The sequence below is a fragment of the Vanacampus margaritifer genome, chromosome 8, assembly GCF_051991255.1.
Source record: "Vanacampus margaritifer isolate UIUO_Vmar chromosome 8, RoL_Vmar_1.0, whole genome shotgun sequence".
Lineage (NCBI taxonomy): Eukaryota > Metazoa > Chordata > Actinopteri > Syngnathiformes > Syngnathidae > Vanacampus > Vanacampus margaritifer.
Genome location: NC_135439.1, coordinates 7,087,174 through 7,159,262, shown reverse-complemented (window position 1 = coordinate 7,159,262; position 72,089 = coordinate 7,087,174). Strand labels below are relative to the sequence as shown.

At 39.8% G+C, this 72,089-nt stretch overlaps 3 protein-coding genes across 3 annotated transcripts in view; 2 read left to right on the top strand and 1 right to left on the bottom strand.

The window, feature by feature from the left end:
- Positions 1-2,534, bottom strand: part of r3hdm2 (R3H domain containing 2) — a 48,262-nt gene extending 45,728 nt beyond the window's left edge. The window contains exons 1-2 of the mRNA XM_077572399.1: positions 2,391-2,534; positions 2,202-2,314 (exon numbers count right to left, since the gene is read on the bottom strand). The gene's annotated coding sequence lies outside the window, so the exon portion shown is untranslated. The remainder of the gene's footprint in view (positions 1-2,201; positions 2,315-2,390) is intronic.
- Positions 423-3,559, top strand: LOC144056048 (inhibin beta B chain). Its single transcript, XM_077572410.1, has 2 exons — positions 423-865; positions 2,162-3,559. Exons 1-2 carry the CDS (start codon positions 520-522, stop codon positions 2,926-2,928), a joined length of 1,113 nt encoding a protein of 370 aa, XP_077428536.1. The 5' UTR covers positions 423-519; the 3' UTR covers positions 2,929-3,559.
- A 12,507-nt stretch (positions 3,560-16,066) lies between these two features.
- gli1 (GLI family zinc finger 1) lies at positions 16,067-67,996 on the top strand. Its single transcript, XM_077574376.1, has 13 exons — positions 16,067-16,330; positions 51,611-51,723; positions 56,609-56,847; positions 57,153-57,242; positions 57,321-57,519; positions 59,116-59,269; positions 59,417-59,524; positions 60,603-60,743; positions 60,821-60,970; positions 61,826-61,990; positions 62,071-62,313; positions 62,428-62,740; positions 63,338-67,996. The coding sequence occupies exons 2-13, from the start codon at positions 51,653-51,655 to the stop codon at positions 65,851-65,853; spliced, it is 4,389 nt and encodes a 1,462-aa protein (XP_077430502.1). The 5' UTR covers positions 16,067-16,330; positions 51,611-51,652; the 3' UTR covers positions 65,854-67,996.
- The last annotated feature ends 4,093 nt before the right edge of the window (positions 67,997-72,089 follow it).

Genomic DNA, 72,089 nt, shown 5'->3' with positions numbered 1-72,089 from the left:
GACACGACGCAGTGAGTTCAAAGTAGGCGAAAGGGCACCCCTCAATTCACCTTTGGCCGACTGAGGTGACGGCACCTTTTCTGCGCATTGAAGTTCAGGCGCGCTGTTCGCCCCACGTGCGAGGCGCCACTCTTGCACTGTGTACTTTCCCCAAACGGGACCCCCAACGCCCGCACGCACTTGTCCCCGTATGTTCTCGGTCATTGCCAATCAGTCATCCACCTTGCCTTTGCCTACATGCCTGCTTGTGAGTACGTACGTGTTCGGAGTGCGTGCCGCGTCTGCAGATGCGCTGCCAGCAAAGTTCCTCACACGGTGCCCCGGGTGCGCTCATTGGTGCGTCCCTTCAACGTGTCACCACTTTTGGTGGATTACCCCACAGCAGATATCTTCACCAGCAGCACACCGCGACATCACTCAACTCCACCAGCTGCAGACCAGGACCTCACATTTGAAACATAACACCTTTTTTTTTCGTTTTGTTATTCGATTTAACGCACAGGTTGATTTGACATTCAAATGGCGCAGTCCTCCATATTGCGCGCGTTTCTCTTTTTGGTCCCGTTGCTGCGGGAGGGTCTCCGGGTAAGCGGGAGCCCCCCGGGTTGCGCCTCCTGCGGCCCCCGGTCCCTGGGGAGGGACGCGGAGGAGCGGCTGATGGTGGAGATCGCCAAGCAGCAACTTTTGGACAAACTGCACCTGAAAGAGAGACCCAGGATCTCTCCGACGGTGCCCCGCGCGGCGCTGCTCACCGCGCTGCGCAAATTGCACTCGGGGCGCGTCAAGCAGGACGGCACCCTCGAACTAGACAACAATGTGCTCTCCAAAGACCAAGGCTATGAAATAGTCAGCTTTGCCGATATAAGTAAGTGGTCTTTAAATGATTTAGGAAATAAATTTGACGTGACGGTCGGGCGGGCACATGCCATTGCGCAAAAAAAGGATGAATCATATGGATTCTTTGTCTCTGCTTGCCAGGTCAGGTTGCGAGGAAAGTAGGTGAAAGTTCAGGATAAATTGTTTCACCAGTTTTCAGTGAGTTTAATAATAATATATCAGCATTTTATTGGCTAGTTACTGCTTACTTTGCAGCATTTTTAGCAACTGTTAAATGTGATTTATTTAGTTGGTTTCTCAGCCAGGGGACTGTACTCAAGAAATGACAAAGTAGGCCTATCTTTTACCCAGGGATATGTTGGATGGATGGATGGACGGCCAGATATTAAAAAAAAGACTAACAGATGCTTGATGGAAGGCAAATAGCTATCACAGTTAGATGGTCCAGCAGACAGAAAGACAGACGGACAGGTGGGACGATTGAAGGTCAAGTCATCACGGACGGACAACGGCACAAAAAGAAACCACAGACTGACAAATAGCTAGTATAGAATTTATAACGTTACAAAAATTTAGACACATTTTTTAATTTATTTATTATGTGCATTATATTTTTACGTGATACCTCTTTTTCATATTGCTACTTTTTAAGTGTTAATATTCAAAATGTACATAATGTTACTATAGCTACAATAAACTAAAACCCCGCCCTCGTTTTTGATGAACAATTGGTGCGACTTCAGTTTATTGGTTATTTTTGATGCGACTTTGGAGTGCAAAGTACTTTTGAGAGGTGGCACTTGGTGTAGATTGAGCAGGAAGAGATGGACAGAGAGACAGATATGTGGATGGACGGACTGGCATATGGACAGATTGGTGGTCAGGCCAAAGACATCGGCTGCAGATGATCACGCGACATTGCCTGGCCTTTCAGTACAGTAGTTGACTTCATGGTTATCATGTGATTTCTTTATTATTGTGACCCTTTCATACTATGTCGAGCAAAATATGTGCTATATGAATTCACACGTATAATGTAGCATTTGGTGTTCCACAGGGTTCGATTATGGGGCCTCTGCTGTTTTCATTCCATCCATTATAAATATAGAGTGGAGTTGAGTGATATTACAGATAGATGGATAGAATAATGTATGGATCAGAAGGCAACTTTACAGATAGATCGATACAGTATATGGATGGCCAGATGGACAGATTGATAGACATTATCTTGAATTCCGTTTGACATTTTCTTTTTTTTTCTTTTTCTTTGGGGGTTAGGGTTTGACATTTTCTTACTTTCTTGTCTACTGTGTTTGACCCACAGATGAAAGTGTTGCCGGGGACGAGGCAAATCTCAGCCTTACCTTCCAATTCTCACAAGAAAATGGCCGCAGAACCCAGGTACTGCAGTCCTCCCTTTGGATCTACGTCCACTCGTCCAAATCACCCTTCCCAGTGCCGGCTCAAGTCTTCCTCACTACAGATGGCCAAAAGTCAAACCGGACTTTAGTGATGGAAAAGATGCTGGAGGTCCAGGAGAGCAACTGGCACACCTTCCCCATCAGTCGCACCCTGCAGGCCTTCCTGGACGGCGGCCAGAAGCGACTCCATTTGGAGGTGAGCTGCGACGTGGACGGGAGGAATCTTTGCTCCCTGGAAAACTCTCCCAACAACCCGCATCAGCCTTTCCTGGTGGCTCAGGTGCGTCTCCGCGACGACCCCGCCAGACACTTGATCAGGAAGCGCTCGTTGCGCTGCGGCGACGACGTCACCGTGTGCTGCAAGAAAGACTTGTACATCAAATTTAAGGACATCCAATGGCACGATTGGATCATCGCGCCCGAGGGCTACCACATGAACTACTGCGTGGGGCAGTGCCCCCAGCATCTGGCCGGATCTCCCGGCATCGCCTCGTCCTTCCACGCCACCGTCTTGAGTCAGCTCAAGGTCAACGGGATCAACACGGCTGCGTCTTCGTGTTGCGTCCCCACCGAGCGGCAGCCTCTGTCCATGGTGTACTTCAACTCGCAGCACAGTATCATCAAAACTGACGTGCCTGACATGATCGTGGAGTCCTGCGGATGCACATAGTTTGTGTAGATTTTTTTTTTTTATGCAGCAGTCCTAGAGTATTATATTTAAAGTATGTAGTTGGCCACAAATGGCTTGCCAATGGCTACAAAATTAGACACATTTGTCCGCAAAAGAATACTGGCGAATAGATTTATATCATTTTCCGAGTCGAAAGTTGGCAAATTATAGGCACATATGTGACAATGCATCAGGAAATGCAAAGAGAGAGCTTTACTGCCTTTACAACTAGGGTCCGATGATATGAATTTTTTTTTACGGGTGATGCTGATTCAGATATTTGGCTGAATAAAATTCTCATAACCGATTAATCAGCCAATTACTTTCAAAATATATATAATTGGAGCTGTCAAAGTTAGCTTTAAATCTTTAACTCTTGAGTTAAAGATTTAACTCTTGAGTTAATGCTTTAACCCTGCAGTAAAGGCTGGAATTAACGCTTTAAAGCATTAACTCTGGAGTTAAAGCTTTAACTGCAGTTAAATCTGGAGTCAAAGCTTTAACGCAGGAGTGCAGAGTTAAAGCTTTAACTCTGCAGTTAAGGCTGGCGTCAAAGTTAAAGCTTTAACTCTTGAGTTAAAGCTTTAACTCTGCAGTTAACTCCGGAGTTAAAGCTTTAACTCTGCAGTTAACTCTGGAGTTAAAGCTTTAACTCTGCAGTTAACTCTGGAGTTAAAGCTTTAACTCTGCAGTTAACTCTGGAGTTAAAGCTTTAACTCTGCAGTTAACTCTGGAGTTAAAGCTTTAACTCTGCAGTTAACTCTGGAGTTAAAGCTTTAACTCTGGAGTTAAAGCTTTAACTCTGCGGTTACCTCTGGAGTTAAAGCTTTAACTCTGCAGTTAACTCTGGAGTTAAAGCTTTATATAATACAATACATACACTTATTTCTTTTTGGTCCTTAACACTTGCAATGGTTCAATGTCATGTTTGTTTGTAATGCATTAATATGTAAAAAAAAAAAAAAACTAACAAAAAACATCCAACAAACCGCAGCAGCAAAGCAAAATCTGACGATTTTTTTATGTGCTGATTTTAAAAGCGCTATTATCCACCGATTAAATCGGCCGGCTGATTATTCAATCAAACAAATAAAGCTGAATGCAGTGATTAACAGACCTTTGCTATGGAATTATACTCAAATGGCTGACTAGAACCAAAATGGTCGACTTTGTTTTAGGGCATTGTCACCCCCCCCCCCCCCCCACCACCACCACTAAAAAAAGAAGAAGTTTACTTAGCATCTCCACTCTATTTTTGTCACAAGCGGTCTTTTCAGTTGGACGACACGGTCAGCATGTGAACCCAAGATCATGATTTGGCAATCATCGGGACACGATTGCCTCAGTGGTCGTGTAATGTGAAGGTCTGCGTGGCGGGCGGGTCAAATGGGCATGTGCTGTTGTACGTTGGCGCGTATAATTGCCAAAGTCCAAAGTTTACTTGTGTGATGCATAATTAGAAGCTTCCCAGCAAAATACAGCCTGTTAATCATTCCACTGAGAGGGACTTGACATCATCCCAATTGCACAATAGGCGCTCAACTAGCTGTGTTTTGCGTTTGGGGTACATTTAAAATGCCAGTAAACTGTAAACCTTAAACTGCATCATCATCATCTACTAGTACAAATACAATCTTTGACTTTATTCACAAATAATAGGGCATACATCTGTTGCCTCCAAAGCTGCACTAGTTGTTTTACGGTTTAATGCAGTATGTATTTTTATTTTTTTTTGCATTATTATATTAATATTTTTATTAACATCTTGTTGCCATCATAAAAAAATAAGCACTTTAACACCTCGAGTCAACTGTGCTCGAAAACTATGAACAACATAACCAAACTTGGGAATTGTTTACTTTACAACGAAGAGTCAATCAGTGTATTTTCTCAGGTTCTATTTGCGTTAAAATGGGTGGCTTTTGTCTGTAGTGGCATGACTGTAATTATGTTTTTATTTTTTATACATGATATTGCATTTATTGAATGATTTATTGTCATTTTTTTTTTGTGTGTGCTTATTACAACATTGCAGTTTCAATGTACTGTATGAATATATTTTGGAATAAAATAAATGAACAAATACATCTGTGCTGTTTTTCTTTTGTATTGAATCTTGAATTATTACATTATATTTGTGCTTCTCAAATATTTTTTTGAACGACGAAAACTAAGAGCATGTTCAATATAATTAAAGTTACTTTTATTAGTTTTATAAATGTAAGATGTGTAGTCTTAGGTTTTTTTTCTTTTTACTTTTGAGATTTTCTTTTATTTTTAAAAGCATTTTAGGTGTTATTTGGTTTCATTGACGAAAATGTTTTTATTTTTTTATTTTATTTAAACAAAACCAACAAATGTAAGCGAGTATGGGGAGAAATTGCAAATGCCACAGATGAGGGCATAAGCTCTGATTTGACCAAAAACCTTTTGACTGTGCGGCAGACGTGCGGCCATCACTGTGCTGCCCATCATCATAAATTGAGAGATGCAATTACTTCCTTTTTTTTTTTTTCAGGAGAGCTCAGTATTGTTCATTCGATTTGACATCATCATTGCTCTCCTTTTTAAAAAATAAAAAAATAATAAAAAAAAATTTTTTTTAAATGTTTTTTTTTCTCTCTCTTTTTTTTTTAAATATATATACATACCTAGCAAACACAAGTTTGGAGATATAGGTATCCTACAGTCCAAAATAGCGGAAAGTTTTTCTAAGACTTTAGTCCAGAAATACATAACCGGAGTACATAACCATAAAGCATGAACATAAGTGTCTGTAGTGTTTTGTAAACATTGGAGACAAATGTCGGAGTCTGAGAGTCCCATTTTCTTCATCATATATTGAGTAATGTATGTTCTGTGAATAATTTTATATTGGATAAGTTGTAAATTTGTGTGTTTTGTCATTTTAAATGCGTTTTGATGCAATTACTTCCAACTCCAAACGCCTGTGACCAAAAGACCAATTTTAGCTACCTGTCATGTCGACGGTCTGTAAGGCAAAGGGTGTGTTTGCTCATACAAACAGTAGAAGTGGCTTTATCAAGTGTCTGTGTTTGGTGTGTCAACAGTTGTCACATTCCCTTGGCATGCGCTTATTTTCATTTCACTATCAGGGTAAATGATCTCTTCATGTGAGCCAGCTCAGGATAAATTACAACATCCATGTCTGGTGGTTCTGCACCCCAGGTCAAGTGCCAAATTAGAATAAAAACATATATTTTTTCAAGCAGCCCACAGCATATGATATAATTTGCCATAAACACGGCCCGTGTCGTTTGCCTGCATTGTACTGTTTACTTTTGTAAACTGGGTTGCAAGGGAGGAGACGAGAAAAAATAATTGTTTTAATTCCTCATATTTTTGATTGAGAAAGGTGCTTTTGAAACCAATGACTTGAAAAATCTCCATCCATGCATTTTCTATAGCATTTGTCCTCATTAGACACACAAGGTTGAAGCTAACTTTGAAGCGAACTTCTGGGTTGCAAGGGAGGAGACAAGAAGAAGAAATTTATTTCATTTCCTCATCATTTTTTATTTAGAAAGATGATTTTGAAACCAATGACTTGAAAAATCTCCATCCATGCATTTTCTATAGCATTTGTCCTCATCAGACACACCGGAAGGTTGACGCTAACTTTTAAGGTAACTTTTAAGGTAAGTTTTAAGCTAACTTTTAAGCTAACTTTTTCTAAACTGGGTTGCAAAGGAGGAGATGAAAAGAAGACATTTGTTTTATTACTCATATTTTTTTTTATTTAGAAAGGTTCTTTTAAAACCAATGACTTGGAAAATCTCCATCCATGCATTTTCTATAGCATTTGTCCTCATCAGACACACCGGAAGGTTGATGCTAACTTTTAAGATAACTTTTAAGCTAATTTTTGAGCTAACTTTTAAGCTAACTTTTAAGCTAACTTTTAAGCTAACTTTTAAGCTAACTTTTTCTGAACTGGGTTGCAAAGGAGGAGATGAAAAGAAGACATTTGTTCTATTCCTCATATTTTTTTTTATTTAGAAAGGTTCTTTTGAAACCAATGACTTGGAAAATCTCCATCCATGCATTTTCTATAGCATTTGTCCTCATCAGACACACCGGAAGGTTGACGCTAACTTTTAAGGTAACTTTTAAGCTAACTTTTTCTAAACTGGGTTGCAAAGGAGGAGATGAAAAGAAGACATTTGTTCTATTCCTCATATTTTTTTATTTTATTTAGAAAGGTTCTTTTGAAACCAATGACTTGAAAAATCTCCATCCATGCATTTTCTATAGCATTTGTCCTCATCAGACACACCGGAAGGTTGATGCTAACTTTTAAGCTAACTTTTAAGCTAACTTTTAAGCTAATATTTTCTAAACTGGGTTGCAAAGGAGGAGATGAAAAGAAGACATCTGTTTTAATTCATCCTATTTTTTATTTAGAAAGGCGCTTTTGAAACCAATGATTTGGAAAATCTCCATCCATGCAATTTCTATAGCATTTTGTCCTCATTTGACACACCGGAAGGTTGAAGCTAACTTTGAGTCCAAGCTATCCAAGCTAACTTTGAGTGAGAGGCGGGGTACACTGATAGGTTAAAAACTTTCCAAAGATAAAAACCAACGTTGGCAGCTCTTGAGGGTCAGCCAACACAAGTGGAGTTACACCATCGAAATAGACTCTAATCGCTGTCTAAGGGGTAACATCGGCTTTAATGTTGGCAAAATTCTTCTATTTGCCTATTTTCCTTCTTCTACAGTCTCTATGCATGATTTGTTTAATAATAGTGAATCAATCGATCATTTAATCAAATCCTTTATTTAATTAGTGTCATTGAAATTAGAGGAAAAGGTAACAACTATAATATTAGTCATTAACTATAATTTTAGTAGGAGTAGTCATAGTGCAAGTGTTCCTAATGAAGTGTCCCGTGAGTGCAAAGGACTTTCTTATCAACCGCATGTTACTTTCACACCAGGCCCAACGAGGATTTAGTCGTTAACAGGTGAGTACTCCTTTTCACCTGCGTTGGTGCCACCAATGGAAAGCAGATGAGTGACCCACTCTGGAAAAAACTAAAAGCCTACTGACTCACTGATATACTGACACACTAACCCATTGTTGGCCACTAAACCCCTAATCCTTCACTCCACGCAATCCCACAAAATCTCCTTTGAGGAGGCTTAATAAGGTGTGACTTTGGCCTCGTCCCATTGCAGCGTCATGGTAGGCTAACCTGGGAAGACACTGTTCCCATGCATCCGTCTCTCGGCCGGCCAACAGTGAACCGCACCAACATAATGCAAGCTGATTGGATTAGTCCAAGGTTGAACTGTCGGCAAAAGTGAAAAGAAACAGTAAGTGCCTGTAAATTCTAAGACAAGGCAGTGAAGGCCAATGAACGATAGCAAATTGGCATGAAATCTTTGTTAATGTCAGAAATATTAATGTTGTGCATCGTATACAGTGCCTTCTTCTGATTGGGGCTCATTTGGACAAATTTAGTCAGAATTTGTCGAGCACTGGAATTTGCCTAAATTCTGGTGTTGTGGGGATTTTACACTATTGAGGCAGTTTAATTGGGGTTCATGTGGGCTATTTCCTTTGGCGGAGTTCATCAAAGTTCAACTCTGGGAAATTACACAAAATGATTGCTTTAACAAACAAAATGGCCAACTTCCTGCTAAATTTCTAACATTGGTCCTTGAGATTTTTGGGAGCATCCGGTTATGATTCAGGTGTCCACTAAATTTCATGTTAACCGGTTGAAAATCGATTGGAACTTTTTCGAATTTTACGGCGCAACTAACCTGAGTTAGTTTTTATCAAGATATGTCAGGTTCCAATTAATATATTTTTGGGCATATTGAGGTCTCCAAAAAAAGCTATTCTACCCTATTGAAATTGCTTTTTTTTTTTAAATCATCATTGAGGGCCTGAATTTGGTGCAAAATCCATGTGAGATTTCTTTATTTATAATAAATAAATAAAGTGAATTTAATACTCATGCATTACGCACATTTGCCCAATTGTGCCCCAATCAAAATAAATTATTAATTTATTCTATTTTAATTTATATTTGTCAGAATTTGCATCAAAGGATTTATCCAGAGTTGATTACATCAAATACAGTGATACCTTGAGATACGAGGTTACCCTTCAATATATTTCCTTGATAACAATTACTACCTCCTATTAGCCAGGGCTTTGGTGGCATTACAAAAGGAGCACAAAAATAAACTGAGATCATAAAAGAAGGTGAATTTGTGATTAGCAACCGGTTAACTGTACAGTCAAACGAGCATTGTACCGTCCAGTCATGTGTGTAAACAACCAACCTGATATAAGGATGCAAGTGAATGTGGTCAACGTTCATGATGGAAGCAGCTACTTCAAATATCTTTTAAATCCACGGGGTGATCCCATTAGGACAGACCCAGTTACCTGATATATCTCTACGTTACATCACACCTGCCTTAACAACAACAACAACGGTATAGGCCTACTGCATCCTTTCATTGCCTCTCAACTCTAGCTTTCCCTTTGCAATAATAGGTCAAGGGTTCTCAAACTGGAGTAAGAGAAAATATTTTCCCCTAGCGGGGATCAATGGACCCCAAAAAGTTTGAGGATCCCTGTGAGGACATTTGATTTCAAACCAATTTGGCTAGCATTATAAGGACATTTTGTTTTGATTTCGTTTTTTTCAGGCTGCTTGCTGGTGGATGTGGTGCTAATATAATGGACATAAAATGGCAAATGACTAGTGTTGATTAGTATATGTTTTGGTAATGTGGGTCACTTGGTCACATTTACTACAAGACGGAATCCAATTAAAATGACGCCCGCTTGCTTTACTGTGATCATCCAAAATCCCAAGTTGACTAACCTACACAAAGATCAGAAAAAAACAGCTCTGTTGTTCCATTTACTCTAATGAACAGCAAATGGAAGTTCCTACACTTTGCCAAAACAATTTGCAACAAAAAGTGTAGGAAAAGCACAAAATATGTATACAGTTTGGACAGCAGAGGACACTATGCTTATTTGTTTTATGAGTATTCTATGGTTGAAAACTACTGCTGTAAATGTGTCAATTAGAGGTGTACAGATCACTTAATGTGGAGTAAATATGGCGCATTGCGGGCGGGCAAACCATTAAATATGATCTAAATATGGTAAATTAGAGATGCATAAAAATCAGAGCTGGCAAATCCGGGTCCAGAAAGTAAAACCCTGCCACGGTTTGGCTTTAGCCCCTTGTGCTAGCTAGCTAGCTCCATAGCAGGTAAATGAGCACCCAGGAGCTAGCTAGGAAGTTCGCTAGCTAGCTAGCTAGCACATGGGTCCATAGCCAAACATGATCCAAATATGGTACATTAGAGATGTGCAGACAATTGACTACAATGTAAATACATCAAAAGTTTGTAGACCTTTAAATGTGTTAGGTACAAATGGAAAGTGTGAATGTAAATAGTCCAGCGTTCAACAAAGATCACAAGCTGAAGGAATTAAAGTTAATGTGTCCTTGCTGTTGCATCCTCACCCTCAGGTCTTACGGCACAAGTTCCTGTTCCTGCGGGGGACCTAATTCTGTCAAGGAGGACTAAACACCTAACACCTAATCATGTTATTACACACCGGCCGGCCTCACTTTTTAATTAACACTGGCTGCTGCTTTCATTACTCATTGACTGTGTGCATGTTGCAAAGTGTTACATCAATTTGAGGATGGCGCACATAACCTAATTCTCATGAATGCAAGGTTTGTCATTAACCTGGCTGAACTTACTGTAGAAAGGTTGTTTTTAAAATAATGTAATACAATAAGACAATTACAAGGTGAATTCTATTTTACGTTAGTGGTGACTATATACTCACTTTGAGTCCTGTTGATAGACAGAAAAGAAAGAGTTATAGTTTTGTAAATAAAATGTAGGTCATTTTGTTAAGGATTAAAAAAAATATATTATTATTACTATTTTTATTTTATTTATAGCCTGCCATTTATCGATGTTCAATTGGAATGGGAATGTTTGACGTTTAGGTTGATCCTATGCCCATCATTAAGCAATGCTACCCTCTCGTGGCAGTACCTCAAGCACACAGCTACGTATTTCCATTTCTGTGCTTTAATGGCCAGCTTGTCTTGGGTTTGAGGACTTTTTGATGCACTTTCAAGTGATGGCCAGCAGGTGGCACACACTGCCAACCACATGTTGACAATGAGGATCTACTGTACAGTCGTCAATAAACCGCTTTGACACCAAGATACGTCCATACAGAAGAAAACAAACAGCTTTTAAATATCATCGCGGTGGCCACTATGCATCTGAATAGAAAGTGTTTACTTTACACGATATGGATACCAGGGTTGAGGAATCCAGGTCCAGAAAGTAAAAAGCCTGAAAAAGTTTGGCTTTAGCCACAGGTGCTTCTAACTCAGCAGGCGAGCTCGTTGAGTAGAAGCACGTGTGATAAAAGCCCAATTGTGGCACGGTTTATATTTTCTAAACCTGGATTCTCCAACCCTGATGGATATCAAATTTTAGATTGCGCAGGCGTAACCCAATGTAAATAAATAAATAAATAAAAGACAAAAAAAAATCCACATTTACAACGAAAATAATGTTCACTTATATGCATACAAACATTTTGTGAATATAAGAAGTTATAAATAAAATAAAAAGTAAAAACGTTGAGATCAAAGTGACACACTGCATGCTCTACAACATAATATACAACATTTAATTAAAAAAAAGAAGTATTTCATTTGCATAGAATATTTCATAAATATACTATATATTTATGGAAAATCACAGAAATTAATTGATTATATAAAAGTTGTGTATATCATAAATGTGACAAACAATGTTACAGCAACGTTAATAAAATGTGATTAATTTATTTGTATTTATTTTCTTAATATAATAGGAAGAAATTCTGGAAATTAACTAAATTATTATTTCCACATTATCATGTTACATTTATTATTACACATTATTATTAAATGGCATTTCAAACAGAAACTGTATTAAGTATTCAATTGTGTAGGTGTACCTAATGCGGTGGTCAGTTACACTTAAAAATCAGCGCGGTTGCTCCAGTGCGACTGACAAAATACATCATATACATGCACCCCTAAAGCATTTGCATGGATTTAATCAGTGCTCAACTCTTACCTGCAGTTGCAAGTCTTCTCTAGCTGCGTGGCCCATGATTTGCACTATACAAGAAGAGAAAGAGAGAGAGTGCAGTCTTTTATAGGAGCCACTGTCACTACGGGACCCGGACCAATTGGGATGAAGAAAACATGTGCAAGTGACCATCTGCAACGGAAAAACAAATCCCCCTAAAAGATTCTGCTGGATTTTGTTGCATGTGGGAATGGTGTCCAGGTGCAGAGCGACTTAGCAACAGATGCTTTCTGCCACCTCTTACAACCTGCCTGGAACGAGATCAGCAGCATCACTTTGCAGTCGACACGTTCAAACATCTCGCAAAAGATGTGCTTTTTTTATGTAAATTAACCCATAGATAAAATTAGATTTTCTATACGAGACTTATTCTGTTTTTTTTTTTTTTTCAAATAATATGTTCTATGTTGTAAAAGTTCTCAAATGTTGTGCACTAGAATGAGGGAAATAAGTATTTAATCCTCCATAATTCATAATAATCTTGATGCTGAGTTGCAGTGCATCACTCCAACTAGACCTTTCCTGGCTTTGCATGAACGCCTGCTCTAAGAGTTCAGCTTGCTGTTTACAACATGGCATGAACGATACTTACTAAAACTGCAAACTGATGGTCTCACTAAAATGGAAATTTTTCTCGACAATGCTTCAACAATAAACAGCGCCAATGCTGCATTCCTGCTCATCCAGCAGTATTGTAGCGATAGTGGATGGAGTAAATTGCATTTCGGCTTCAAGCAGAATTGAAATACAACTGAAATAGTAAAACAGACAGACACTATACTTGGACGCGTGTGCTGACTGGATTTGCCCCCTCACCTTTAATCCTGTCCATTGACAAATCGGTGTGGGATTGTGCGCGCCGGCATATGGCTCAGGCCACTTCAGGGGCCAAGAACTCTCGGATTTGGTGGCTATATGGGGGATTTAAAGCCCCAAGACTCTCATTGACAAAATGTTACTGCTGGGGGGCAGTTGACAAAGCCTCACTGGACTCTTGCCTTCATCCAGGTCACCAACTGTTCAACTTTCTCTAAAATGACTGCTGCTTTTAAAGACACTTATTTGGCTATTAGGCCAATATACTACTGTGTGGGATTTATGTTGACTTTGCAGTTCTGCATACACAAAATGACTTCCTACTGTATGTGTGGCATTACTAGTTTATTCTTATATATTTTTTAATTATCCACTGAAGTTAACAAAGGTCAGAATATTCTGACAAATAAAAATGAAATATTACAATGATTATTAATTAATTAATGCAATCATGACATTATTTTAAATTTGAAGTTGAAGTATTTTTGAGAATGTATTTAAAGAAGCAAAAATATTAGTCAAAATTTTAAACCAAATCTTTACCACTAAGATTTTTTTTTTTTAACTTTATTAATATATATATATATATATATATATATATATATATATAGAATATGCAAACAAAACCATAAAATATTTTTTGAAATTAAAAATATAATTTATTTAAAATTAAGAAACAATTTCAGTGTAACAATGTTATTTTCTTGTAATTTTATATTTTTTCCCCCCCCTTCTGTTTCGCCACAGTTTTATGGCAATTATGTTCACTTATTACTAAAGTTGACTGCAGTCAAAAGTTTATGAAATAAATTCAAAATAAATACGATTTTTAAATTGAATGAAATTGAAAAAAGTTGAAATTTTGTACAACTAAAGCTGGATTATTTTTAACTATATATAACAAAATATTAAATCAATAAAATTACAATATTTTGAGAAAATATTCAATTGTATTCCTTTGCTCAGCCTCAGTGATGAGGAAATTCTGACGATCACAAAAATATTACCAAAGTTGACTGAAATAAATAATAAATAAACAAATCTAAATATTCGATACATTTTTAGTATTCACAACCTTGAAAGTGCCCTTGTTATAATTTATTCAAATTTAGAGCAAAAAAAAAAGTTTTTACTTGGAGTTTTTCAACTGTTTTGCCACAAGTTCATAAAGTATTTGAATAATTGTCTTTTTGAGGGGAGGGTGGGACATTGGCGAGGATGCTTCAATTTTCGAACAATTTCCTAATAAATTATTGTGCAGTTTTAAACCAAGGATCCACACACTGTAAAAAAAAATAAAAATGTCAGTCACGGTACTATATATAGTATACAGTATGTCAGTAAGCCTCATCAAGCCTATGAAATTATGTTCGCTGTTTAACCAAAAACAGCTCCTGCTTGGACTAAAAAATAATCAATGCTGTGGAGCACCATGAGGCAGTAAAAAAAGACAAAATGGATAAAATTACATTTTGCAACATACAAAGACAAATGAGTGGAAATATGGACAACCACCATATCTGCCTTATCTCACTATAGGGAGCTACAAAACATCTGAGAGGTTGTTTGAACCCACTGACAACGCAGACAAGCCTCGGCCAGTGAATAATATGAAACACTTTTTATGGGTAAGGCATTGATCCAGTTATTGAGGAATTGAAATAATATCCAAGGGCCACGCAGCAGAGAGAGAGTGAGCAAGAGAGAAAATCAAAGCCAGTAGAAACAAATCGTTACATAAGCGGCCGGACGCCACAATGGGCCTCTGTCATTCCCTCTTTTCGTTTGATTGCTGATACGAGGGTAAATGTGAATAATCATTTGAACTTCTCCAACTCTCAACCGGTTCCCACAAATATCATAAACTTTGTTTTGGTTGTCTGGAGCTGAAATAGAGCCACGTATAATCATACATGCGTTCTATGCAGAGGATAAAAAAATATAGAGTATGACTGTGAGTACTGTTATTAATTTGTCTACATCTGATATTACAGAATTTTTGTGTGTTTGGTCATAAACATCTTAAAGTCTCTTAAAAAAAAAGAATGATATATATACTAATTCTAATTGATACAGATACTATATAGCACACTAGTTTGTGCTTGCAAGCCAAAACAAAAAATAAATTGGCAAAACGACTCATATTTCTAAAACTCCAAATATAGTATAGTATAGTATTTGTTTTTTTGGGAGTTGACAGATATTACCTCTCAGTATGGCTCCCAAGAAGTGACTGTGATTGTGCTAAAAGAAAACCCTAGAAAGTCTTCTGAGAGAGAGAGAGAGAGAGAGAGAGAGAGAGAGACTTTCATAAAATACTGTACTCAATTATGTTTTTTTAACATTTCATTTATATTTGTATACACTGCTATTAAAAAAAATTATGTATTTTTTTATAGCTAATAATTAAAATTATTGTCTTTCTTAATTCATTTTAATGGGGACAGTAGACTTAAAGTACGAGCAATTTGAGTTATGAGTGTGATCACGGAATTAATTGTAACCACAACGATGAGAAATAATCCAGTCTGAGACTCGTCTGTCACAAATCAGAAATCCTGATCCAGCTCTTTTTAGTTCTCATTCGACTGTGAGTGCTGTACCTAATGTTTTGGCACACGCGCGCACGCGCGCACGCACACGCAGAAGTCCAGTCCTGGTTTTGTGATTGATTCGGAGCAACGTGTGCAGCATCCACACATGCAGTCACCACACACGCTGAATTTACAACGTTGGAAAACACACTAAAAACACACTCGCATATTCAAATGACTTATGACAGCAACATGATGTGTTTGATTTATAAACATTCAAAAAAAAAAGTTTTTCAAAAAGTAGTAAAAGTTATCCAGAAGTTGTGTGTGATTTTTTTCAAGCTTGGAAGAGAAAAGCCGAGAAGCAGCATCGTCTTGTCTGTCTTTTTCTTTCTTTCATTTTTTTTCTTCTTTCCTCCAAGAAAAACAAAAAGTGAACTTCCTGTTTCGGGGTGGTCCGCAGACTGTGGAGGCATGGAAGGAGGGAGGGAGGGAGGGAAAGGGAGACAGAGAGAGAGAGAGAGAGAGAGAGGGAGAGGGAGGGAGGGGGAGAGCGAGCGAGAGAAGGGGGTGCATTACGCATTACGCGTTTGGAGGGGCCGAGCGAGGCAACTTGCGGGACTCCCTTGTTGCTGGCGAACATGGGCCGCCGACGCTGCTGCTTCCACTTGGGAAGCCGAACGACGACGTTGGCCTAAAAGAAAGAAGAACTAAAGAAGAAGAAGAAGAAGTGGGGGAAGTTTAAACAAAGAGGATACATCGCGCGTGCGTGGGAGAAACAATCCGGATTTCTCGCATCCGAGAGCACAAGGAGAGAAAAGTGGAACCAGGAAACTCTTGCAGGGATTTGGGGAAGTTTGATGCGGGCTGAGGTAAGTGGAGTGACTTTTTTTCTTTCTTCCTGCATCACTTCTTCGTGTGATGGAGTGTCTTCAATCCCTGCACTTTTTTTTGGAGTGGGGGTCCATCAACTGGAGTGTTTGTCTGTCTGTGTGTGTCCAACAGCTGTTCCTTGTAACCTGAAATACTTGAGGTGCCAATATCATTCCCAAATGTGCCCCCACTTCCCTCCCACTTTTTCACCCCCCCCCCCACACCCTTTTCAAAACAACACCTCCCAGCTTGCCTGAAGATGTGCACAACTTTTAGGTTGAGGCCTAAACTGAATGGAAGAGAGTTTTTAATCTAATCTGTGGATAGATTAGGACCCTCTCCCGCTTGTCTAAGAGCGTCAACAGCGGACTCAATAGAACACTAATTTCCTTACCGCAAAAGTGCTAAACACACACATGGTGGGCGACGTGGTGTGTACCCATGCAATAGAGATAACTCAATTGGTTTGCGTTTAAATAGAAAAAAAAAAAGGGAATCTATTCAATTTGTAAAACTTTTGCCATCATAAAAGCTTTTTCGAGTTGCGATTTAAGTGTTCTGTAGTTGTCCTACAAGTGTGTAAAAAAAAGAAGATTGATAGAAATCTTTCACCCCTGGATCAGATCAGAGAAAAATAATCAGCAAATCAACTCACTTTAACATGTCACAGATTTATATCATACAAGTGTTAAAACGCGTTCCAATTTTTTGAAAGTGAAAACAATAAATCACTCGGTCTTAACGTGAACCACAAGCGTGAGATGCCTGATGGAGGTTTTAACGTTGTCTACAACTTCAGAGTCCCCAAAAAGTCAAATAACGAGAATTTTAACATCTTGACTGCCATACAAGTGTGAGAACAAGTTAATCGCTGTTCATGTTAAAACGTCAAAACAATAACGCACTCGGTTAGTCACAGGCGTACTATGCCTTACTGAGATTTGAACTTTTGATGCTACTTTACAGTCCCTGACAAGCCAAAGAAAAAAAGCAAGGCAAGGCAACTTTATTCATGTATCACATTTGAGTTTTAAAATGCTTAAATAAATCTTCAATCATATGTATGGGGAAAAAAACATTTTAAATCAGGATTTAAAAAAAAAAGCATTCTGCTAAAATGCTAAAAACAAAACAGAGACAAGTGCATAATCTGCTTGACCTATGTTGGAACTACAAACTTTTATAGAGTCCTCAAAAAGCCAAATAAATGTATTTTGATATTCTTCACAGTCATACAACTTTTAAAAAACAAGTTCACTGTTGTTTACACTAACACGTAAAAACAACACACTCATCTAAATTTGAGTCAAAGGTGTAACATCACTAAACAAGGTTTGAATACATTTTATGAAACTTCAGATAAAAAAAAATGCAAAGAAAAAACATTTTAAAATAGTACGGAAGAGGATTAGGGCCAGTGAAGAGAGAAAAAAAAAGTTTGGCAGGATTCTCACGTTATTCTCAGAATTCTGACTTTAAAGTGAGAAATCTGAGAATAAAGTCAGGATTCTGACTTTAAAGCCAGAATTCTGACTTTAAAGTAAGAATTCTGACTTTATTAGTGCTACTGTACTATTATTCTCACTTTAAAGTGAGAATTCTGAGAATAAAGTCAGAATTCTGAGATTAAAGTCAGAATTCTGAGGTTAAAGTCAGAATTCTTTAAAGTGAGAATTCTGACTTAATTAGTGCTACTGTACTATTATTCTCACTTTAACTCTTTGACTGCCAAAAACGTTAAATAACGTTTAGTAAAATCCTAAGGAGGAGTGCCAAAGACGTTAAAAGACGTTTTTTTCAAAACAGAGGTGAAACTAACCATTTTCTATTGTTGATTACTCAAAAACGGAATAAGGTAGAAACAAACTTTTTTTCTGATGAAAAATGACAGTCCAATCTTTCATTTGGTAGTATGTGCGTTTCCATAGTCCAAACACATAATTTTCTGTGGACCTTGAAAGATCAGTCAAAATGCTTAAAATCGGCTGGCACCCACGGCATCCCTTTTCTGAAAACGTCTGGCAGTCAAAGAGTTAAAGTGAGAATTCTGAGAATAAAGTCAGAATTCTGAGATTAAAGTCAGAATTCTGAGATTAAAGTCAGAATTCTTTAAAGTGAGAATTCTGACTTAATTAGTGCTACTGTGCTATTAAGTACTTGAAAGTGAGAATTCTGAGAATAAAGTCAGAATTCTGAGATTAAAGTCAGAATTCTCACTTTAAAATCAGAATTCTGAGAATAAAGTGAAATCCTGCCTAACTTTTTTTTTCTCTCTTCACTGGCCTTAATCCTTTTCTGTATTAAAATGTTTGTGCATAAAAATTTAATAAATGAGTTAACCACTGTTAAAAGGTAAAACAATAAAACACTCTGTCTAACTTTGAATGACAAAGTTGTAATAAACTTGACATTTTGGAGCTACAAATTTAGCGTCCCCAAAAAGCCAAATAAAAAAGCATTCAATCATTTCCATTAAAACAAAAACAATGTAACCACAATTTTTCATAAAACGTCAAAGACGTAATATTCCTGATGAAGGCTTGAAGTACGACATTTTTTTTTTGCAACTAAAGAGCCCTAAAAAGCCAAACAAAAACATTTCAAACATTCCTAACAGCCATAAAAGTGTACAAACAAAACAAAACAGTTAACCGCCATCACAACAACAAATTCACCCATAGCTTAGATGAAGCGCTGTTAAAGAATGTGCCCAGAAAGAATCAATTGCATCGTCAGCAGGATTGTCTTGATTGAGGTCGTGCGCAACGCTACAAAAAATGACTTGAAGTTGACTTTTTGTCTTGCCCCTTCAAGGTGGAGGGGGAAAGTTTAGGGGACAGTATGGAGGGTGCACTTGTCCTTTGGCCATATGTGAAAAGCTCAGCGGGATGGTAGACTGGGGTCACCTTGACCCCTAACCCCCCCCATCACTCTTTATCAAGCGCTTCAACGCCAAAAGGCTCCTTAATAGGAACTTGTCTTAAACAAATAGAGCGCACACAGGAAGGAGTTGTCGTCCTATTAGTAGAAAGAAGCCACTCGGCTTTTATCAGACGCCGAGATAAGTCGCTTATCAGCATACAGAGCACTGATTGGAGGTGTGCGTGTAAGGTAGAGGAAGTTATCACCCGAGGCGTGTGCGTCACGTGACACGGGAGGCAGACGGCAACAAGCGGCGTGTTTTTTGTCCAGATTCCATTTTGGGGCCCGAAACATGTCACGTGACGCCTGCAATCCTGCACCCCCCCGCAACATGTTTCTTCCTTCAACCTTCCAGAGAAGGGAGCGAGAGACTAAGGAAGGGGGAGGGAACGAGAGAGAGAGAGAGTGAGACCACCCTCACTGGGACCACAGCCCCTCGATCAGACCCTTTCACACCCCGTCAACCTGAAACAATTAGGCTTTAATAGCAGCTGTCTGTCTGTCTGTTCAAAGTATGCCCGGACAGAAGACGGAAGGCGATGATGCTCGGGATGTTCTGTTGTTTTGAAAAGTTAGTTTCGGAAACTATTAACGGATTTGATAACAAATGGGCTGCAGCAATTCCTGAATGAGCAACATTTCACAATAGGGTTTGGGAATCGGGATGTACATTTGGGAAAATTGCTATGTGGCTTGAAGCGAAGCTAGATGTTGATTGTATCTTATTACAGTACATGTGCTGCTTTTATTCAAGCATGCGCCTCAAGCAATGTTTGGATGTGTGTGGGCGTACATGGTAGCTGTGGGTGTGCGTGTGTGTGTGGTTGACATTATACAGTACACGTGCATATATTTTAAAGCAGACTCCTGGTGGCATGTTCGTCAGACTTGCTTGGATTTGGCAGAGAAACATGCAGCGTTTATTTCTTCCTTAATTTCCACAGGACTGGATTTGTCTCTGCATTGAATCAAAGCTAAATTGTACACTCCAACAATTAAGAATGGAACAAAAGAGCGAGGGTTGTCGTAACGCGTGACTGATGTGCTGTAAAAAACACAATTTAGCCACACAATCGCAATCTTCCAATATTTCAAACCATTTTGTGTTTTTGGTTTGAAATGAGCATTTCATGGCATTCTGTTTTTGTCTCATATCCTACTAAATCCGTAGGCGGGATGGTGTTAACTGCATAAAACCGTTAAACAGTCTTATTTTCGGAAATTTGTAGGAAATTGTATGACCTTGTAATGGACAGTGCTATATTTTGCCACTGAGATACGATTACACTTTCTGTCATTAAAACAACCACTTAGCTTAGCCATGAAGTGTGCTAGCTTAATGCTAAAGCATTATAGTAAAATGCCATACACATGCTAATAAAAACCCTTAAACAGTGTTCTTCGCGGAAATTTTGTAGGAAATTGTACGACCTTGTAATGGACAGTGCTATATTTTGCCACTGAGATACAATTACACTTTCTGTCATTAAAACAACCACATAGCTTAGCCATGAAGTGTGCTAGCTTAATGCTAAACCATAATAGTAAAATGCCATACACATGCTAATAAAAACCCTTAAACAGTGTTCTTCGCGGAAATTTTGTAGGAAATTGTACGACCTTGTAATGGACAGTGCTATATTTTGCCACTGAGATACGATTACACTTTCTGTCATTAAAACAACCACTTAGCTTAGCCATGAAGTGTGCTAGCTTAATGCTAAAGCATTATAGTAAAATGCCATACACATGCTAATAAAAACCCTTAAACAGTGTTCTTGGCGGAAATTTTGTAGGACATTGTACGACCTTGTAATGGGCAGTGCTATATTTTGCCACTGAGATACAATTACACTTTCTGTCATTAAAACAACCACATAGCTTAGCTATTAAGTGCGCTAGCTCAATGCTAACGCATAATAGTAAAATGCCATACACATGCTAATAAAAATCCTTAAACAGTGTTCTTGGCGGAAATTTTGTAGGGCATTGTACGACCTTGGAATGGACAGTGCTATATTTTGCCACTGAGATACGATTACACTTTCTGTCATTAAAACAACCACATAGCTTAGCTATTAAGTGCGCTAGCTCAATGCTAACGCATAATAGTAAAATGCCATACACATGCTAATAAAAATCCTTAAACAGTGTTCTTCACGGAAATTTTGTAGGACTGACCTTGTAATGGACAGTGCTATATTTTGCCACTGAGATACGATTACACTTTTTGTCATTAAAACAACCACATAGCTTAGCCATGAAGTGTGCTAGCTTAATGCTAAAGCATGATAGTAAAATGTCATACACATGCTAATGAATAGCATCTGTTTGGATGTGTTATAAGCCTTTAAGCAGCACAGGTAAACTGAGAACATTTAATATTACTGCTGATGACTTCTCTGTGTTCATATATATCCTTCATACGGCCAGTGTTGTCCTAAAGTGTAAACATTTTTTTTTTACTGGAATGTGCTTAAATATTTGGCCGGTGTGAGTTCAAGACACAGGATGCAATAGATGCTATATTTCTTTTAATTTAATTTCAATCATTTATTTCATTCATTTGCAAAAGAATAAAAGACAATACAAAACAAAATTCTATTAACAGAGCTGTCACATTTTACTGCTCCAAAATGCTCGTGTGGAAAGGCTAACGGAGTCTTGCTCGCACCACGTACGCCTGTCTCGAGACGGAGCTTGCCGGCCAACAAGCGTGTTATCTGAGAGGAGATAACATCATTGACTTGGCAGCTTTCCTTGACATGACCCTGCTCCTCATTTTAATGTACATGCGGTGTACAATATCATGTTAGCAGGCCATGGCGCACATGAAGACGTCTGCTGCTGTCACTGTTTTACATCAATTTATTGTTTCTCATTGAAAGGAAATTAGGAATGGAGCTTGAATGAATCCGTTCCAGTCTTCCACCCAAGAAAAAAGTTGTTATAATGTGTATTTTAATGAAGAAGAATAGAACTCTATAATACTGTACTTAATAAAAACATATAGTAATGCCGTAGTTACATAAAATCAAACATAATTAAGCAGTTTCTGTAACACCTTATCATTGAATTGCAATTGTAATTAAATTACATTACATTAATAAAAAGTCAACTGTGAATTGAGCTTCTGCATGTGTAAATATAAATGGAGAATATTAAATATTAAATTATTCATCCGATTTTGTTAACCTTTTAAAAAATAAATAAATATATAAATATATATATATATATATATATATATATATATATATATATATATAATTTTATTGTAATATTTTTGTATCTATAGGTGTGTGGTCTTCCTAAAAAATAAGTATTTTCTAAAATAAATGTTCACATTTTTTTTTACCCATGCATAAATCTCCCTGTCTCATAATTTTGACTTAATTTCCTCTTTTTTATTCCTCTAATCATCAAGTAGCGTGCCTGGCTGGCGCCACGTCGAGTAGATCTGATGCCATAACAGGAAGTCTTGGCACGTGTGACTTACGACCGCCGTCACCGATACGCCTACCCGTCAACCCGCCACGGGTCAAGCGTCCTCAGATTTATGAGCGCGCCGCGTTCCCACCGACCGACGCCCATTCAGCAGACGTTCGCCGGCCTCGAGGCTCCACGCGGAATGTCATGGACGCGTCGGGATGATTACACGGAAAACTCGACACCTTGAGATGATGTTCTAAAGATTTAAGATGCTCTGGGAAGTTAAAATTGATGGCCATGCCTCAGATTTGGACATGAATTAGGGTTTTTATTGGATTTTGGGAAAGCCTTAGATGATGTTTGAAGATTATATCCAATTTTTCAATGGATGGGGAACGACTAGAATGAGTTGTCGACATCCTAATCTGAATTTGGGTGGACATGTCTTTTATAACTGGAATTAAAACAGAAGCATGAGTTGAACAGGAAGTCGGCCATTTTGGTTCGAAGATGACATTCTTGACAAATTCGGGGGATTGTACTTTGATGAACTCTAACTGAGGGACCATGAAATGCGTGCGGAACATGGACTCATTTCAAGGACTTCTAAATGTAACAAATTTTGACCATATTGTCAAGGTATTTTTTTTCGCTGACAATGTCAAATATTTTTGAGGATTTTAAGGATTCACCATGAAAGTGGGTGTGAGGGCCTTCTTTGCGTCGACAAAAAACAACATTTTTTTAAGTAAAAGAAATACTATGATTGGCTCTGGATGAGACACAACTTTCCATTTGTATTTAAGCGTGGTAGGTTTTGGAAAGCGAAGAAGCATTTGACAGTGAGAGTGAGATGCATGTTGTTTTAAATGTGCAGCCGCTCCAGTGTACGCCCATGGGCTGCTGCTGCTGCTTCTTCTTGGGTGGGCTGCAGGGAGGGAGGAAAGGAGGGAGGGAAGCTCGACGCCTGAGCCAAAAAGCAGGGGGGAAAGTTGCCGACTGCTGGCCTGACTGCTCGAGGAGCTCGGCTGCTTTTTTTCCCCTGCTGGAACACATTTCCAAGTCAAGCGTTCTTGGACCCGGCCGGCCCCGCCTGACCGCCGCACACTTGGCTTGGCTTTCTGACGCTTGTTGACCAAACATCTTTTTCCGCTGTTGTTTTACACTACTATCTCTTCCTTTCCCCCCTCCTTATATCTTTCACAGTTAGTTTTTGACTGCCTGTATCCAGCAGTTGGTACTGGGAAAAAAAAAAAAAGAGAACAGATTTGAACTTAGATCAGATAGGACATCATTGTGGCTCCTTTCTGTTTTGTTTGTTTTGAGCCCTCATCAAGACTTGATGACAAGCAAGAGCAGCAAATAGCGGCAACAGTAGGAGATACTGTTGACTCAACTTTATAAGAAAAAATTGATTGCTAATGTATTACGCTATTAAACATTTTTTGACCACAACTGACAAACTCGGGCAGCTAAAAATCATCGGCTAACAAGCAAGAAGCTAATGCAGCAGTCTCATCAAACCAAGTCAATGGAAATCAAAACAGAAAAGTAGAAACCTACTTGATTAAAACTGGTAATCGTTCATCAAAAAAAGAAAAAAAAGAAAAGCTTATTCATGTAGGCTACACGACACTAAACATGACATACAACTCTGCCTATTGTAAACGCGAGAAGCATGTTAGCTAACCAGTTGACGCCTAGTTAGCACGAAGCTGATGTAGCAGTCCAATCAAGCCAAAACAATGGAAATCAAAACAAAACTGGTAATCGTGTAAAAAATAATGCTCATTCATGTAGGCTACTCGACACTCTAAACATGACATAAAACTCTACCTATTGTACATGTGAGAAGCATGTTAGCTAACCAGTTGACAAAGTTAGCAAGAAGCTGATGTAGCAGTCCACATCGTTACATAATGCTCTTGTCAAACAGTGTGTGTGTGTTTGTGGAATAAGAAGGGCCAAAGTTTCAAAAAAAGCTAACATAGTGTTACATAATAATAACCTTAACTGACACACAAAATTCGACTTTTTCTTCAGAAATTACAAGCCCATGGAAGCTAACCAATCAGCTGGTAGCTAGCGAGAAGCTAATTTAGCAGTCTATGTTTTTATCACTGCTCCTGCTTGTCAAACAGCACAAAAAGATGGAACAAAAATTTTAATGGAAGTCATTTGTTCACAAGAAGTTGCTAGCTAGGCTACAGATGGGAGTCTTATCAAGTTAATGGGAAGGCTGCTTCTTCTTGTGATTGGAGAACAGTAAACAAGTTATTCAAATCTAAGTCCTTTGACTGGAACAACTATGACGTCGTTAATCAGTTTGGAATTAACCAATTATATCAAAGTGGTACCAAGTGACCTAACGGTAAGCCACTTCGCCTTAGTGGTTATTTGTCGCAAAATTCAAATTCTGATGTTCCACACACACCATTTTCCTAAAAGTTACACAGCACACCGGCATTTCCTCCTCCTAGCAGACTGCCATCTTGTGTGTCTGGCTGCTAATTGACTCTGACGGTATTACGGTTATTGGGAGGCTTGTAAAGCACGCAGCCTATATTTACAAGAGAAGGAATAAAAAGGCCGAAGTGGGCCGAGTACTGGCGCTGACCCCACTGTAAGTGATTGCGGCAAATGAATGAGGGTGTTCCTTTGCAGCGACAAGGAGGGGTTGGGGGACATCTGGTCCCGTTTGTAGAAAACTGCAGACCACTCCCCCATTACATAATTGTGCCTATTAATTACACTGAGGAGGGCCCTCGTTTCCTCTTAGCCAAATATGCCAGTAAAGAAGTCTTCTTCATTTTAGTACATGTGCTTGAACACATAAAACATGGCCTCCCAGGGGGTTACAAAAAAACACACACCACATTGGTGCGTATTCCGTAACCATCTTGAATGTGGCAAAGTGGCAGGATTCTAGGCCTCATTCATATCCATCTTAGAGACTTTTCTTACCATAAACGTGACCCATAACCTGTAGCTTGTTTATTGTCACTTTATGAAGTTCATTCTATTGACTTGCATTAGTTTAGATCCGACACATGCAATATGGCGGACGCGCTGACAAGGTATATTTGGCAAATAACAGCTGCCTGATTTTAACTGGTGGTCGCGCCGTTGTAGCTGACCACACACAAAGCTGCCCTGCGGGTCGTTTTCTTCAGGAATACGCCGTACGTGTTGTGACTGGATGGACGCAGGTGTGACGGCCGCGGTGGGTTTCACACCGCCACCGCTGCCACGCCGCTGAGGAGAGCTAGTGTGCTTGTGGAATGTGAGGGTTAGCGGTAGGGGGAGGTAAACCAAACCTGGAACGGCGCTCAGAAGAGCCCATACCTCAGCCAAGCCCCCCAGAAAAGGAATTTTCTTTCATAGGTGTCCTCTTCCTGCATGTATATTAACTGCCCATCATGTGACCAAAGCAAACCCAGGATAGGCACCTGAAGTTGTTTTGTACGATATTCTCAACCATCCACAAAACTTTTATTTAAAACATTTAGGTAGTTTTTGCATAATTTTACTTCCTAAGATGACTATAAAATTGAACTTGGTGTGACTAATACTATTTCAGTGCTAAAAAATTCTGGATTCCCACCATGACCTCTCTCTTGGCTAATATGTCTCTGTAAAGTTTTATGGAAAACGTTACAGTTGTTTTCAGGCTAAACCAAAAACTTCCTTGGTGTCGTGAAGAATCTCAAAATTCGACCCAAAAATTTTACTAAGTTTTTACCAAATTTGAATGACTACTTCCTTGTCCCATACCTCACTCCTCCATAAAGTTTTAAAGAAACTGATAAGGTAGCTTTTGTAAAATTTTGCTGGTGTCGCTCACAATAGTTGGGTTTTTTATTCAAATTTTCAAGAACTGAGAAAATAAAACTGAATGGAAAATTCGAAAAAGAGCCCAAAAGTTGCAAAAAAGTTTTTACGCTTGGAGGGGGTGGATTTTGAACTTCAAAATTTGAAGCGCATCGAAAAAAGCAAAAATGCTAATGTTGCGTTTTGACCGGTTATTACGTCACACGTACGTTTGTAGTCACAAAGTAATGTCGGACAATAAAGTGAGGTATGTTTGGGTTGATGACGAAACAGAAATCTTTTTAGAATTATTTAAAGAAGGGAATATTAATGCTATTTCAGATTTAAAACAGCAAAGAAACGCTACGGTTTATCAAGAAGTACAAAAGAAAACTCATACGACGTCATCGCACAGCGCAGTCGCTTCCTCTTCTTCTTCTTTTAAATGACTGGTGGATCATATCCATATGGTGTATACCGCCACCTACAGCGGCGGAGTCTCACTACTCGCAAAAAATAAGAACAGCATGTCTGTTTTGTGCATTCTCACAAAATTCGCTTGAAAGATTTTGAGGGAAGTGGCTTTTGTGCAAAATACAAATTCTGGATTTTAGAATGTTTTCATGTCATCTTCCTTTCCCTCTGCAAAATCCTACACACCAGCAATAACTGGAACACAACTTCTTGGGCGTCGCTAATACTTTGACAACGTAACGGATGTCTAGTAGCAATCCAGAGGTTGGTTCCATGCCGTGGCGTGACCTTCCCCTGCACTCGGCGTGAAGCAAATGCTGGAATGACAATGCGGCTGTCACAGCTGTTGTTGTTTCAGCTCCTCCTCCTGTACTTGTCGCTCCTCTCGCTGTATTTCTTCCAACGGGGTGCACGTGGCCTAAACACTACAAAGCACAGGAGCACACTCTGTGATGCACCTGCTACAAGCACAAATTTGACGAACGCAAGCGATACCGTTGTTGTTTTGCATTGATTGAAGCCTGATGATTTCCCCAGCAGCCCGACCCCGTTCTCCACCACCATTACGTTCCCGTTCTTCCTATTCAGCAAAGAGACATGGCAGTTGCTCCGTCGTGGCACATTTACTGGCCCTTATTAGGCAGCACCTGTAGTCCATTAAAAAGCCCGGAATAGAGGTTGTGTGTGCCTTTGTATTCTCGCCGTGGCGAGAGGAACGCTTCTTTTGGCATTTTCGGTCAGTGGGAGATCAATCCCGGAATGTTCAAAGTCTACTGAAGGAACTTTTGGAAAGAAGCTTTTTTTGTCCTATGGCATGAAATGGGGTGAGTTTGTGTCACTATTGGACAGTTGCTGACATCGGGCTGGAATTTCCTGTATCGCAATTTCGTATTTATTTATTTTTTTTACATTTTTTTCCACAAATCTATGCAATTGGTCAATTGACACATATGTGTTTTTCTTATTTATTATTATTATTATTTTTTACAAATTATTGTTTAATCTATAGTGTTGAAAATGACTTTCTCTCATTCATGGAATAGTTGAGCAAACTGAAAAGTGCTGATTTTGGAGGCATGAGTATTCTTCCCGACACCAGTTATATATGTATATATATTAGGGCTGCAACTAATAGTAATTTTAATAATCAATTAAAACTAACTGCCGGTGATTAATCAATGCTTCGATTAAGAAAAATAATAATTTCCTTCCTTTTATCAAAAAAAATGACATTATTTCAAACTGGCAGTGCGGAAAATACACAAAGTTCAAACATTCAAAATCAGGTCAGAAAATTGTCAAAAATGTTGATCATTGTTTTCCAATGTAAAATAAGATGTTCAGAGCTCGGAGGCTAAAATCCCAAGGATTTGGGCCACTTTAAAGTAAACAAGGTCTCTAAATGGTTGATTGCCTATTAAAAAATGTTAACTGTCTAATATGTGTTAAAATATGCATTGTTTAAAGAGTTGTAAACCGCAACTATGGATGCTAACCATTAGCATGTCAGTAGGACTTTCCATTATATTAAACTACAAAGTAGTTTGGTTGTGTTAAATATCCGATGTTTAATTCTAGTCAAGTCAAGTCAAGTTAATTTATATAGCCCTTAATCACACAAGGGCGTCACATGCTTTCAGTTGACAAATATTAACGACATCCCCTGATCAAACCACAAGAGATCAAGGAAAAACAAAAACAAAAAACATGAGAAACTTTAAGAAGGGACCGCAAATGTGACTGTTTTATGTTTAATTTGATTGTAAAATTCAACAGTTTGAAGCCTCTTGTTGGATAAAATGTTCACCTTTTGCCAAACTGCTACTCACTGTGAAGACATCTGAATTGAGTGAATGCCACCGCATGGCGCTCATATCTCAAGCTTGTGCACGCAAGCCAAAGCAACAAAAAAAATAAAAATAATCGTCCGAATGACTCATATGGCTCGTGTCTCGTAAAACTCGTACGTCGGGTCACAGGCACGCACCCTCTTTTTAACAGCAAGCTAACTGACAAGTCGATGAGATTCCTTTACATCCAGTTAGAGGACTCCTTAACAGCCTCAGAAGCCCTCGCCGCCCCTCCCCTCCCGGCCCAGCGTCACTCGCCTTGTGTGTCCTGGCTCACACTCGGGCTTCCTGTGGGATGGAGACAGAGCCTCGGGGGCAACGGGACGCTCTGTTTGCAAGCAGCTCGCTGGCATGCCGCAGCTTGTCGGAGACGTTCGCCGTGGAAGAGCCCCGCTACGTTTGTGCTCCTGTGACGTGTTGAGACTGCCTGATGAAAAATTGGCCGGACTTTTCTGGGGTCGCCTGCAACTTTTACACTCGATGAAAATTTTGACCTTCTCCTATAGCAAAGGAAAACAAACAATAGGAATTCGCTCATTCCCAATCGGGTCTGCTCACTCACCGCGACAGACAAGAAAGTCTCTCTTTAGCGTGTCGTCGAATGCGCTCGCCTTCGAAGTGGCTTTACTTCAGCATCCTGCTGGTTGGCCATCGGGGTGGACTGTTGATGCGTCTGTGGTGTGTGGCTTACCACTAGTCATTGCCTGGAGGGCCCTTCTTGTCCCACACACACACACACACACATGCATGCCAATAAAAAAATACTTGTTAATCCATGCTAGTTTATACGTAGCTGTCACAAAATAAACAGCAAAGATACCCAATCGTGATGCTTATATATGTATTTAGTCAGAACAAGACACACAAACAGAAATTAGTAGCATTTCTTTACAAAAATACTCAAGTAAAATATATGTTGCATAAAATCTGCTTTCACAAGCACATTTATGCAATTAATTGTTACTGCCTCTCGCCTGTAGGCATTTTGAGATTTGTGTTCCAATTCCGTTTTTTTCCCCCCTCAAGTCAGCAAGCCAATCATTTCAGAAATGTGCATGTCATAGCGATTCACACGATAAACCCGTTAAAAAGGGATTTAACTGGTTGATCGCTAAAACAATCGTAACTAGATCTACTTCCTGCTTCCGTGGCTGGGAATTATGGGAAATGTAGTCCTGCCGGTCAGACCCATAGCTAGCTGAGCTTGTCTGGCGACATATTTCCAATGTTACACTGCGGGACCGTTACGAGGTAAATGTGTGCCATTTACAGCTTCCAAAAGCTGTAAAAAAAAAAAAAAAAAGTTGGATTATGGTGAGGAGTCGGATATTGCTTATTTACAGCTGTTGAACTGTCAACCAAGACAGATTTAGCAATAGCTAAAGCAATAACACAACCAGATTGACTAGTGATTACATTTGTTATATACTGTATAAATAATATTTGATTTTCTTTTAAATTGTAGTGCTTTTAATTTAGAAAATCTGGCCACCCTAAAGTTAGCTGAAAGAAGCTCTATCTTAACGTTAGCTGTAAGATCTAGCTCAGACAGAGCAGTAAAGAAAATGGAGGCAACACTTAACTGCTGAAAACCGAATAGTCAAACACCATAAATTAGCATTTCCTGAACTCAATCCAACTCTGTGTAATCTGAATACAAGCAAACAAGAGCAGGCCTCACAAATCCAAGCCGCGATACGTCTCCGGGTCAACAAGCGTCTTGTTTTAAGCTCTGTCAAGTGGTGTATTTTTTTGGCGAGTTTAGGGGGAAGTGAAATTAACGGCGAGCAGATAATTCACTGGCCTTTACGTGTCCTCTCCTCTCAGCAAACACAGTGGAGAGGAAGCGTTCTCAACTTGGAGTGCTAGCGCCAGAGCTCTTCTGCTAACTGACCCGGGGCTCTGAAGAGCGCCACATAACAGGCACCCACACTGGCTTTTGTGTGCACGAGGGTCTTTACATAACCCACATAACCAAGCGCATTGTCTAGCAACCAGCCGACTGCTGAAGGGCCTTGTAAATGGGGGAAGGGGGTGCCTGCTTGAGCCTGGGGCCCAGAGGCTAGTGGCGCTAAAGCTAGGTCGTGAGCGCTAACTGATAGCTTTACCTAATTGAAGCCAATATGTTTTGTTTGTGGCAAATGTATAGTGATCACACCGTACTTAAATAAGAATAAAGACCTTTATGTTAAAAAAGTAGAAGAACTTAATTACAACTTTTCTATAGTAGCTAGCTAAACTTAGCATTAAAAGTAAGGAGGTTTGTGTCAAAATGTAGGGAGCAAAAGTAAGAAGCCTTGAGAAAAATAAACTTTCAAATCAAGTAGGAAACCTGAAAAATCTACTTAAGTACTTTGTAGTTATACTTCCCCAACCTGATCTATACGCTGATGGAAAACGACCATTTTGCCAACGCGAAGTTAAAAAACTGCCAAGTCGCTAAGGCCACAAAGGCCTTCTTCACCAAGCCTTCAGCACTTTTTGGGTCGCAGCCAGAAATCCCTTGGAGCTACCCAGGATGTTGAGGTAGAATTTTCCTCTCCGGCTCCCAAAGATTTTTTTTCAAAAGTGTTTTCTTTTTGAGGAGAAAAAAAATGTTTGCGCGTCTCTCTCATTGCACACACAAATCACTCACATAAATTTGATGTCACAGTTGAAATATTTAGTCTTTAACATAATGTGAGATAATGGATTGCGCAACACATTTTGGGCCTTGAGTGTCTTCAGTCAATTAGAAAATTTGAAAATGGTGAAGTTCATTTATATCTGTAGTTCAAGTTGAAAATGTGAATTATTCATATACATTAAACATATGGCAAAATATTTTCAGAAGGCAATTTCTACCTCATTTCCATATTTAACCCCTGGGCGTTATTTGTCCATTTTCTGGCTTTTTTCTGTTTTTCTGTTTTCATCAAAGAAAAAGCATTTGAAAAAAATAAACTAGGGACCTGACATTTTACCAGGATTGTTTAAAAATGTAGAAGTTCAAATTGGCGCCATGCTGTAATTTATAATTATTACCAAACAGGAGGGAGAGATTCACACGAAGTTGTTGTAATAATGCCCGATTTTGGCTCATTGACTCCCATTATAAATCACAGTTTTTGATATGTTGTAAACCTGATGTGTTATAATGCATTTTCCATGATTACTGATGCAATCGCTTCTTTGACGAGTCATAAACATGAAAATAGAGGAATTTGTGTGTTTAGAGTGTTAACACAAAAATCCACTAGGTGGCGCCAAAGGCTAATAAATGAATACAAAATGCATGCCTAAAAAAATTCTATTGTTATGACTTATGGACTTGTTTGAGCCTCTAACTATGTCATATGAAATATTCAAATTAGACCTTTATTTTACATATATATATACAGCATAGTTAATTTTGCTGTTAGCATAATACTGCTATTATTGTCCATAGAGGGCATTAAAAAAAAGTTGTTTTTTTAAAAAACTATATATGTATAGAAAGGTCTGATGCCAGTGAACATTTTGAGCGGTTGAAAGTGTCAAAAATATTCATAAATGACTAAGTTATCACAGTTCAAAGGAAATGACAGATTTTGGCAAAAATTACAAGAATTTAGTCAAACTATAATAACGCCCAGGGGTTAAAAACTGTTCATTTCCAGAAATGAGGAATTTTGTGTTTTCTTATTTATATGCCTTCAAAATGACCCCAATGATGACAAGCAGGTACAGAAAATGGATCGATTTCGATACCGAGGCTCATTAGTAGCCCCACACTTCGCCTTAGGTCACATGATAATGAGCCATTTATCACCAACACTTGATGCCGCTGTCATTCTTAACAGCTCCCTGCCAGGACAGAGGAAGCTTTCACTGCCCCGTCCTGAGTTATTGCCATTGTCCGCCAATACACAAAGACAAGGTGTCCCTGGTTGCAACAGGCAGGCTTGCTCGCTAATGTCAGCATGGCCACAGTATCAAGGATGAGGAGGGTGGGCGGGACTAGTGGATTGGGGTTGTAGGGGTGCTTTGAAAAGATGTGTGAAATAGGTGTATGGGTATTAAGGGTCTTGGCTCAGTTGGGGGTCTATTGTGTCAAAGGCTGAGCCCCCTACCGCCGTCCATGATCTCCTCCATTGACACACAAGCGCTGGTCTGCTCCCTTTGGTTTTGTCTTCTTGCCCGCCCTTTTTCTCACATCTCCTTTTTCCGCTCACTTTCTTTCTCGCCGTTGACGGCTTGCTCCTTCACTTGAGAGTGGCGGTCAAAGGATTCTGGAGAGTCCTGCTGTCTTCTCGTCGAGTTGACTGGACGAGAAACTTGTACAATGAAATGGAAAATGTCATTTCTGAAAGTATCAGTGAAAAAGGAGATCCAGGGGGTTTTAAATGTCCACATATTTATAAATGAAATAGGTTGCATGAGACCATCTGCTTACCAGACATGGTCTAAGCAGGCGTCTTTGAATGTCTCACGATTCGATTTGATTCCGATTTTTGGGTGTGCGATTCTATTCCGAATCGATTTTCGATTAAGAACGATTTTTGATTCAAAATGATTTGATTGACAAAGATTTTTGCTTCAATTTATAGATGCTCAAGGAATCGTAATGATTTACTCCAGTCTGACTCGCTAATGCTAATTAGTGCTCTACTCGCGGCACTTTTATCACTCAAAAGAACAGCTATTATTGGAATAACTTGATTGTGACTTTTTCCTTCTACTTGCTAATGTGGCTACGACTTAACAGTGTATCAGACTGCGCGGAACCACACTGCCCCTAAGTGGCCAAATCGGGTACAACATGAACAGCGCTCCCGATAAAGGCACACACAAACAAAGGGAAGACAGTATAAAATAATTTAAATAAAATCGATTTTGGGACATTTAAAATCGATTCTGAATGGTACTAAATGAGAATCACGATTCTTATAAGAATCGATTTTTTTGGGCACAAACCCAGTTTCGATGACTTTTGCGCCAAATCGAGTCCATAGTATATATTTATTGATGTGTGTTTTCTAGATACTGTGCAATGCTTCTGTCTATTTTCACTTCCTTTGGTTCCCTTTGTTCTTATTTACATCTAACTATCAATGCTTCCCTCCAAAGTATCATGTATAATCTCTCTAATAGAGCCATCTCCCCTACGGGGTGATTCACATGTGAGGTAGTGAGAGCGGTTTGTGAATTGTGTGTACATACACCTATTTGCTCAGTGTTATCCAGCGTGTGCGCGAGGCCATCGGGAGTCGCGCGATTGTCAATAGCAGAAGTCTATAAAAAGCCGTCATTGACAAAGTGAGGACAAACAGCCGCCGTTTGTTCAGGATTTCCTAACAAACACTCGACAAGCAGGACGAGAGAGGAGCCCAGCGAAGCAGTGAGCGTGTGGATCAAGTAGTTGATGGCTTTCTTTCATCCTGACTTTAACAAGGAAAAACAGCCTTTTGATTTTCAATTCGGTCAACGTTTCAGAGCACTAGTTGAGGATTTAGTAGGGTAACTCACACCAACTATAGATAGATAACATTACCGGTAACTAGAATTTTGAAGGACAACTTGTGGAAAACTGACAGGTTTTATTGGTTTGCTTTGTCTTTGGCAAACTGTTTCTTAAAATTCATTACAATTTCAGTCCCCAAAACAGTTTAATAGCGAATTTAGCAAATGCCATATAATGCAATTAGTAAAAAAAAAAAAAAAATAGAGCTGTCAAACGATTCGATTTTAAAATCAGATTAATCACATTTTAGAATTTTGATTAATCACAATTAATCACGTAATTAAAAAAAATTTTGTCCGCCAGATTTGAAGAGCACCTGTTATGTGTTAGTTATTTTGACATTTAATGTTATGAGGATGTCTTCAACATTTTTGATCCAATGCACACTCTCATCCTCCCTTTTTTTCCCTATTAAGTTAATTACTTACATAATTAAAAAATAAAAAAATACTCTTGTTAACAAAAATGGGAAAAAATGTTAAACTAATAGAAATTGTTCAAATGAATTTTTGACGTTTATAGCCGTCAACGGCAGTGAATGAATAAATAAAAAAAAGAAAGAAAATATTATAAAAAATTCGGGGCGTCAGGCAATTAAAGTTTTTAATCGTAATTAATCGCATGACTTCACTAGTTAACTCGCGATTAATCACAAATTTTATGTACAAAACTAAATGTACAATAAAAAAATATAGAGATTTTCAACAAAAGTGGAAAAAAATGTTTAACTAATAGATATAGTTAAAATGAAATTTTGACGTGTATAGCCGTGAATGGCAGTGAATGAATTAAGTAAGGAAATTACATTTAAGTGGGTTTAGCATTTGAACATTGGATACATATTTTTAAAGTTTTTTCCACTACAAATTACAAAAAAAATGTAACTCACTACAAGTAGACCTACTACACTTTGTTATTAAAAAAAAAGAAAGAAAGAATTATTTTCATGACAAAATATATCATTTTCCACGCATCACATCCCCATCTTATGCTTGAATATTTAATGCATTTTGTGTTTTTCCCTACTAAATTCTGCTAACGCTCCTGGTTTGACATCGTAAAGGTCCAGGCCAAATGTGCAGCGTGCAGGAAACGAGGCAAAGCTTGTAAAACCCAAAACTATCACGCTTGCGTCGCACTTTAACTGGTGGTTGTCAGGAAGTTTGCCCTTTTCACTCCACTGCATTCTTGCGGGAGTCATCATTTTCTCTTTGTCACTCATCCCTGCGGCCCCGTGTCACGCTGTTGTCCTCGGCGCGATTGTCCTTAAGAGCACCTGTCACGTCGTCGGTGAATGACAACGGTGGCCCTCGGGAGGAGGAAAAGGCGCCACAGTAGGAGCGGCGCACTGGAGCCCTTGCGCAAACAAAAGTGTTCTTAAATGAAGGAGGCTTTTAAAAATGATGGCTCTCCACTAATGCAATGTGGACCCCCCCCCCCCATCCATCCCTCCATCCCCCACTACACCCCCAACCCGTTCTCGCCAGTCCCCTTGGCTGTTACAAACATTTGGCCTATGTCAGGGTTCTGCAACCTGCAGCTCTGGAGCCACATGTGGCTCTTTTAGTCCCTCTCCTGTGGCCCCCTGTCGATCTCTTAGTAGAAATTAATATTTTTTTTAAAACTTTTTTTTATTTACCAAATATTCTTCAGATGAATTAATGCTTTAGAAAAAAAATGAATAATTAAATATTCCAAAATATGTCAGAGTCCAAATTTTTTAGTTGTCGGATAAACATGATTTTTTTTTTTAATCAAAAGGTGACCATAAAATGTCCAAAAAGGAAGAGGAAAAGCATAAAGTAAATAAATAAAATGTCCATGAAATTGTTAAAAAAAAAAAAAAAGTCAGAGAATTGAATAAAAAAAGTCAGATTTTTTTTTTTTAAGTGTCCAAAAATAAAAGAAGAAATCCCGAAAATTACCATAAAATGGTCACAAAATTGGCCAAAAATATCAGAAAATTGCCAGCAAAAAACACGGAAAAACACCAAAAAAATTTCAAAAATAGCCATTAAATGTCCAAAAAAGGAAGAAAATAGACCATATGTCCATAAAATTGCCAAAAATGTACAGGAAGGATCTGAAAATGTATGAAAAACAAAGTATGAAAAATTACACACACAAAAAATTAAAAACGAAAGGAGGAAGAAAATGAATGTCAAAATATTGGATGCTGCATAATTTTGTGTTATGGTGCGGCTCTAATTAGTTCTTGGGCCTTCAGTACATTAGGCTACACTAACATACTGTTTCCTTCATAACAATTTGTAATGTTTTGCAGCTCCAGACAGATTTTTTTTTTTTTACTTATTTGGCCAAAAATGGCCTTTTTGACAGGGAAGGTTGCTGACCCCTGGCCTATGCTATTTAAACTTCTAGTCTCCGAGAATTTTTGTCACTGAGGGACACATACTGAAAAATAGAAACAAGACCGGTGCCGTACTTTATATTGTTTTTCGATTTTTTTTTTTTATTGAGATCTTTTGAATCTTCACATTCACAAATTCTTCTGTAGGGTTAGTGGCCTTACAGTTTGACTCATAAACCGGGAAGGGGGGCGGGGGGGGGGCAATCGAAGGTGGAGAGTGATTAGAATTCATCCCACGGTGCAAACAAAAGGAGGAATGAAGAAGAAGGAGGAGAATGTAGGAGAGGGCGACAAATGTGCGGGGAGGGCGCTTGTAAAAAGATTTGGGCTGATCTCCCTCCCAAACGGACGTCTTTGACTCAGCGCACAATTATCCTGGGAGACAACAGACAAGACGTAAAAGAGCGGGAGAAGGAGGGGAGGACGGGAGGGGTGGGGGGGCAAGAGGAGAACGAGATAGATGGATGGAGAGAGAGAGAGAGAGCATGAATTATTCGGCCAGCTTTTAAAGGAAGATTTGCTGAGGCAGCTTCAACAAGGCAAGAAGGAGGGGGGGCCGTGTGTGTGTGTGGGGGGGGGGGGGGAGAGGATGAACAATTGACTCAATTACAAGACAAACTCTCCAAGGGTCCTACAACGCGGACCCCGCGGCTTAATGTTTGGCCCTCTTCAGGTACCCCCACTTTGGCAGGCGCAGGAACTTCTTCAGCCGCGCGCTACTCTCCGCTCGAACCTCGCCAAGCACTCTTCTCTCTTCTCCACGACATGCGAGCCTTCTCTTTGTCAGACCTTTATGGCCGGTAATGAATACCAAACGTCCGCTCGCCCTTAAAGAAGACGTGCTTTTGGCCTTTTATTGTCGCCCGACGTGGAATTTTGTTTGTCCTGCGAGGACAATTTAGTGGAACTTCTGCTACAGTGCAATCCAGCATCCAAAAGTCTGGGAAGACAATCGACCAGTTGGGCCAGTTTTAGCTCGACTTTTTTTTTCAGTGTTAGCGGCGGTGAAGCTCTCAGCTGACTTTGGGCGAGAAAATTATATTGTATATTTTTAGATTTACGTCAAAGTACCAGTACAAGTAGTTTTCTTTGGTCCTTCCTCGGGTCTCCTGACGGCCTCACGACTCTGGCTGGAAGTGTTCGATTTAGGTGAACGGTATGGGATTTTTTAAAAGGTTTTAGGTGAACTAATGAATACACACACACACTCGCACGCACATACACGTACTCACCCACATACAAAAAAAAAAATTAAAAAAAAGAGAGCAATGATGATGACATGTCAAATCAGTAAAATTACCGAATGAACAATACTGAGCTCTCCAGAAAAAAAAAAAAGATTTACAAAGTTGTCCTGCTTAATGGACGGATGTGAACACCTGCTCATGTTTTCATTTCACAAAAACCTGGCACTTGAGCAGGGGTGTGTAGACTTTTTTTTTTTCATTCACTGTATATACAGTATGCTCTATAGTATCGATAGCAATCCATTAAAAAAAAAGCAAAAAAAAAAAGCAAAATGAACATCAGTGAGTATTTGTTGGCGCTGAGCCTGCCATGATAAGGTGGGACAATAAATACAGTTTGCGAAACGGGACGCCAACAGTGCTCCTCTTGTCAGTCAAAAGATCCGCTCAAGCATAGCGTCTCTCTCTCTCTCTCTCTTTTACTTTCTTTCTGTTCGTCTGCGAGCATCAGCTTCTTTTTCTTCCTCTTTGTCACTCTCTCTTTCTTCCCCCTTTTGGATCCCCTCCGATTCCCTCCATCCTGCCTTTGTGCGGCAGAAAGGAGGCCATGAATACCACACACAGACTCAGTGAGTCATCCGCTACAAAACAACATGACGGACGCCAGATTTGCTTCTTTTCTTCCCCCCCCCTTCTCCAGTGATTCACGCTTACTCGTTTTTCTTTCTTTCTTTCCTTTTGGTTGGGATATCTTTGATTTAGCTTTCACTTGCATGTTGATTGCATTTCATGCAAACCATCATTAGCGCTATTGTGCTATGTGACACCATTGACAAATTTTCCTGGAACACTCTATTTTGTTGGTTAAAAATGTAAATAGTTTAGACAGACATGTATGTGTTCCATCGCTATAACACAGCTTTTTTTCTGTGTGCAATTTTGCATGCATTTTCTTTTACAATAATGTACCTATTTTGTAAAATTTATGAAGGTTTGAACATTGAGAATGTTTAAACAAGAGAGTAATGTGAGAAAATGAGAAAAGTGTATAAACTGTGTGTTGAGGGGTTTTAGAGCCTTAAAATATTTATAATAAATGTAAAACATAACGCTAACTACTTCGCAGATTTCATTTATTGCGGGTATTTTTTGGAACTTAACCCCAGCGGAAAACGAGGGAATACTCTACTTATTACAAAATATATTTCACACTTTTTTGTTGTTTTTGTTCATATTTGAAAATACATTTTACAGTTACTATATTATTTGTTTAAATAAAAAAATAAAAATAAATAACAGACAAACATTTTACATTTAAATTTCAGAAATATTTGTTTTTAACAGCCAGACATTTTACAATTTTTTAAAATACATTCTTTTTTTCCAATTGACGAACAATTCAAAAATACTATTTTAATAAAGTTAAGACAGACAAAAAGTCTATATATTTCTTTTTAGATATTTTACATTTACAGTAGTATTATAATAGTATTTTTGGAAAATATAAAAAATTATATTAATACAAAGGATTTTTAATAATATAAACTAATATTTTAATTAATGCATTTTACAGCCACTAATTTACTAAAACAAAAAAAAATCCTTTTCAACAAGTCCTTTTGTTTACTCATAAATACATGATCATAAATTGTAAATACATATGCTGTGTATTGTTTAGTCTTTTTCGCTTTTGACAGAGATAAACATCAACATAATCCTAATTATGTACATATACAATGTGATTTAGACCTTTGTGGCTCTCTTGACAAAAATCAACGTCATTACAATCATAAATCATAAATTACAGACAGAGAAAGGGGTATTGTTTGTAGCATTAGCATTAGCATCCTCCCCTCTCCTAACGAGTCATTTGTTGCCTTTTAGTCATGTTAATGTATCTTAATTACATTCCTGGTGGGGACATCAGACGCACATGCGCACACGCACAGCTGCGCATAGTGTGTGCATGCATACAGTAGACTACATGTGTGTGCCGCATGTATGTGTGTGTGTGTGTGTGTGTGTGTATCTGTGCCAGAGAGACAATAAGGCACTAAAACGAGTGGGGGGGAAATAATTAGTGGTGATTAATGAGCAAGGCCCTTTGATGGACCACACATGAGGAGAGCTCATGTTGTGTACGGCAAGCACGATGCATTATGCCTAAGAATACTGAAACCTGATAATAGTTTTTTTTTTTTTACCTAAAAAGTACTAAATGTCTTGGCTGTCCAACAAAAAGTATATGAGATATAATTGATTTTAAAATCATGTCTAATCAAATACATTATGTGGTATGTGATTGCTTAGCCGTCATGTGGAAGCGTGCTACGTTCGAGCGTGACTTCCGCGTGGTAACATTTAGCTGGCTAGTGACTATTAAGTTAAACTTTTAAGCAGTCAGCCAATGAAGCCAAGCTAGACAGTGTATCAACACCTTTATCGATATTCCGTTGTTAGCCTGTCATGCTAGCAACAACCGAAGGCAGTTAGCAAACTTGGATGCTGGACCTAGCTGAGAGACAAACTAGCTTAGCGCTATCTAGCATGAGGCTATAACACAACAGGGATGGATTTAAAATGGAACGTGTTTGTTAATGTCATGTCAATTGATTACTGTGATTGGCTGGTTATCTTATGAATCAGTAAATGGTTTATTTATATTTATAAGTAGACTATGAGAGATAGCAAAGAAACGACAAATACCTTTATTGTCTAGAAAATGTAGCCTAGCAAAAACGTTGCTTTTTACTTCGCTTTATATTATGAGTGTGTTGGCCAAGGTTGGTACCACTTGATGGAAACTTGGCTGCGATCGCGCCGCATTCGCAACGCACGCCAACTTCAACTTATCATAACTGTACCGTAGCGCTCGGTGGAAAGGCGTCATTATGACGTAAGGAATTCCACACAGGAAACCACATCACACCAATCCGCCATTTTGTGTCCATTCATCTCTCTGGACACATTTCATAACATAACTAAACTGACTCAACCGTTAACGCGCAATAAAATCCACATGAAGCGTCCATGCCTGCTACTCCTCCGCGTTGTCATCATGCATGTCCGGCGGTTTCCTCCCACACACACGCTCGCTCCTGTAGTGTACGTCGACTGCGCCATCCTGGTCTTTTCCCGCTTTTCTGCCGCACACATGCGCCGGGAATCCACCCACGCACACTCTGGTGCCCTTATGTCTCTCTTCCTCCAGCTGTTGCGCAGCAAAGGAATATATAAGTAGCAGCGGCAGCCCGCCTATAAATATGGGTTGCCCACCCAAGACTGTTAGGATTATTATTTTTCTTATAATCACTGCGGTGCTTATGTAAACCCAGTGGATAATGATCTGGTTTGGGCTTCCACTGAGCCGCTGGTGTCAGGGAAAAAAAAAAAGGCTTGGTGGTGACAAGGATGAGCCCAGGCGACCAAACTGTACAACCAATGGGAACTTTTTTTTTTTTTTAACCACTACTAGTGCAACATTTGGCCTACTAGTATGGATATCAAAGGGATCGAAACGTATCCTTGAGATTCAGCTAAACGTCAGCTAGTACACTCTTTGTTCTCACTGGTAAGACAATTCAGTGCACTAGTAGAACACTTGTGTCTTACTAGTAATGCTTTTCCCCCCTATGACAATGCTGGATACTAGTAGCACAATTACAGTACGTTACTAAAATAGTGAGAAAGCCTTTTAAAAATTTACAGTGTAGTAAGTTTTTTCACTATTAAATATTAATATTAAAACAACTAGTAGAACAATTATATGTTGCCAGTGGTGGAAAAAAAAGAGTTGGGAGTACTAGTGCCTACTCGTATAGGACAAACGTGGCACTATTAGTGTAAAAATATGACTAGTAAGACATTTGTTCTACTAGTTGGTGTACTATTACACACTTTGTCCTCATTAGCAACACAATTCAGTGCACGAGTATAACTATGGTGAGGAAAAACTATTATTAGACATTTTGGCTTTACTAGTTCGGTTCAGGAGGCTACAAGTGTCAAGTGTGTGACAAATGCCTACTTGTTGGGCTTTTAGTGCAGATCAGTAACTTACGAGTAAGGTTTAATTGTGTATCACTAGAGTTTGCATACTAGTACACTCTTGGTCTTCACTAGCAAGACAATTTAGTGCACTAGTATAACAACTAGCCGTAGTACAACAACTGTAGAAGAGCGATCATGACATCCTTGATATGTAGCTTAAGGTTCATGTGGCATTTTTGCACACTAATACGACAACTACTGCTACTGCTACTAGTGAGGTAAAACTAGTAAGCATAGTGGTGCTACTAGGAAAGTCCAGGAGGCTACTAGTATGTTATGTTGCCTACTTGTTGGGCCTAGTGGCGTTACTAGTACAGCACAGTTGTTTACTTGTGAGGTTTAATTGTGTACTAGTAGGCCAAAGGGGGCACTAGTAGAATAAACATTTTTCATTTATTCTGCTAGTCCATGTACTAGTACACTCTTGGTCCTCACTTGTGACTCAATTCAGTGCACTAGTAGAACATCATTGGAAGTCCAAATATGGGCATATGGGGTGGGGCTGGAATTACGACGTCGTAGGAAACGTGCCCATATTCGGGTAGAAGGGGCCAGACTAGAAGTGACTTCACCCTTGGCAAGGTGCCAAAAGAGGCCGGAGGGGGCGGGGCATAGACATGAAGTGAAGGGCCGCCGGGACCGGAGGTGACGTCACACCTGTCAAAAGTTTGACGCAAAGTGGATTCTAATATTCTCTCTACTGTGTCTTACTAGTAACTATTTACACTACTGTACTTTTTTTTTTGCAGACTAACAACTTAAGTAGCTATACTAGTAGGACTATTTCATGTTATGAGGCAAAACTGTGCACTAGTTGATACTACTAGTGGAGCAGTAACTATTGGCTTTAAGCATTCCTTCAGCATTCCTTGAGATCAAACGTGGCACTAGTAGCACACAGTCATTCTACTACCAGGGGTCTGAAACTTACTAGTACATGGACCCCATGTTGGATATAGAAAAATGCCTAAACGGCTTTTTATAGAAGAGTGATGATTAATTAGTCGTAGTGGAGAATTTACGATGTCTTTTCCCCCCCCCCCCGGGTTCTTCCTTTGTTGTTTATAGATTAGCATTAGCGCAAGCTGCCGTCCGCAGCTGCGAGCCAGCTGTGTGATTCCAGCTCTCCTCATCTGCTCTACGCATCTATCATTCCCGCCCGCCTCCGTCGTTTTTCTTTTTCTTTTTTCTTGCCAGCCCCGTTTCCTCCGGCGCTTCTCCATAAAAGGAGTTCAAAGAAATACTTGCGGTTTTCAGCGGGGCTCTACCTAGCTGCTACGCGGCTAACACGCAGAAGAATAAGCAACGGGGGAGAAGACCAGACAGGAGCCGACGTCGCTGATACATGTCGGACACGTTGGGGGAAGGAAGAAAATGTGTGCGTGTGCGCGTGTAGTTGGGATAGGGTGGCTGGAGTAGGATGTGGAAATTATATAATGGGAAATAAAAGTCATTGACAACTTTGGGGTTAATATGGAGAAGAAAACCTCAAAAGTTGACAATGTTTTTTTTTTTGTTATAAAAAAAATATGGGGAAAATACACACAAAAATTGACAAAGGGACAAGACAAGAGGAGAGACAACGTTGCTCATACATGTTTGACATGTTGGGGAAAAAAAGTGTGTGTGTGTGTGTGTGTGTGTGTGTGTGTGTGTGTGTCAGGGGGAGGCCGGAAACCACAGGTATGTGCAGCTAGACAGTTGGGTGGCCTGCAGAGAAGCATTGAAATAGTGCAGAAGGAAAGTTTAACGAAAAACATGTCTTTTTTCTTTTTGTTCCACGCGCAAAATGTTTTAGTTCAGAGAAGAAGAAAAAAAATCATGTTTGATACTGTATACTTTGGAAGTTACACAAAATTTTGGAGCTTGGGAAAAAACATTGTGAGTAATTTGCACATATTTTGGATGTCAACATTTTGGCGGGAAAAAAGTACCCCAATCCTTACACAAAATCACAGTGTGAAAACCAAAGAGCAAAGCAAAACGTAAAATTATTGAATTAGAAAAAAAAAAATCTTTAAATACACTACTCAAAAGTTGCACAAATTTTGGGAGTTGTAAAACAGTCTTGAAAAAATTCACCTCAAAATTTCCACAAAATTTTAGAGTTAGAAATCAAACTAACTTGAAATACACGACTCAAAAATTGCACAAAACCTTTTTTTTTTTTTTTTTAAATAAATAAATAAAATAAACATCTGGAAAAAGAAAAATCAAAATTAAGATTGTTATTACCATGTTGTAACATTGTTATAACACAACATGAATACTGCTAATAAAGTGTTCCCTCCCGCCTGCTACTGTTGGAGTGTCGTCATGAACAAAGTCTTCCGGGGATGTCGCCATGTCTGTCATCAGTCACTCTGGCTGTGTAGCAACAAGGGATCAACGCTTCATTTTGACAGTGTGAGAAGGCCAACAGAGACAAATCGGCAGCCGCTGTTTACAATACTTGAATAGCCGAGGTGTGAATTAGCCCATTTGATGACTGGGCTAAGCCACAAAGCGAGTCTAGTAAACATTAGCTTTTACTATTCTGTCTTCTTTTCAACACAGGATGATTTGCGGCTTTCGGTAACCTGAGGGATCAAAGCTAAGAGAAACACTGATTATCAAGGATTATGACCACACTTTCTCAATGAGTGTTACTTGATATTTTTAAAAAAAATCATTTCATTAAATGCAGATGGGTTTCAATTTAGAAAAAAAATGTTTGGGTGATTTTAGAGGAACAGTTCAAAAATAAAATGTTTTTCTTGATATTTTTTTAATATTTTGTCCTTCAATCCTTCAAATTTTTTTATATGCTTTGATACAGCTTCTGGCATAAAGAAGTAACTTAAAGCTATGGGAGTTATTACAAAAAAACGGCCAGAAGGTGGCAGCAGAGTATAAGAGAACAGCCAGGGCCATGTTGCAACAAGCTCTTTTTGACAGCAGGACTGTGAATGTTGATGAAACTTAGCTACATTGTAATGCTAATTGCTGCAAAATGGAAAGAGATACAAATATTGTTTTTTTCCTGATGAGACTCTAATCTTTCTTTAGGTAGGTTCCATGTTTTTATAGCAATAGAACACAATATTATGTGGGTCTTGCAAAATCACTCAAAATCCAGTAAAACAGCCTGGAGCGAAGGGGGTTGCTTCAGTGAAAATGGCTGGGAGTGAATGTGTTAAAATAATTGCCTACGTCATTTTTTGTGTGTAAAAAAAATATAATTTTTTTGGGACAAATTCATCTCCCCATGATGCAAATGGTTAAATTTATTATGTTTCCTGAAAAATCTGAAAAATTGACCTGAGGTGATTATTTTAAGGAGGCGTCAATTTGTTCCACCACTCATAACTCAAAACGCTCATATCTCAAATAATCTTTCCCTTTCGAAATGAATTATTTTAATTATTGTACCTTTTAAAGGCAAACTAAACATAATACAACACTACAAATATAACTAAATTGAATGTAAAAAACAGTTTATGATATTTCCCCTTGTTTGATATCTTGTGAGTGTCACGCTAAAGCAAAAAAAAAAAAAAAAAAAGGGAATTAAAGTCACTTCCATGACGCTCAAAGGAAGTTGAACTGACACTAATCTGGCCTGCGGCAGGTCAGTGAGTGAAGGCTTATTGTACATTACGGTGATGTCTCCAGCCTGGTGGCCTTTGCGAGCCCCCCCGACATCCCATCATCACATTACAGCAATTGTGAGGAATTCACTAGTAAAAGGGGTAAAAACAGAGAGGAGGGTGGATAGGGAAAGTGGGCGAAGAGGCAAGTGGGTGGGTGTGTGTGGGGATGGGGGGGGCAAGCCCTTGAGAGTCTATGTCGGGTGGGGTGGGGTTAGCAAAACAAAACCAGAATTTAAAAACAAAGTTTACCACTGAAGGAAAATAAGAGGGCCGCAAAAAGTCAGTAGGTTGCAGGGCGGAGAAGAGTAAGGCAACGAGAGGGCGGGGTTTTCTGGCCCCCGTGGTTGGATGAGGGTTCCCCCCTCGCCCCCGCCCTCCAGCCTTAACACAACACTATCCTCCGCAAGGCCGGCCACATCAGGAACGGCTGGCTACATTATAGCTGCCATTATCGTCTCTCTAAGTCATAACAGCCCCGAGAACACCCACCTCGACTGCACCGCCGCCAGAAGGAGGAGGGGGGGGGGGTTAGTAGGAATGAGCCCAGAGAGAGAGAGAGAGAGAGAGAGAGAGAGAGAGAGCGAGAGGAGGAGGAATGAGGGTGGAGGCAGCAAGAGATAGGAGACAGCGATACAGTCAAGTAGAGATGGCAGCCAGGGAACACAATCAGTGAGTTGAATCTGCGGAGAACTTGAACTTGTAGTCTGCACAATCGCAATCATCGGATTGCACTTGTTGACATTTCAGGCCAAACCGCAGTCGAATTGTGATGAACTGTGTTCCGAAATTCGGATGCAAATAACCCAGCAGGCATCGACCATTTTCTATTCTATGCTATGTATCCTGTTCAGGGACGGCCTAAGTTGATGAAAGGGGAAATACACCCTGGTTGGGGAATCCAGAAAGAAGTCTGTCTGAAGTACTCCACTAACAGTCCTGATACAAAAAACACCAATTAAAAAAAAAAAAAAGTTTTTTACATCAAACATCCTGTTCAAGGTCAGTTTAGCCATGTAGACAAAATGTGGACATTCAGAAATCATCAGGGAACTTCTGGAGTCAGTTGGCTGCACTGAGAGAAAAGGGGGGTGGATAATTACGCACACCCTACTTTTAAGTTATTTATTTGGAAAAAATTGTTTAAAATATGGCATACGTTTCATTCCCACTTGGTGTTGATTCTTCAAATTCTTGACATTTTCATCCAAGAAAAGGGGATTTCCACATTAGCAGTCCTTTCTCAAGGTTTGGAAGAGAATTAGGGGCAGTGAAAAGGGAAAAAATGAATTAGCAGCATTCTGACTTAATGTCAGAATTCTGACTTTAAAGTGCGAATTCTTGCTTTAGTTTCAGAATTCTGACTTTAATTACAGAATTATGACTTTAAAGTCAATTTATTCTCAGAATTATGACTTTCTGAACATCCCCCCCCCACAATGCATAGCTCTATGCCACAAAATCGGAATTATCCCTTTAAAATCAGAATTGTGAGATTAAAGTGAGATTTCGCCCTTTAAAGTCAGAATCATGAGATTACTCACTTTATTCTCAGAATTCTGACTTTAATCACATAATTCTGACTTTAAAGTCAGAATTTTGACTTTATTCTCAGAATTCTGACTTTCTGACTTCCCCCACAATTCATAGCTCTACGTCACAAAGTCAAAATTATTTTTTTCTTCAGAATTCTTAAATCAGAATTCTGAGATTAAAGTCAGAATTCGCACTTTAAAGTCAGAATTCTGAGATTAAAGTGATAAAGTGAGAAATCTGAGATTAAAGTCGGAATTCTGACTTTATAATAATAAATAAAGTGAGAATCCTGCCAACATTTTTTTCCTCTTCACTAGCCCTAATCCTCTTCCGTACTCATTTTTCACCCGATGTTCTTTTTTTCTGATTTGTTTTTTTCCTTGCCCTTTTGTGGTTAGATCAGGGGATGTCGTTAATATTTGTCAACTGTGGGCATGCGACTCTTTTGTGATTGAGGGCTGTATGAATAAACTTGACTTAACACGTGCGAAGCCTGTAATGTGGCAAAAGGTCAAAAAGTTCAAGGGGGGCTAACACTTTTGCAACCAATTTCTAACCATTCTTCCTGTTCAGGATGAACATGTTCCAGTTGACTTGGGGTGAAAGGTGGACTACACCATTGCTGGTCAATGGCAAGTTGAGGAATCTCTCACACAAAAATAAACACCCATGTAACTACCAATTCCTAGACTGTCCATCCTGTTCAGGACATCAGGATTTCTGCATGAAAATATACAATGCTGTGTATTTACATTTCCCAACTGGAAGATAAAAAAAAAAAAAAGTGCTACTTTTGACTTTCTGCGAAAAGTGGCAGACTTAATAAACTCCACAAAAGTGAGTGCAAAGGGGGAAAAGGCCCGGGTCAGGTCATTTTGTCCCATGTGACCGGCGACCTGTGGAAATGTGTGTCCTCTCTGGAGACCACCTCACAGGAAGGAGGATCTGATGATTTAGGGGAAATGTCGCCCATTGTGATTTACGACAACACACTGCTTGCGTTTTTCTATTTAGTCATGCACATGGTCGATTGCTACCCTTAAAGAGGAGATATTGTGCATGTTTTTGCCATTTAAACCAACTTGCAGTTGTCTTAATAACATAGCAAAGGATCAAAAATAATAATGTTCTACCTGTTTGAGGGGGCAGTACTTTCTTATGCAAATGAGCCACTGCTCATGGACCCAAGCCAAGTACAACTTTTGTTACCATGACGACCAGAGGCTGAGCTAGCAGCTTCTTGTTCTCAGGCAGCCCAAAATTACAAAAAAAAAAGTCACCTAAAGATGAGTTATAATTGGAATTTTCGCTCATGTAGGCAGCACTTCATCACCAATATGCCAAATTATGCTTGTCAATTAGTGTGTGATTATTTGCCGCATGCAATAGACACGTCGGCAAGATAAAAAAAAAATGGTGGAACTTCAGTGCCAGAGGTAGCAAATCCAGGTCCAGAAAGTATAAACCCTGCCACAGTTTGGCTTTAGCCCCAGCTGCTAGCTAGCGCCCTAGCTAGCTCCCATGGTGGTCATTTACATCTTAGAGAGCTAGCTAGCTAGCTAGATAGCATCAGGAAGCTAAAGCCTAACCACAGTTTGGCTTTAGCCCAAGTTGCTAGCTAGCGTGCCCATTTACGTGCTAGGGAGCTAGCTAGCTAGCATCAGGAGCTAAAACCAAACTGTGGCATGGATTTTACTTTGTGGACCTGGATTTGCCACCTCTGAACTTCACTGAGCCAAGCTGCCAAGTTATGGCCGGACAAAAACTCAGTGTGGAGCCGGTATTATGTAAATTTGCCAAACTGACAGTAAGGGAAAAATTCTGAACTGCTCACTAGGGGTTATATGCTGAAAATAGGCAGCTCAAAAATGGACTTGGTTTGATTTCACACTTGATTGGCGGGCAGGCACTCTCGAGGCCCAAATATTTACTGGTCATTCATTCATTCATTCTCCAAATCTGTCTCTCATCTGTCATCATAGCTTTGTGTTCAACTAACCGAATCACACATCTTGAAGGTCTACTAAACCCCAAAATGTCTGACAAAAGGCTAAGTGCTAAAAAAAACACGAGCGTTGAATTGGACCTCAACTGTTGTCATCCGTCTTGTGTGCGCTTAATTTGGAACAAGGGTCAAGCTTCAAGTGTTGGCCAGGAGGGACCAATACATGAACCGCATCCAACCTGCATGTAACAGCAGACTTTGGATCCCGATGTTGACCATAGTTTCAACGTGTTGCAAATGTGAGCCAGTTTGTACCCGCTTGTCTTGGTCGCTCGTTGGATTTATGTTCCGGAGGTTTTTAATCTTCCGCTGTTATGTCCCTCTCAAAGCCAGTGCCGCAAAATTCCACCGGGCAGTGGCAAAGTTTCTCATGAGTAAATGGCCAAAAATAGGACAAAGTTTATCACTGCAGGATAAATGCATGTGTGGAGGACTAAAATCTCTGCTATTTATATATTACATGAGAAAATAATTGCTTTATATATATTTATTATTTATTAGAATTTATATAAGAATTGAGTAGTTTTTCATGCACAAATCTCATCTGTGGAAATAAATATTATAAGTCAGGGAGGGACAATTTAAATGTTTGGGGGGGGCACCATTTTTCATCAATGCTACTAGGCGGGACCACGGACTTCCTAACCAGATGTATGACAAAAATGGGATGTTAAATACATGCATACATCCTTTTAATACATTTCATTTTTGATTATACATTTTTCAATGAATATATAAAAACCCAACCAACGAGAATCACGATTCTTATGAGAATACATTTTTTGGCTCACCCCTATTTGTTAGTTAGTTAGTTTAGAAAAAAAATATATTCTCCAACTTTATAAATTACGGCAAAATATTTAACACGATGTCACTTTTAATCTCAAAATTTTGGTATTTATTTTAACTTGGTTCAAGCTTTTCATAGATGATTGGTTTGGACTGCACCAATATTAGGGGTGTGGCAAAAATCGATTCTCGTAAGAATCGCGATTCTCCTTTAGTACGATCCAGAATTAATTTTAAATGTCCCAAAATCGATTTTATTTAAATAATTGTATACTGTCTTCCCTTTGTTTGTGTGTGCCTTTATTGGGAGCGCTGTTCACGTTATACCAGATTTGACCAATTAGGGGCAGTGTGGTTCCACGCGGTCTGATACACTGTTTAGTTGTAGCCACATTAGCGAGTAGAAGGAAAAAGTCACGATCAAGTTAATCCAATAAAAGTTGTTTTTTTGCAGCGTGGAGTCGTTCTTTTGAGTGCTAAAAGTGCCGCGAGTAGAGCACTAATTAGCATTAGCAAGTCAGACTGGCGTAGATCATTGCGATTTCTTGAACATCTATAAATTGAAGCAAAAATCATTGTCAATCAAATCTTTTCGAATAAAAAAATCGCCCCTAATCAAAAATCGATTCTGAATCGAATCGCACACCCAAAAATCGGAATCGAATCGAATCAATTCAAAGATTCCCACCCTTACTGAATATATATTGCATTTTTAGCAATCATTATTATAGAACAATTTTTTTTAACCAACTAATGAAACCACCTTTTCAACACACACACTTGACTTGCACCTGCCACCACACTTACACACTTGTACAATAGTGTCGCGACCTCTCCAGACTTGTTGGACACTCTAATATTGTGATGCCCCTTTGGCGCGACTGACAGGTGTGTGTGTGTGCTTGTGTGTGCGTAAGCGCCCCGTCGTGGCATTTACGAGTTCTGGACAGCTGAAGTGCACGGCGAGATCTCTATTTAGCACTCGCAGCTAATTATCATACATACATGTCAAGCCAGTGGCCAATACATGCAATTAGCACCAGCGGGCCGCCCATGTCATTTAGCCACTTGCTAACTTTACACTCTGAATCCCCAAAGGTGACTCGGGAGGCGTAAACAGCTCCCTGCTGCCTTTTTAACACTTGCGCGGACACATAACGGTCCTGGCAACAGCAGACGGACGCTTTCATCTCAGGGCCGACGCGACCTTTTTTTTTTTTTTTTCGACGCTCGTCACATGAACGGCAGCAACATGATCGTCTGGCCGGGTCAGAGGTGTTGAGTGGAAGAATTAGCAGCAGCGGGTTCGGATTTCTTTTTGGGGAAACACCCGAAGTTGCCAATAGATGTCGCCAAAGGCCGATGAGTCGAAATAGGTCAAAATGAGCAAAATCGGGATTTTCTTGTGATGGTGAGAGAGTTTTAATCCTGGATCTTTTTTTTTTTTTTTAACTGCCTTTTGCATACACTCCTACAATATATAAAAAGTTCCAGTAAACATTTCATTGTGTGGCTTTCAATGTCAGTTATTCTTTCCATAATTCCTACTCGTACTTCTAATAAAATGCATTTCCAAACCACTAGCGCCGCTTTTAAAATAAACGCCATCTTTGGGAGCAGGCCTTCTCTTGTTTGCTTTGCTCTGTTATTAACGTCCTACGCGTCTACAATTGTACTTCGGTTTGTTTTGGTTTTGGCGCTCACTAACCCGCGTGCGTCCGTCCTTGTGTTTGCGCTGCCGGCAGGTCGGTGGCGTAAGGGGAGCAGCCGGCCGTCTCTGAGCTCCGATGCCAGTGGACATGCAGCCGCGCCAGGGGCTGTATCACTATGACACCTCGCCTGGACAGCCCTCCAGAGGGTAAGACGTGTTTGAGACATTGCAGACTGTTAAGTCATTTAGGAAATTCTTGATCGAAGCATTAGATTTGGAGCATTAATTTTCATTTTGGGAAAAAAAAAAAGTAAGGCATCTTAAAGAAAGACGAATCAAATACTTTTAAAATACCACCTTTTGCCAGCCCAAATTTATATGCATGTACTGTAAAATATCAATTTCTAAAAAGACTATAAAACGACATAGTAGAGATTTTTGCATATCAAAACTCATTAAATAGCCTTAAATCATGTTTTAGAGGGTGCAGACTATTTACTAATTCGAGAAATTATTTACCAAGTTTTATTGTATTTTTGAAACATTTGCTGTCATTTTAAGGATAATTGCGGCCTTCATTTGGGAAAATAAAATGGAAGGCTTCTTAAGGAAAGACGAATAAAATACTTGTAAATGACTAATCCACCTGTTGCAAGTCCAAATGGATATGCATGTACTGTACAATATCCATTTCGTAAAAAAAGACATTAAAATGACTTAGTAGGGATTTTTGCATATCAAAACTCATTAAGTAGCCTTAAATCATGTTTTAGAGGGTGCAGACTATTTACTAATTCGAGAAATTATTTACCAAGTTTTATTGTATTTTTGAAGCATTTGCTGTCATTTTAAGGATAATTGCGGCCTTCATTTGGGAAAATAAAATGGAAGGCTTCTTAAGGAAAGACGAATAAAATACTTGTAAATGACTAATCCACCTGTTGCAAGTCCAAATGGATATGCATGTACTGTACAATATCCATTTTGTAAAAAAAAAAAGGCATTAAAATGACTTTGTAGGGATTTTTGCATATCAAAACTCATTAAGTAGCCTTAAATCATGTTTTAGAGGGTGCAGACTATTTACTAATTCGAGAAATTATTTACCAAGTTTTATTGTATTTTTGAAGCATTTGCTGTCATTTTAAGGATAATTGCGGCCTTCATTTGGGAAAATAAAATGGAAGGCTTCTTAAGGAAAGACGAATAAAATACTTGTAAATGACTAATCCACCTGTTGCAAGTCCAAATGGATATGCATGTACTGTACAATATCCATTTCGTAAAAAAAAAGACATTAAAATGACTTAGTAGGGATTTTTGCATATCAAAACTCATTAAGTAGCCTTAAATCATGTTTTACAGAGTGCTGAATATTTATCAATTCGAGAAATTTGTTACCAAGTTTTATTGTATTATTGAAGCAGTCACTAATTTTAAGGATAATTAGGCTTATTTATTTTAGTGATTCCAGGTCCTCATTGTTCGGAAATTAAGTTTAAGGCTTCTTAAGAAAAGAAGAATAAAATATATGCATGCAAATAATCCCACATTTTCAAAATGACATGAATATGCATAATAGTTATTTTACCAAAAAGACACTTAAATGACAGCTGAGCTTTTGTAGTAGGAACGTGCCCACCCAAAAACTCATTAATTAGCCTCATGGTTTAAAAGACAGCTGACTATTTACGAATTTAGCAAATTCTTTACACATTATTCAAGCACTAGGTGTCGTTTTAATTTTTATCTAAACTGTCACATGATTATTTGTAGAAGAAATGTGTGAACAGCAAAACTCATTAAGTAGCCTTAACTCATGTTTTAGAGAGTGCAGACTATTTACTCATTCAAGAAATTATATCCCAAGTTTTAATGTATTATTAAAGCATTTACTGTAGTTTTAAGAATTTGGGAAGGATTTTCATTTTGGGGAAAATCAAATTTAAGTTTTCTCAATGAAAGAATAATAAAATATGTGTACACAACTGATCAACCATTTTCAGGCTCATATGGATATGCTTCTATAAAAATGATTTAGTATTAATTATTATTTTAGTCATTCCAAGTCCTTCATTTATGGGAAATCAAGCTTAAGGTTTCTTAAGGAAAGAAGAATAAAATACATGCATACAAATAATCGAAAATGTTCAAGCTGACATGAAAATGCATAACAGTTCTTTTACCAAAAAGACACTTAAATGACAGATTGTAGTAGAAATGTGCCCATCCAAAAACTCATTAAGTAGCCTCACTTTTGTCACACCTGACTGTTTATGAATCAAATTTATGAATCAAATTCTTTACATATTATTAAAGCACTGGGGGTCATTTTAAGGATGACATGATGAAAGAAAGCCATCATTTCGGAAAATCAAATGTAAGGCTTCTTAAGGAAAGAGGAAGAGAATATACTCGTATTAAATGCGTCTGTCTAATCAAACCAAAAGGACATTAACTGATTTTTTTTAATTTTTTAACCAGCACCTGTTCATCCAAAAACTCATTAAGTAGCCTTTAAATCACATTTAAAAGTGATGAACCGAATACCTTCTCTTCACTGCTTTAACCCAAGGTCATTTTTCCTGACGTCACCATTAGCCTCAAAAGTGACATTTTACGCTGATTCTATTTTCATCCCGCTGCAATTGTTGTGGGGCGAACTCCGCCTTCGCTCCCCCGCTCTGCGCTCCCTGCACCGATCCACCCTCCCATCCCTTCGTTCCCCATGCCACCCAGGTTGCGGGGCCGACTCGGCCTCTCTGACAGCTGCTAATTACAGGCTGACCGGCCCCCGCTGCGCTTTGCATGACTGCCCCGCGGCCCCCGCTCAGGTTACCGTATTGAGCCAACGGGCCGGGCCCTAGAGGAAGGTGGAGGAGATAGAAGGAGATAGGCGAGGAGAGGGATCGGAGGGGCCACGGGGAGAAACCGAGAAATTGAACAGATTGAATGGCAGATGAGAAAAGGGGAAAGTGTGTGTGTGTGTGTGGGGGGGGGGGGGGGGTGCAGTTGTGGATTAGAGGGCGCAGATTAAGCTCCAGTGGCGAATACATGTGCTGAAAGACTCACAGAGCTGAAAGGGGGAATTAGGACAAGGTAGGCGGATGGATGGACGGACAGACGGATAAAGGCAGCCTCTTTTTTGGAGGGACAAAGACAGACACGTTTTTTTTCTGGAATGATGTTGAAACTCAAAACGGAGACTGGAAAGTTCTCCAAGTTGGGATGGGAAATACCCAGAGGGCTTCTTTTCCATCAGTGAGGAGCAAAACAAGGACAGTCTGCCCTCTAGTGGGGAGGAAGAAACATCACAGCCCAGCTCATGCTGAGCTAAGGAAAGTCCACGTTTTTTTTATACACATTGGACGTATACAGTACTTGCGCTTGTCCTCGTTAGTGTCACAGGTGAGTTGGAGCATATCCCAGGTGACTTCTGGCGAGAGACGTGGAATTCACCTCGGAGTGGTCAGTAGCAATCGCGGGTTATGAATAGACAAGTATTCACGCTCGTATATACAGCTATGGACGATTTAGACTCGATAGTGGCGGCCATTTTGCGATTTGCTGACAAGCATGGTTATTATAGTTTGGGAATTTTCATTTTAGTTAGTTTTTATTTTGTTTTGAGTTTTTTTTATAAATATATTTAGTTAGTTTTAATTAGTTTGCAGGGCAGTTGTGTTCGTTTTTATTAGTTTTAGTTATTAAAACAACAACAACAACTTAGTTTTAGTTTCAGTATTAGTTTTTGTTTTTTTGTTTTTTTTATGTATTGTGTGGACAATAAATATTATATATATATATATATTAATTTTGTTTTTTAAATTTAGTTAGTTTTAATTAGTTTTCAGGGCAGTTGTGTTCATTTTTATCAGTTTTAGTTATTTTATTTTTTTAAACTTTGTTGTAGTTTAGTTTTAGTTTCAGTATTAGTTTTTTTTTCTTTTTTTATGTATTACTTGTGTGGACAATTCAGATTCTAAAGTGGTGGCCATTTTGTGACTTGCTGACAACCATAGTTATTATAGTTTGGGAATTTTCATTTTAATTCGTTTTTATTTCATTTTGAGTTTTGTTTTTTAAATTTAGTTAGTTTTAATTCGTTTTCAGGGCAGTTGTGTTCGTTTTTAGTTTTAGTTATTTAAAAAAAGGCTTAGTTTTAGTTTAGTTTTAGTTTCAGTATTAGTTTTCGTTTTAAAAAAAAAGTGTGTGCAATGTATTACTTGTGTGGACAATTTAGACTCTAAAGTGGCAGCCATTTTGTGACTTACTGACAACCATGGTTATTACAGTTTTCAGGGCAGTTTGGTTAGTTTTTTATTAGTTTTAGTTATTTAAAAAAATGCTTAGTTTTAGTTTAGTTTTAGTTTCAGTATTAGTTTTCGTTTTTTTTTAAATGTATTACTTGTGTACAATATTTAATAAACACCATGGTAAAATGAAAAAAGCCACGTATTTCTTACCGAGTGTTGCATTTCGGCTCAGTTAAATGAAAAAGCAGGCAAGACGAGCCGAGCCAAAAATCAAGCACGCAAAATTGTTGCCTAGGAGTAACATAATCTTGAAAGTTCTTTTTTATTGGCTGTTGCTAGATGACGTCACTTCTGTGTGACACGCTTTCAAACATCCTTATTCCGGTTAATTTTGAAATAAATGAATCACACTTAAAATCAACCCCAAAGGCTTTTGTCATAATTAATTACCAAAGACTAAAACAAAGGTAATTTTCGCTATAACTATAGTTAGTTTTAGTTTGTTTTGTAGTTTTAGTTATTTTGTTAGTTTTTGTTAACTAAAATAGGCCAACCTTGCTGACAACTGAAAATGACATCACAGTTCCTCAGGACTCAGATAAGAACCAATAATGGCTCAGCTTACGAATGTCACATGACCAACTCAAAAAACAGGCACGCCGTGATTGATCGTTACCCGAGCACCTCTGATGTCATTTTCAGTCAACAGCAAGACAAAATGGCCACCCCCCTAAGATAGACAAAAACAGGTGGGTAAACTACAGAGTATGAGTACCACCTGTGACTTTCATAATCTGCGTTGAACTGATTGCATGCTATTCTGGATCTTCCCACAGCTTGCTGCCCTCGGACCAGTCACCGTACAGCGACGTCCCCTCGTTGCGAGCCCCGCTCCTCAACGGGCCTCCCCAGGAGTGCAGAGCCATGTACAATCCCCTGACTCCTGGAATGGCCCACGGATCGGGCCACGGACCTGCGCAGAGCGTCGGCCATTGCTTGGATCAATACATGAGGCCCCCCCAGGCTCCGCAGCCCCTCGGAATGATGGGCCACAGGAGCATGGCGTCCACGGAAGGTTTGTGTGAGAGTTCGGTGATGGTCGCCATGGAGACGCTTGAGTTTTTGTTAATGGGGGGGGACGTTGGCGGGAAAGTGCGATGATTCGGCTCCCTTCATTCAATTTTAATGGGGCGCTTACTCGAGTGCCGTCAAAGGTGCCATGTTATAGGCAATTAGCTCATTCCCAGGGTTCGTACCTGTGCTTTTTCTTCAAGGGAACTCCTCCCTCTAGAGAATGAAGTACTGTATTTACAAATGTAGTTATTACTGTGTTATTACATGTTTATAAAGGCTACTAGAGGACATTTACTATTTCCACAGGCAACAGCGCCCCCTACTGTAACCAGAACAGCATGATGTCCCATCACAACTTCTGCCAGTCGGCCTCTGATCAAATCGGCTCAGGTGACGGTAAGAAAACAAACATTATTAAACGAGGCATTTATGAGCCAGTTTTTTTTTTTTTTTAATGACGGCACTTTGAAGCAGGCTCCAGGTTCTCCACGCCGCGCTCCATGCTAAAGCTGAGTAAGAAGCGAGCGCTGTCCATCTCGCCGCTGTCTGACCCCAGCGTGGACCTGCAGACGGTCATACGGACTTCGCCCAACTCCCTCGTGGCCTTCGTCAACGCTCGTTGCACGCCCAACGGGGCCAGCTCGTACGGCCATCTGTCTGTCAGCGCCATGAGGTCAGACATCGTATGAAATATTGATGTGTTATTACATTTACATTACACTTTTTTTCCCCTGGCATTTTTTCTTCCAAACCTCTTTTCCTTCAGGACTGCTTATATTTTGAATTACACCTTCCCTTTCATTGCTAAAGCCTACTTTCCTTCCTTCCTTCTGTCCTTCCTTTCTGCCTTCTTTACTTCCTTCCATACTTCATCATTCCTTCACTGAAGCCTACTTTTCTGTCTTCCTTCCTTCGTCTTCTTTCTCTCCTTCCTCCTTCTTGCCCTCCTTCCCGTGTCCCAACCTTACTTCCATCTGTCCTTCACTCAAACCTAATTTTTGGCTTTCCTTCCTTCCTTCCCCTTAGACCTGTTATATTTATGCATCCTTGTAACCTTCCTTCCTTCCTTCCTTCCAGCCCACCTATTTATTCTTGTATCTTTACTTTTATACTTTCTTTACTGAAACCCGTGTCTGCCTTCCTTCCTCTCTTTGTTTTTACCTATCTTCCTTTCCCTTAGACATTTTATTCTTGCAGCCTTCCTGCCTTCACTTAAACCAACTTCCTTCCTTCCTTCCTTCTTTCCTTTCTTTCTTCCTTCCTTCATTCACAAATGGTTTGTGATTCTTGCATTCTTACTTCCATCCTTCCTTTGCTGAAATATTTTCTGCCTTACTTCATTTATTCCCACCTTGCCCATCTCTAAACTTTTTTTCCGCCTTCCTTCCTTCCTTACTTACTTTCTCGCTCTCTTCCTTTCTTTCTCTCTATATTATGCCTTCCCTCCTTTTTTCCTACCTTCTTTCCTTCCTTTATTACCTTTTCCTTCCTTCCGTTGCTCCTACCTTCCTTTTCGACCTCTTTCTCATTTTCCGTTCCTTGAGACCTGCCTTTATTCATGCATCTTCAACATCCTTCCTTCTGTTGCTTCAATCTGCTTTTCTGCCTTCATTTCTTACTTCATTCCTTCGACCAAGACCTTTTTTTTTTTTTTACTTCCCTCCTACCTATGTTTTACATGCACCCTTCTTTTCTTTCCCACTTTTATATTTTGCATCCTTCGTTCCTTTGCTTAAGACTACTCTTATATCTTGTTTTTTTATGGAGGCTACTTGTTTGGTAAAATTCTGCATGCAGTTCAGGGTTGATGAGGGTGTAATTAATCAACTTCTCCACTCAGCGGCGCCACAGAACTGCGATTCAGCATTGTCCAAACTTCTCTTCTTTTTTTTTTTTTTGAAGCCACACGCAGCCCACTTCAACTTCAGTTTTGGGGAATTTTAATAATCAATACTTTCATTTGTGTTTTTATGAAGTTATAATATCTAAAACTTTTAGATATTATAACTTCATAAAAAATATTTATTTTTATATTTATTTATTTAGCTTCTTTTTTTTTTTTGTAATTTTAATTTATTTATCAATAATTCAATAATTCTATTCCATGCTCTTAATTGTACTTTAACCAGTTGTGTAAATAGATTTCATGGTGGCCTTCATCTTGGTGGTGCCCAACAATACATTTTTAGCTTTACATTCTTCCTTTCCAAAATCCAACTACTATTTTTTTATGAATGTGTTTTTACCATCATGCTGTGTTCCCGCGCAGTCCGTCCCTGGGCTATTCCAGCAATATGAACTGCCAATCCAGGCCTCAGGGCTTCATGTACGGGGGAGTAGGTGGGGGCACACCGGGCCAGTGCCAGGCTTCCCGACTGCCCGCCCACAACCCTCGTCTCCACGCTCCGCCCAAACACGGACAAGTAAGATTCCCCGATTATCTTAGCTCAGCTTGATGCGTTATCTACCTTATTTGCCGTCTACCTCTGACAGCTAAACGGGATGCTGCAAAAGTGACAAGAGTGTAGAAATAGTTTATATGTGTGCATTTAATGTGTTTGATGCTGTAGCTAAAGACGGAGCCCGGCCTGGGAGTGGTGATGGATGGCATGAATGTGAAGAGCCTGGAGGAGAGATCTGAAGGGGATGTGGCCAGCCCTTCCTCCACCGGTACTCAGGTACGAGAACATGTTTAGATCCTTACCGTAAATCCAGCACAGGATAATCCAAGAACTGTAGTCAAACATTCATCTTTTTTATTCAAAAGCACTTTTTGTTTGAAGTGATGACGGTTGTTACTGCAATTATGAACCAACACATGAACATAAATATGCATACAAAACAACCTCCGACGTGATTAAGTTTATTTCTACTTAAACTACAATCACAACAGAATTTTGGGGTCAGCCAAATAAATGAGCGCATTATTTTTGTGTAGACAAATTTATATAGGGTTGTTGTCGTAATAATTTGTCATATTTTCAATGGTTTAATGTCTCATGATATTTTTATGATCAGTTTTGATATTTTTAATTAACGTAGTTTTTAACATGTAATGCATTCAATCATTTCTATATATTAAAATATATTTAGCTGTATATTATTTAAACTTAACAACTTCTCATTATGTGTTATAATTTGTGTTTTTATCTATATTTATATATTGAATTTTTATTTTTGTAATAAATTTAATAATTTTATGTTTTAATTTTTTTTTTTAATTATATTTTAAATGTTTTTTCATTATGTGTACCAATTGGTCATGTGTCATTATTTCAAAATGTTTTAATAATTTTGAATCACGATTTGTGTATGCTTTTATATTATTTAAAAAAAAAATTAAGAACATATTTAGTATTACTGTACTTGAACATTTTTATATGATTTCAATCAATACTTGTGCCTTTAGAAGCATCTATAGAAACACAATGTACAACAAAACGAAGTACTGTACCAGCAAGAGAAAATTACTAGCAAAAGGGAAACTAAAACAATAAAAAAATAATAAAGAATTAAAATAAATAGGCCAGTGTTCAAATATGAGTTTTAGAGCATGTTTTCAAATATATATATATATATAATATATATATATATATATATATATATTTATATATTTATTTATTTATTTAAAAACAAAACAAAACATTATTGCAGCTTGGACGTAAACTTTAAGTGTTATATCAAAATCCATATATCAAATGGAGGATAGGAGAATCATTGTAACATTTCTATTGTTTGGTGTGTACATTTCATCAGGACCCCCTCTTGGGTCTCCTGGACGGCCGAGACGACTTAGACAAGGATGACGGCAAGCCCGAACCGGAGGTCGTCTACGAAACCAACTGCCACTGGGAGAGCTGCAGCAAGGAGTTCGACACACAGGACCAACTCGTTCACGTAAGAACCACTGCAATTGAACGCAACGTCGAACACGTCCAAAATACCAAAAACTTTTTTTTCTTCCTCCCATGCAGCACATCAACAACGAGCACATCCACGGTGAGAAGAAGGAGTTTGTGTGCCACTGGCAGGAGTGTTCTCGTGAGCAGCGGCCCTTCAAGGCTCAGTACATGTTGGTGGTCCACATGCGCAGGCACACGGGGGAGAAACCGCACAAGTGCACTGTGAGTCATTGAAATTCTTAAGCAATAAATTATCATGCGGTAGTTCTACTTAATTTTGCCACCTGTGAGCCTTAAAGCGGAAGTTAACCCCCCCAAAAAATTATTGACAATAATATGTTCTATGCAGCCCCACTAGTCTAAATACGGTATTCTGGTTAATATTGCGTTAGTGGAATGCGAGCTAAGTCCAGCAATTTTTATCTATATGAGAAGGCGGCCATTTTATATCACAGTTGCTCAGGTCTCGAGTAACAGCCAATCACAGCTCAGTTTCAGAAAACAGGTAAGCTGTGATTGGTCGTGTCGCAACTGTGACGTCATCTTCAGTCGACAGCAAATGACAAAATGGCCGCCGCCTGAGATGGATAAAAATGGCTGGATTTTGCATCAAGACTCATATTCCAATAATGTAACATTAATCAGAATGTCATTTTTAGACTAGTGAGGTCACATATAACATATTATTGTCAAGAAATGTTTAAGGTTGACTTCCCCTTTAAAGGCCTTTAAAGAGACACATTACACGTCTTTTATAATTTATAAACAGTTGACAGCTCAAGAACTACACTTTTACTTTACACACCTTATTTCTTGTATTGCTGAAATTAGCCCGCTTCCAAGGGGCAATCTTGTCTCAAGAAAAAAAAAGCCATTGTCACCTTAACTGCTGGGACTATGGGGCGGAGCTAGGGGGTTGAAAGAGGCTGGCAGCTTTTTCTTGAGGAGGCAGAACACACAGTGTGGAAAAAAGCAAGCACCCATGAGAACAATTGAATAATTTTTACTCAGGGAAGCGGCACTTCTTTAAATTAGCAGAAGTTAGAGTAAGTCACAAGCAACATCATTTTGTTTCAGTTCGAAGGCTGCAACAAGGCGTATTCCCGTCTTGAGAACCTAAAGACGCACTTGCGCTCTCACACTGGGGAGAAACCCTACGTGTGTGAACACGAAGGCTGCAACAAGGCCTTCTCCAACGCCTCCGATCGGGCTAAGCACCAGAACCGAACCCACTCCAATGAGGTAGCGTACCACAAAATTACCCAAACCTATTCTAAAGGATTCTGGATTGATGACATTTTTTCTGTACTGCCGTGGTCCAGAAACCCTACATCTGCAAGATTCCCGGCTGCACCAAGCGGTACACGGACCCAAGCTCGCTACGTAAACATGTGAAGACAGTGCACGGACCCGAGGCCCACATCACCAAGAAGCACCGAGGCGACACGGGCCCTCGGCCGCCCGGCTCAGCCATAACTCCCGGAGGTCCGGGCGCCGAATTGCTGCTGGAGAAGGAGGAGAAACGCCGGGAGGACTGCAAGCTGATGGCTCCCGATACCGCTCTGGTGAGTGTCCGTCTGTCTGTCTCTTTAGTATCCTGGCTTGCCTTATTGCTACGTGAATCTACAGCAGTGCTTCTCAATCATTTCTTGTTACACAAACATATCTATCCGTTTCAGAAATCCCAGCCAAGCCCTGGCGGCCAATCGTCCTGCAGTAGCGAGCGTTCCCCACTAGGCAGCACCAACAACAACGACAGCGGTGTAGAGATGAACCTGAACGCGGCGGGCAGCCTGGAAGACCTTACGGCCCTGGAAGACGGCGGAACGGCCGGGGGAGGGGGAGGCGAGCCAGGAAGCACGGCAGCCACGATGAGAATGTCGGCGCAGGCTCTCAAGAGGCTGGAGAACCTCAAAATCGACAAGCTGAAGCAAATCCGCCGACCGACGCCCCCGAGCCGTTGTCTCCCCAACAAGCTACCCGTGCTTCCTTGTATGTGATGTATAACTTTTGCTACCATTGCCAAAGTGAGAAGATTCTAATTTTGTCCTTTGTTTGGTGGTTTGGTTTGGTTGGTTGGTGATGTCGTCCACAAGGTCAATTTCAGGGTTAACTAAAATAACAGGTCAAAGAGTGAAAAAAATATGCACCAATCTTCTAAATGATTGCAGATTTGGAATTCCCTTTCCAACGATACCCGTTTTGTGACGATTGAACCAGTAGTTCCTGAGATATAAGAGTTCAAAAGAAGGCAGCCAAATTGCGGACCGTAGCACCAACGCCCCTGCTCCGATTGACCTCAAATTTGAGATTTAGTGTTCTGCTGTCACTATCTACAAGTACACCAAGTTTCATTCAAATCTAAATATTCTTGGTTAAATCAGCTGGAATGACCTTTCTATATGTACCATGTTATTGATCGGCTTTCGGCTCAGGCAACATGGTGGACTATTTAGCACATCTGCTGCACAATTTACACCCTGTGAATGGTTGTTTGTCTATATGGACCCTGCATCTGGTTTTGCCTGAGGGATAGAGTCCAAATTAGTTCTAATATCAATATGTTCTGTGTGATTTTACCATTTCCAGGTTCAGGAGATTCTATGGGAATGTGCGCCCCGTCTCCACTCCTTTCAAATCGACGTGTCATGGAGCTATCCAACCATGAGCTCGGAGGTGGGACTTCCATCGGCACCAGTGCCAACGATCGAAGAGGAAGCGGCACGAGCAGCCTGAGCTCCGCCTACACCGTCAGCCGCCGCTCCTCCATGGTGTCGCCTTACTTGTCCAGCCGCCGTTCCAGCGATGTCTCTCAGATGGGCGCAGCAGCTGGAGGTGGATGCCACCTCCTTAGCCAAGATCAGAGCATTGGGGATCCTCTCTCCCCCGAGACCAGTCGCAGAGTAGCTCCCTGTCCAGGAGGTGGCGCACTGCCAGGTCTTTCTAATCTGACACCAGCCCAGCAGTACAGTCTCAAAGCTAAGTACGCCGCAGCCACTGGTGGCCCACCGCCAACTCCCTTACCTGGTATGGATCAGCCAGCCACTCCCGGCAGAAGAGGAGCTGTTTTGGGCAGCTACCCGGGGCAACCTCTGCCTCCTTTCTTTCAGCAAAGTGGTCCACGTCGGCACAGTGCCAACACAGAGTACGGCACGGGTGTGATCTACCCTCACCAGGCTCCAGGCAACACCAACAGGAGGGCTAGTGATCCGGTAAGATCGGCGGGAGCAGCAGACCCGCAAGCCCTCCCGAAACGGTTCAACAGCCTCAACAATGTATCCATGATGAGCCGGAGAAATGCCTTGCAACACCAGGACCACCGCAGCACCAGCATTGCTCGCCACATGTATTCCCCTCGGCCCCCGAGCATAACGGAGAATATCATGATGGAGTCCATGGGGATGGAGCCCCAGCTACCCCCTTTGGATGTCAGAGACCGTTCCATGATTGTTCCACCTGGTGAGGAGGGTTTTATGGGATACCAGCAGCAGACACTCGGCGAAGGTGGCGTACCGCTTTCAAATCAATTATCTCCAAGCCACGACCCCCTGGGCTGCCCAGACAAAAGTTACATGAAGGCGCATTACCAGAACCAAGGAGGGGAAGTCACTTCAAGGGTTAGTGGAAATCCTATGGGTCAAGCAAGACCCGTTCACACAGAGGGAATATCTAATACACTTCTTCAACAGGCCGAGTACAGTATGAGCAACTGTCAGCTCAGCCCGTCAGGCCACCATTACCCAAACATGGGGCAGGGAGGCGAGGCCAGAACTGGCCAGTGGCGCAACGGCCACAACCAGGTTCAAAACTCGTATTCAGAAGCAAATATGCAGCTTCAACAGACACAAGTCCACTTCAACAATCAGGCAGGCCTTTACACCAATCCAGAGGGAGCACATAAACTCACCATCAAGCCTGAGCAGCAGTTCCATCCTGGCATGGGGAGTGCCGATGCCTGTCAAAGTGCTAAACTTCAGCAGCAGCGTCTACTCCTCCAGCAGGTTCAAGGTTATGCCCCGCAGACTGGCGGTCGAGCTATGATGAGAACCTCGAACGGCATGAGCTGTGACTTTCAAGGCCAGAACCAGAACTCCTTCCCCAGTGGTGGGGGCTTGAGTTTGGGATGCGCTGGTACCGCTCTTTTAGAAGGCCAGAGGCCTGAAACCCCCATGATGCAGGTAAAGGAGATGATGGTGAGAAACTATGTGCAGTCTCAGCAAGCGCTCATGTGGGAGCAACAACAAGAACATCAGCAGAGTCCAATAAAACCACCTCCGCTTTCTGATAACATGGATCTGACCGGCCAGCAGGGATCAATGATACAACACAGTCCTCAGCACCAAAACCAGAACATGTACTCGAACCAGGCATACCCTTCTTATCCTAACCAGAACCTTGTCATGAGCCCTCCAACGCACAGCCGTGGTTCCGCCCCGGCCGCACCTAAAGAGCAACAGATGATGGGGCTCCAAGGCTCTTGCTACGGTCAGGATATGGTGGTTCCAAGGCCACCTCCTCATGGACGGAAACCTCTGAGTCGCCAGAACAGCTTGTCACAAGTCGGAGGAGGCTACATGGGAAGTCCGCAACAGCTCAGCCCGGCGCACTCCAATTCCAGCCCTCGAAGAGCCGTCCAGTTGCCTCCAGTCCAGCACCCACAGAATGAAATGTTCTCCCCTTCCAATAATGACATTTACTTCTCGGGCCATATCCATATGGACATGGACAAACACATGGACACCCAGAATGGACATTGTCTCCCCCAGCAACATAGCATGGGAGCTAACATAGATCCAACAGCTGGTACAAAATCCACCCCCATGGCTCCCTATTCCGAGTCTGGCCCCATCCCTAACACCTTAGAAAACCTGGACCTGGACAACGCTCGCATAGACTTCACCTCCATCATTGACGATACCGAACCCTCGTCCTTCAGTCCGCTCAACCATCCCGTTCAGGGCCAGCCGGAGTCTTCCTCGCAGACATCATCACGTCTCACCACGCCACAGACCTCCGTCACCCTGTCCAACATGGCGGTGGGTGACATGACTTCCATGCTCACCTCGCTGGCAGGGGAGAATAAGTTTCTAAACACTTTATCGTAAACGATGACACCAGGCTAACAATCAAAGAACTTTGTTTTTATGTTAGCCACGGCTCACCAGCACATACTAGTCCAGTTTGTGGAAATTCCCTTTTTTTTCCTCAAATTTCATTTTCTTGGATTATAAATCAGGGACAAGTCCTTAAGTCATATGACCACATTTTGTATGGAAAAGGAGGCTGGCAAAGATTGTTTACCAACTGGATACCTTCACTACACGGACAATAATATGGATTTGAATTGGCGATCCACTATGTGAGAACTTTAAAACCAAAGGTGCCTACTCGTTCCATCGCTGCCTTACAGAGGTGGTAAATCCAGGTCCAGAAAATAAAAACCCTGCCACAGTTTTGCTTTAGCCCCAGGTGGTGGCTAGCAAGCTCCCGAGCTAGCTCCCTGGTTGCTCATTTACCTGCTAAGGAACTAGCTAGCTAGCTAGCACAAGTGGCTAAAGCCAAACTGTGGCAGTTTTTTTTTTAACTTTCTAGACCTGGATTAGCCACCTCTGCTGCCTTATAGCATATCTGTGCCATGTGAGTTTGAATTTGAGTTTCTCTGAGTTGAAATTAGAATTTACTGTAATTGAGTAATTTTAATTTTTGAGGTGGAATTTGATTTAGAATTTGCTGAATTCAGCATAAGAAATTATTTTTGTTTTGTTTTGATTTTTTATTTAAAAAAAAGTTTTTTAAAAATCAACATTAAATTCTCATTCAAACTCAGATGTCGCATATAAATCCATTAATTTCTCCTTTTCAGTGTTGGAAACAGCTGCTTTTATTATTTCCCCCAAAACGGGGCATTCCAGTGGCAACAATGGTGACTAGAAGGATACGATGTATATAATTTATACGTACATTTACGCTGTAATATGTTGTGTATACGGCAATAAGACGGCGGACAAATCTTTTGTCTCGTGATGATGCTTTTTTGTTTGTCAATGTTCACGTGGGTGTTAATACAATATGATGAAGTTCTTTTAGTGGTCGAGGGGATAAAACATGCGCTACTAACTATTAATCGTAGTCAGTATCAATGGCCCAGCAGTATTTCCACACAGTGTATTGTACAGTACACACATAGCCTCAGGTTGCCATTTTAAAATGACTTGGAATTGCCTTTCTGAAAAGAGTTTGCACTCCTCACGTTTACGGTTTAGTGGTCCGAGAGCAGCTGTATTGCCGCACCTGTTTTGCGCGTGTGCAATTATTCACTCTGCAGTTAGTTAGCGTTCGGAAAAAGGCATGTGACAAAATTTTTAAATGATTGTCATGTCAAAAAATGTTTTAATTGGATGGGAGAAAGGTCCATCAGTCGTTATGTAATAATCCAAGGAGGTCAAGGTTGAAGGCAAGCCGTTTAGTGAGGAAACAGAAATGGTACATAAATTTGAATCCGTTTGCTCGTGCTTGCTTGGATTTTCTCCACCTTCCTCCCACATTCCAAAATCATGTATACTATTAGGTTCATTGACGTCTCTAAATTGTCCTTAGGTGGGAATGGTTTGTTTGTCTTTTCGTGCCTCACGATTGGCCGGCGACCAGTCCAGGGCGGACCATGCTTTTCTCGCCAAATGTCAGCCGAGACTGTCTGGATGAACACTCGAATCGTAACGAAAACACGGTGCGTTGAGGTACGCCTTTGCCAACGGGGAAATGCATCACTCACGCTGTGGCTTTGCACTGACCGCGGACTGTTTGCATTAGCGTCACTGCAATAACATAAAATGCTATCACTCTTTAAGTCATGCAACACGGCAGCTGGACTTTGAAGGCCACTTATGAACGGATTGCAGAATATGAGCGAGCAACCAAAGACACCCTTTCTGCCTGAGAGAACGCACCGCTTAATACACTAACAATAATGCTGTTCATTAGAATGTACAAGATGTTTTTTTAATGAATGTTGACGTGTGCATGTGTGTTTTGTTTTCATCCTTTCTTTGGGACTTTTTTGCTGGCAAAAGAATATCACCTTTAGCAAACATAAAACCTATGAGAGTACGTAGCAATAACTCTATAATAGATGAAAAGCTAAGTGTTATATTTTCTGTACAATTTTTCTACACTTCTTCTTTGTGTTTTTTTTTATACAAATGTGCTATATTTTAACGGTATGAATAAAGATGTTCAGTTTGCAATGAATGCAGCATGCGTGTAGCAACTCTGTATGGGTATTTTAAAGGGAACCATGCTTGACATTTTAATGAGGAAATCAACAAAACAAAAAAAACATTCTTGACAATAATATAATTCTATGCAGCCCCACTAGTCTAAATACAGTATTCTGGTTGATACTGCGTTAATGGAATATGAGTTATGCAGCAAAATCCAGCCGTTTTTATCCATCTCAGGGGGCGGCCATTTTGCCACTTGCTGTTGCGTAAAAATGACATCACAGCTGCTCAGGTCTTAGGTAACAACCAATCACAGCTCAGCTTCAGAAAACGGGTGAGCTGTGATTGGTCGTTACCTAAGACCTGGGTAACATTGATGTCATCTTCATTTGACAGCTAGTGGCAAAATGGCCGCCCCCTGAGATGGATTAAAACGGCTGGATTTTTTTTTCATAACTCATATTCTACAAATGTAATATTAATCAGAATGTCATGTTTGGACTAGTGAGGTCACATATAACATATTATTGTCAAGAAATGTTTACGGTTAACTTCCCCTTTAATGTCTTGTACGCAAATGTTGAATGCCTGCCCACCCATCAAGTGTGAAATTGAATCATAAGTGATCTAATTTGCATAGATAACCACACCCACGTTGTGTTTCTCCGTCCATGACAGGATCAGCGAGACTGGGTGAGGATACAGAGCCACTTTCAAGAGACTACACTGTCTGGAACACTATCATGCAGATAGATGCAACACTGCTAGTAGCATTAGCAAACAGTGTTAGCTTCTTTTCCTTAATAACCTTTTTTTTTGTTTATGTCAGACAAGGATCACAGGCTCATAGTTCACAAAATTCAATGACATTACCTGGTTTAGACCCCCATCCGGGCAGTTGATATCCATGATTCATGATAACGAAAGCCGGACTAGCCCATTTTCTACAAATACTGAATATGGGCTGATTTCAGCTAGGCAAGCAGGAAACGGGGTGTAAAGTGTACTGTAGCCGTCTTGATCCTTGAGGTATTCATATGAAAGCACGTCACAGATATGTTATTAAAATCTGGGAACTGCTTTACCATGCGGGGGGGGGGGGGGGGGGGATACACAATAGGGATGACTGCTAGGCTATTGAATACAATGCCAATTACATTCACCAGCCACTAGAGGGAAGTATAACATGAACCTACTCTATTTCTGTATTTCTAAGCCATTTTTGCACACTCACCATCAAGTTATTAATTTACATCCTGCACAGTTGTGCTCGCAGTTTATTCAAAGCTAAACTGGAAGTCACGTGCTGACGTAAGGGCCGAGACGGACTTTGTGTGGTCACAACTTGGCTGAGTGCTTCAAGAGGGAGAAGGGGGGGAAAAAACTGTTTTTACAAATGGAGCTTGTACAATATTATATCGACATCTCAGCTATAAAAAGCGCAGCTGGGCAGTCCTGAGTGGAAACGGGAGTAATGTTCGCAGAGGCTCCCAGAGCCTCGCAAGGCCCGTCCAAGTGAAGTCATGTTTTCAGTATTTGAGACCACATCATCATATCCTATGATTAGTGCGAGAGCTATTTGAGCACTCAGTGTTTTCACTTTGCTTTGACGTGATGACAAATTACACACAGGCCTTACGCATTAAAACAACAACAACACTAGTCCCCTACAAAGAGTTTAATCCCGGTTCAGAAAGGTCAATCGATATTGCACGCTGAGGAAGAACCAGATTCATTCTGAATGGCTTTTATTATTATGAATGATTTTTAAAATCTAAATAATTTGTAAAATGCAGTGGTTGGCCATCTATTTGGTATATGGGTCAAAAGTAGGGATTTACCTGAATTAATCCACCTCTATCAAATCACAATTATAGAAACAACAATGCTGTACAAAAATGCAATACAACTATGCCACCTGCACCTTTGAGATGTACTACATTGACATACTTCCTTGACACCAATTCTGATTTTTCTTGTTTAGACAGGGCTTTGACGACAACTTTTGGCAGATGGGAGCATTATAGAATCAGTAGGTGAGTTTTTCGGTTAATAACTAATGGTAAAATAGAAAAAAATGTAAATAAATGATTTAATACTCCCTGTGCGTAACATTTATGCATGTTTTTTTTTACCTTTAAGCACACTTTTAAAATACTACAAACACATTTTAAATATAATATATTGAGAACAAGACGAAGGGAAAACAAAAATATTGTACAATCAGCGATGTACATTGTAAACAAATTTAACAGCCTTCACTTTCTGTAAGCGTATGAAGCAGGATTAAAGAGGACTGTCATCAGCAAAACTAGGCTATGCTTATACTTTTTTATCACTCTTCTTTGAAATTCTCACAGAGACCAACAAAATGGTGTGCCACCATCTAGTGGTAGATAAAGGAATTACACCCAAAATAAAGGACAAGCAGAACTTTGAACTGTACTAAAAAACTGTTTATTTATATAAGTTTTATTATGAATTTGGTTGATATGTTACAGTGCAGTTCTATTCTTCCTGATTAAAAACAAAAGTTTTATTTTAATTTTATTTTTTTTAGCTCTACTAGATGAATGGCATTTGAATTCATTTCAATGGAGAACTTAAGAGCCATGTCTTTCTGTAGGCGTATAAAGCAAGATTAAAGGCTATGCTTGGAATACTTTTTATCACTCTTTGAAATTTACAGTGACAAAAATAAGTGTGCCACCATCTAGTGGTAGATAATGGAACTACACCCAAAATAATGGAATTACTACCTTTGAACTGTACAAAAAAAGTATTCATTTATATTATATATATATATATATATATTTTTTTTAATGACTGGTTGATTTGTTACAGTGCAATTCTATTTTTCCTGATTAAAAACAAAATACATATTTTTGTTGTTTTTTTGGGGGGGGGCTGTACTAGATTAAAAGCATTTCAATTTATTTCAATGGAGAAATGTCATTTGATGGGTTCAGAAATCCATAAATATTTTTCAAAAGCAAAACAATCTGCTAGGTTTTGATGTGCTATTCTTATACAACGTACTAACCTTAGAATCCTTTTTATTTTTTTTTTCTTTAAGTGCAACAGCGTGCATTATTATTGGCATTGTGGCGTTGTGGCATGGCACGCTTGCCTCCGTGCAGCCACCGAGGCCTGGCAGGCCTCGCCAAGGTTGACTCATTTGCTCCGAGGCAAGTGGGGGGGGGGGGGGACGAGGAGTGGGTTGAGGGGGAAGGGGGGCTTATGTTAGAGATGTGCAACAATTGCAAATCAGTAAACTCGGGGGGGAGAGGCTGATTGGCCACATTAAGACAAATTATATACATAGCCCGTTTGATATATGACTACTTGAAGTTTTCCCTCGTGCGCCCAAACAGTGATGGGAAAAGACAACAGTTTACCCTGGGCCCAAATGAGATAATGAGTGCATTTGTGTCAGTTTCGTGTTACTTGCCGCCGCATAAAAAGCCAAGGCGGCGTTAATGGAAAGTTGTCGACGCTCGATCTCTTCGGAGTTACAAATGGAAATGGCCCGAAATAAGAAGGGAGGTTTTTCAAATGCAAAGAAGTGGGCAGCATAATGACTTTTCTCTTTTCTTGTCCCGCCATTCAGAGAGAGGCTTTTCTTTCCCTTTGTCACTTAGCTTTGGCATATAATTAACTCCTGCTTAATATGCTGTTTAAAGGCTCTCCTCCCCGGGCTGGAAAGCTTTGAACCCATAGACCACAGGACGGGACAAAACCCCAGTGGGACTGCTTCCTTCCATGCTCCTCCTCGTGCATGCATGCATTTGTCAGTTAGAGAGAGAGAAAGAACTTCAACATTTCTGCATTGTTGTCTTAAAACAGCGCAACATTGAAACCAGAGTTGGGATTTAACCGATAACGTGTGTGCTCGAGTGGAATATATGGCCTCCCTTTGGTGTTTGAAAAACATTGCGGATCATTTTTCATCGTTTCAGGATCGTAAAGTGAATTCATTGATTTGTTGCTTAATACATTATTCATGTTTGATGATAAAGTGAGCAGTTCTTCAAAAAAAAGGTTCAAGCTGTTTAATGCCTCTCCATAATGAGGTTTGCTTTCAAACTAAACATAAAACAGCAAGAATTACTGTTGTGTAT

What these genes read in the sequence shown, in the direction of transcription:
- LOC144056048 (XM_077572410.1), top strand. Translation starts at nt 520, where the DNA reads ATGGCGCAGTCCTCCATATTGCGCGCGTTTCTCTTTTTGGTCCCGTTG. An exon ending in AGTCAGCTTTGCCGATATAA is followed by an intron (nt 866 to 2,161) that starts GTAAGTGGTCTT and finishes TTTGACCCACAG; the next exon opens with ATGAAAGTGTTGCCGGGGAC.
- gli1 (XM_077574376.1), top strand. Translation starts at nt 51,653, where the DNA reads ATGCCAGTGGACATGCAGCCGCGCCAGGGGCTGTATCACTATGACACC. An exon ending in GAGCATGGCGTCCACGGAAG is followed by an intron (nt 56,848 to 57,152) that starts GTTTGTGTGAGA and finishes CTATTTCCACAG; the next exon opens with GCAACAGCGCCCCCTACTGT. An exon ending in AGAAACCGCACAAGTGCACT is followed by an intron (nt 60,971 to 61,825) that starts GTGAGTCATTGA and finishes ATTTTGTTTCAG; the next exon opens with TTCGAAGGCTGCAACAAGGC.